At 43.3% G+C, this 62,027-nt stretch overlaps 2 protein-coding genes across 7 annotated transcripts in view; one reads left to right on the top strand and one right to left on the bottom strand.

Annotated features, from left to right (window-relative positions):
- Window positions 1–3,824, bottom strand: part of LOC114457412 (tubulin beta chain-like) — an 11,196-nt gene extending 7,372 nt beyond the window's left edge. Inside the window, exons 1-6 of one of the 5 annotated variants that reach the window (XM_028439182.1) lie at window positions 3,704–3,824; window positions 3,047–3,123; window positions 1,661–1,769; window positions 1,467–1,577; window positions 1,128–1,372; window positions 335–940 (exon numbers count right to left, since the gene is read on the bottom strand). In XM_028439182.1, coding sequence (XP_028294983.1) covers window positions 335–940; window positions 1,128–1,372; window positions 1,467–1,577; window positions 1,661–1,769; window positions 3,047–3,103 — 1,128 coding nt within the window. In that variant the 5' untranslated portion in view covers window positions 3,104–3,123; window positions 3,704–3,824. Of the gene's footprint in view, window positions 941–1,127; window positions 1,373–1,466; window positions 1,578–1,660; window positions 1,770–3,046; window positions 3,124–3,703 lie in introns of those variants that run through there. The other 4 variants (XM_028439179.1, XM_028439181.1, XM_028439180.1 and 1 more) reach the window with 4 other exon arrangements.
- Window positions 3,825–16,947: 13,123 nt separating this feature from the next.
- Window positions 16,948–21,465, top strand: LOC114457413 (tubulin beta-4B chain-like). 2 transcript variants are annotated; one of them, XM_028439185.1, is made up of 6 exons: window positions 16,948–17,000; window positions 17,657–17,733; window positions 19,748–19,856; window positions 19,940–20,050; window positions 20,145–20,389; window positions 20,577–21,465. In XM_028439185.1, the coding sequence occupies exons 2-6, from the start codon at window positions 17,677–17,679 to the stop codon at window positions 21,387–21,389; spliced, it is 1,335 nt and encodes a 444-aa protein (XP_028294986.1). In that variant the 5' UTR covers window positions 16,948–17,000; window positions 17,657–17,676; the 3' UTR covers window positions 21,390–21,465. The 2 variants fall into 2 exon arrangements, with proteins under 2 accessions (XP_028294986.1, XP_028294985.1); XM_028439184.1 differs by having other exon boundaries at window positions 16,963–17,076.
- Window positions 21,466–62,027: the final 40,562 nt, after the last annotated feature.

Genomic DNA, 62,027 nt, shown 5'->3' with positions numbered 1-62,027 from the left:
AGTAACCAGTATCTGAATTAGGACTTTGAAGAACATCAGCATAAATAGGAATAAGTGAGGAAATAATCAAAAAGATGCTTTTCTTTCTGATAGAGCATGGAAGTAATGATAAACGATCTCAGCCTCACTCCACTTCCTCTTCTCCCTCCTCCTCTTCATTCTCATCCTCCTCGGCCGTGGCGTCCTGGTACTGCTGGTACTCGGATATTAGGTCATTCATGTTGCTCTCTGCCTCCGTGAACTCCAACTCATCCATGCCCTCGCCGGTGTACCAGTGCAGGAAGGCTTTACGGCGGTACATGGCATTGAACTGCTCGGAAATTCGCTTGAACACCTCCTGGATGGCGGTGCTGTTTCCGATGAAGGTGGCCGACATCTTGAGCCCACGTGGTGGGATGTCGCAAACGGCCGTCTTGATGTTGTTGGGGATCCATTCTACAAAGTAGCTGCTGTTCTTGTTCTGCACGTTCAGCATCTGCTCGTCCACCTCCTTCATGGACATGCGACCGCGGAACAAAGCGGCAGCGGTGAGGTAGCGGCCGTGGCGAGGGTCGCAGGCGGCCATCATGTTCTTAGCACTGAACATCTGCTGGGTGAGCTCGGGCACAGTGAGGGCGCGGTACTGTTGGCTGCCACGACTAGTGAGAGGAGCAAAGCCAGGCATGAAGAAGTGCAGACGAGGGAATGGGACCAGGTTGACGGCCAGTTTGCGGAGGTCGGCGTTGAGCTGGCCAGGGAAGCGAAGGCATGTGGTAACACCGCTCATGGTAGCAGACACCAGATGATTGAGGTCTCCATAATTGGGCGTGGGGAGTTTGAGCGTACGGAAGCAAATGTCATACAAAGCTTCGTTGTCAATGCAGAAAGTTTCGTCTGTGTTCTCAACCAGCTGATGGACAGACAGTGTGGCGTTGTACGGCTCCACAACTGTGTCTGACACCTGGACAAAAAATGTGCAAAGTTAGGGATTTAAAAACGCTAATTGGGAATCCATTATTATGCCTTCTCAACCAACTTATTCTCTACTAATAAAAATAATTCAAAGAAGCATCACCACAATTGTTATAAAAATGTTGTTGGGTGGATGTGATAGAACAAAAGATTACACAAAAAGGTATTAATTGTACCTTAGGCGAGGGAACGACACTGAAGGTGGTCATGATACGATCAGGGTACTCCTCACGAATCTTGCTGAGGAGCAGAGTCCCCATACCAGAGCCGGTACCGCCACCCAGGGAGTGAGTGAGCTGGAAACCCTGCAGGCAGTCGCAGCCCTCTGATTCTTTTCTCACTACATCCATAACAGAATCCACCAACTCTGCTCCCTCGGTGTAGTGACCCTTTGCCCAGTTGTTAGCGGCTCCACTCTGACCTGGAAGGAAAAGTTCATTACTCTAAATAATTTTTGTATTACAAGGGCCAACTTTTTCAGGGTCATATGTACTGAGGGTAGCTTGTGTTTTTACCAAAGATGAAGTTATCAGGTCTGAAGATTTGTCCAAAGGGCCCGGAGCGCACAGAGTCCATTGTTCCAGGTTCCAGATCCACTAAGATGGCCCTGGGCACATACGTTCCACCTGAAACTCAAAAGCACCCATTTTCAGAATGTACACCAAGAATGCTCTACACTAACTTTTTAAGAAAAGTGAGTATTACTGACCTGAAGCTTCATTATAATAGACGTTGATGTGTTCCAGCTGTAAGTGGTTGTTTCCATGATACGTCCCTGTTGGGTCGATACCATGTTCATCACTAATTACTTCCCAGAACTACAGGCAGGATGATGGGACACAGAGACAGAGTGAGGTGATTTATTTGTCTTCTTTTCTCACTTATGCTATTCATTGTCACAAGATGATAAAGCCTATCCCAGGTTATTATGAGAGGTAAAGGACATATAGTGACTTATCGCGCTATATACTATTGCTTTACATACCATCCATCACTGTAGGATGTTGAGCAAGTCCCTTAACCTTAACTGCTCATGTTGTACATTGCTTTGATTTATAATTTCAATTTTGGTCAAGTGTGCATCACAAAAAGGACACAACACAAATACTATCATTGACATTCTTATTTAAGCCATGTTGATTCCTGGTAGAGACAAATAGCCGACTGCTTTTAGATGGATGCTGGCAGTTAAAACACATGCAACACTTTACTTAAAATCTGTGTAAAGCAAATTCAGCCATTTTCTTCTAAACACATTAAATAGGTTATAAATGTCTTCTTTAAAACTTGTATAAACCCACTGAATCATTTAAAATGTAATAGTGGAGCTAGGCTTCACAAACTGTCTTAAATTTCTGTGTTAAAGATTTGATGGGCGGGTCAGAAATCATAGCTGCGTTACTTAACGGATTCATCATCAGCATAAATCCGACGCTGCTGCTGAAGCAACCAAACTTCCAGCATGCGCAGTTCGGCCCCTATCCGAAAACAAACCACATATTTGGATTCTGGGAATAAAACGCGTACGCTACTAGTGCCACATTTTCCATAAAATCAGCACTTGTGTTGGATTAAAAATCCACTATTTGACCAGCACTAAGCAGCTGGTCCAACCTTAAATTTGAGGCGATGTGAAAAAGGCAAGCTAAGCTATCCCAGTTACTTTAATCACCAGAAATGTTTAGGTGGGGAGAGCATGCACTGAGGCTTCCTATTGGCTCATCAGTCCAAAAATAAACATGAGAACCAAGGATTTTAAAATCCTCCTTCCTCATTGGCACTAGTTCACTAGTCAACTAGTCCACTTGTCAATATCTTACTGTTATCCATCACGTTTACTAGTAAGGTAAAAAAAAAAGTCTTGCGCTAGTTTACTAGTGAGCATTTCGACCTTCACTAGCAAATTAGTAAATAACTACGGTAGTTAACTAAAAACTTTAACTCATGATAGTCATGATCACTGAAATAGCTTCCCTATAGCCCGGTGTAGCTTTACATTGACCCGCCTATATGCATTAAATCAAGCTTTTAATCACATACAGCCTGCAGGTGCCTGTGTTTTCTAGACCTTTCTATCTTTGCGTGGTTTTCTTACCTTGGCACCAATTTGGTTGCCGCACTGTCCAGCCTGAAGATGAACGATCTCTCGCATTTTTGTAGTGTCGGAAATAGCTGAAAAAAAAGAGTTGAAGAAAATTAGTTGAACAGACGCTTGAGATAAATGAATATAAGTGGAGAGAAGCTTCAGATTTGGTCAGTTTTCACTGACTGATGTCTGTCTCACTGAATGAGAATTGTGGTTGTGAGCTCGCTGTGGGCAAAGTAAGTTTATTATTAAATTTCCATAACATAATCAAATCAAAGTATGTCCTCTCTGACTGATTGTGTGTATCTCTTTACTCTCTCCACCTGCTTTCTGACTTTGTCCATTCTATACAAAAGGACTGGTTACAGTTTAAATAATGCTGCTAGTTAATATGTAATTACAGGACTGGTCCTGGTTGGTTCTAGTCAGAAAGAACCAGTGTCTAACCCTCTAACCACTAGGCCACCGCGCGCCCGGAAATGCATGCAATTCTTGTTTAAATGTTTTTATGACAAAGTAGTTAGAAAGCGCTTTACAATATCAGGTCATTCACATAGGATTATCACTGAATAGGTCAATACATTTACAATATTATAAAACAAGCAGTATTTACTAAATAGCAGTATTTACTAGTCTTTAAAGTGTACAAAGTTACAAGAAACTCACTTTAATTACAAAGTTTGCTCACTGAGGACATCGGCTGGTCAGTATTTACCGGGTGTTTTTAGGATATTCGATCTACCTTTGTGGATTCTCTTTGTTGTGTCACTCCTGGAGATTCTCTTTCTGTGTAGATTTTGCTTTGAGTTACCACGACTACCTGTCAACATTAAGCGGTTCTACAAAGCTCCTTTTAATGACATCACGGTCTAAAAAATATTGTTTTATTGTACCACATGGTATATTTGAATGTTGGATTTGATGGGTTGTTTTTTGGTGTTTTTTTCTTTTTTTATAATTGTTTATTTTTCTTTAATGATAATAAATGGTTTTCTATTGTTGTCAATTGTATCTGGTACTTTCACAAAAGCTCACAAATAAAGAATGAAAACAAATGTACCAATCTTACTTTTTTATTATTATAATTATTTTTCATTTTTGTAACATACGTTTTAAAAGCTGTATTATGGATGTGCCAAAATAAATACAAAATGCAGCTTAAAACGTTCAGCCCCCCTGTAACTTAAAGAATGAGACAGTAAAGTTGCTCAAATGAAGCAGTGACATTATTTATGCTGTTCTCCACAATATACAACACTCGATACATGTGCTTTAAATTGACAGATACACTTTACACTTTAACATGGAGGGATAGACTTGCTGGGAGTTGTAAATCATGAAGTTAGACAACAGGTAGGATATAATAAAAGGATTTAAAAGTCCAACAACTTAGATTATGGCATTAAAAGTCTCTAACAAAGCTGAATGTCTACTCTACGTGCTCCCGTGGCCGGTGATTAGCGATTGAGGTCTCCATAACTGGGTGTGTTGAGTTTTAGCATGCGGAAGCAAATGTTATACAAAGCTTCGTTGTCAATGCAGAAGGTTTCATCTGTGTTCTCAACCAGCTGATGGACAGACAGTGTGGTGTTGTACGGCTCCACAACTGTGTCTGACACCTGGACAATAAATGTGCTAAGTTAGGGATTTAAAAATGCTAATTGGGAATCCATTTTTTTTTGCCTTCTCAACCAACTTATTCTCTCCTAATGAAAATAATTCAAAGAAGCATCACCACAGACCATACTAGGGTACTCCTCACGGATCTTGCTGAGGAGCAGAGTCCCCATACCAGAGCCGGTACCGCCACCCAGGGAGTGAGTGAGCTGGAAACCCTGCAGGCAGTCGCAGCCCTCTGATTCTTTTCTCACTACATCCAGAACAGAATCCACCAACTCTGCTCCCTCGGTGTAGTGACCCTTTGCCCAGTTGTTAGCGGCTCCACTCTGACCTGGAAGGAAATGTACATTACTCTAACCCAAAGAAAGGACTTTCCAAGATAATTTCTAAATTACAAACACTTGGCTGTAACTTTGACAGTGTATTAGGTAAATTGTGAGTCAAAATATACTGTACGAAGAAAAATACTTAATATTTGGTGACCTGCTGGTGGTTGATTATGGTGATTAATTTCTTTTTTTCTGTGCTATTTAAGAATCATTAAACACAGTACCTGAAGTTAAATTGTTCTTTGTGCCAAAAGATGGAAGTCATATGAGGTTTACTATTCAAGGGGCGGATTCACTAAAGGTTTAGGGGTATTAAAACGTGTGCAAACGTCACTCCACGCCCTAATAAGGCGTACAAACCTCAGGGAATCAGGACTGCGTGTGTCCAGAGCTTCACAATGTGCCCACAATCCATTTTCCCTTTGATTATTATGTAAAGTAGGCAGATCTCACAAGGGGAGCAAAAAAATGGGAGGGGGAAATGCAAATAAATAATGCAGTGGGCGCAATGCAATTCATCAAACCTGGAACTGTTTGCGGTGATTGTTTTCTGCACCAAAAATAGTACGAGTCATCGGCAGGTGCAAACACACACACACACACACACACAGGTACATTTAAAAAAATTAGATTATCATGAAAAGTTTAATATTTTTGGTCACTCATTTCAGAAAGTCAAACTCATATATGACATAGGCTCATGACATATAGAGTAAAATATTTTAAGCCTTTATGTCTGATGATTGTGGCTTATACAGTAGATAATGAAAACCCAAAATTTTGTGTCTCGGAAAATTAGAATATTGCATGATATCAATAAAAAAAAAGGATATTTTATACAAAAATGTAAGGCTTCTGAAAAGTATGTTCATTTCTATGCACTCAATACTTGGTTGGGCCTCCTTTTGCATGATTGACTACACTAATCAGAATCAGAATCAGAATCAGCTTTATTGACCAGGTACAGTTTAGAACAATACGGGGGATTTGACTTGGTAGTTGCTGTAAAAGACTACACATCAACACACCGGAGCAGCCATTTGCGCACATCCCACATATTTAGGTGAAAAAGGGATCAACAACAGGAGGAGAGGAGGGGTGACTGGAAAAAACTGCCATTTTGAAACTGATTTCCCTACAGAGAAAGCAGTGTGAAACCAGGAAAAAAAAAAACGCCTCCGCAAACTTAAATGTAAGCATGACACAGTCAAACAACTCGAGACAAGGCACGTGGGAAGGGTTGGGTGGGAGGTTGGCTGGGGGAGGGGTTCGGGTGGGAAGAACAGCAGGATTCCAGCCGTTTGGGGACATGGGCGTGCTGCCAATGGCCGCTGCAACCACGCCTCCATGCAGCTGCGGATGGGAGGTGGGGAAAGATGGCCAACGAGGCATTTGAAGTTGAAGACCTGTAGCTGCGTTACTGACAACCAGATGACGTGTGGAAAAGTTCAGCATCAACAGTTCCAGGTGGGAATGTAGGGAAGGAGCGGGGGGAGGGAGTGGGCGTAAGAGCCGCCGTCTGCAGAAACTTCCTGGTGATAAGAGTTGAGACAACCCTGGCTTTAGCCTTGGCTAGCTGGGGAGCCAAAAGGAAGATAAGCAATGTGTTTTGATACAGGTTTTGTCAATTTTCTGTCCTGGGTCTCTCTGCTGTAACCCAATGAGTGGCCTAACTATTACTTCCAAGCCAGGTCTCCAAATTCTCCCAGTTGTTATCCATAACGGGTAGACGATCCATAAGCAGCTTGCTTTTGATATTGACCAACACATGAGTCTGAGTGTTCAGAGCCCTGCATCCTTCAGAAATCACTGGCAACTTTTCCAAAACAGTCGCCAGCGTAGTACGGACTTTTCGATAGATTAGGAAGCCACTAGCTCCGATCAGCAGCATGCCTACTATCATTATTCCAATTATGTAGATCTCCTCCACGTCTTCCACAGAAAGGATGGACAGACACACAACTCGCCACTTATTCCAAGGGTCAAGTGCATATCCAGCCGCAAACGTCCCGCTTGGATATGTGGGTTCACCACCCCCGGTTCTTTTCGTCGAAAAAATCTGATCGATAGCACCAACTAAATAGAGACCAACTAATTAATTCCATTATTCCGGTTTTGGATGAGTTACAGAGAGAGGCTCTTGTTAGGCTCACAAGACCAGACAAAGCAGCAGCAGGGAGAGACATAAGAATGGAAGGGAGGGAGAAACAGAGAGTGCGACTGTCCTCGTCGAGAGAAGCAAGAAGAAGGCGGGGTGGCAAGGAGGTGATCAACCTGTGGCGCTGCTCAGGAAGCACAGGTTGCTTTGATAGCAGCATTCAGGTCATCTGCATTGTTGGGTCTAGTGTCTCTCACTTTCCTTTTGACAATAGCCCATAGATCAAGCATAGTAACACCATGGTCACTGCACCAGCTTTGGTACCTTTGGCAGTGTGAGCAGGTGACAAGTCCTGCTGGAAAATGAAATCAGCATCACCATAAAGCTTGTCAGCAGAAAAAAAAAATAATCTAACACATATTCCACCCTGATCAGAACAGCTTCATAAAAGGCACTCCTCCAACACTTGCAGACTCTTTAACCCAATGGAACATTCATCACAACAACTAAATCGATCTATCATCATCACCCTGAATGCCGAAAAAGCATTCAATAAAGTTAACTGGTCATTTCTCATTTCCACAATGCAAAAGTTTGGCTTTGGGGAATCTTTTATTAATTGGGTTAATATTCTCCACACTGCACCTTCAGCCACTGTTACCACAAATGGACTAACATCACAACCATTCACACTGCACAGGGGGACGAGGCCAGGATGCCCACTCTCTCTCTCACTATTCACCATCTTCATAGAACCTGCAGCTGCTGCCATCCGACAAAACACAAATATCCATGGAATAAAAACACCAAACTACCATCATAAAATCAGTTTATATGCCGACGACATACTTCTTTTTTTAAAAACCACACTTATTACTATAAGAAACAACTAAAACAATAAGAACATATTCAAAAATCTCAAACTACTCCATAAACTGGCACAATTCCGCTATCCTCCCACGCCACAAAGACAGCTGGAATGTAACAACCCACACTCCACCCATTCCTTTATGCACTGGTTATATCACATTTTAGGTATTCATGTTTCCTCCAGGCTGTCAGAGTTGTTCACCCTCAACTACACCCCATTACTCAAAACAATAACAGACACTCTTCTCCGTTGGATGAATTCACCACTCTCTTTAATTGGGAGGATAGTGACAATAAAAATGACCATTTTACCCACAATAAACTATCTCTTTAAAATGATTCCATCCAAACCCACCCTTTCCTTGTTCAAATCTCTAAATTCCATTATCAATAAATAAAACTGGAAAGATAAAACACCAATAATCAAACTAACAACCCTACAGAAACCCAAGACACAGGGAGGACTTTCAGCACCAAACTTCCATCATTACTTCATTGCTAATCAATAACTGTACATATTTAAATGGATCTACCCTGAAGAGTTAGATATAATATTGCTAGACATTGAACAAACAGCATGTGACAATATTCCAATTGCAATTTTACCATTTATCAGCCAATCAATTAAACACCACCCATGTTTTAAAATGATCACAATATCAACAGCTCTGACAGCCTGGTGGAAAATCACTGATTCCACTGCAGCACAATGCAAACTCACACCCATGTGGGACTTTCTAAGCAACAAAAAACCACTTCACTTCCACACATGGTCATATTCTCAGTAAAATGTTGTAGTCGGACAAAGGGGGTACTTGGATTCAGAAAAAAGAGAAACGGGGTACTTGAGCCAAAAAAGTTTGACACTGGACTAGTGCACAAATACACTTTCCTAGTGAACCAGAAAGTAACACTAAGCCTTATACAGTATACTAATAGGGGGGAGGGTAAAAGCAAATTCAGGCTTAAAATTAGCAGTGTTTGGAATAACGGCGTTTAAAATAACGGCGTTAGGTGACGGCATTTGTTTTTCAGTAACGGGGTAATCTAACTAATTACTTTTTACGCCGTTACAACGCTGTTATTTTTACTGAACGTGAAATGCGGTGCGTTACATGCATTGATTAAAATAAACTGCTATCCAAAAGCTACCCTGGCTTCTTACTCAATGTCGTGAGGAGGTGGGTTAAAAACAAGGTGAGCGATTATGATTGGCTTTGGCGGAGTCATGTTTCATGGTAGCCAATCAGAGCCAGTGTTTTTACACATGTGCCAGCAAGAGGAGGCGGGTTAAAAACAAGGTGAGCGATTATGATTGGCTAAGGCGACGTGCCAGCACACGCGACACACACACACACACGCACACGCACACACACACACACACACACACACACACACACACACACACACACACACACACACACACACACACACATACACACACACACACACACACACACACACACACACACACACACACACACACACACACACACACACACGACACACACACACACACGTGACACACACACAGCAGATTGGATGAAGCAGCAGAGACGTGAGCGTGGAGCAAAGTTGTCATTTTTAAGGTGGCGATACAAACACTACTTTAAATTAATTGTGATCAAAGGAAAGAACGTGCATGTGAAGTGTTCATTATATCCAGGAGAGAAGACTTTGTCCACATCCGTTGTAAACAACTCAAATTTAATGAACCTCACGACACACGCATTTATAAAATGTGAATTCTTCGACATATAGCAACTTTTTTTTTTTTTTAAACAGTAACACAAATAGTTACTTTCCTTGGTAATGACTTACTTTTGTTATAGAGTAATTCAGTTACTAACACAGCTACTTTTTGGAACAAGTAGTAACTATAACTAATTACTTTTTTAAAGAAACGTTCCCAACACTGAACATTAGTTTTCAAAAATATTCCAACCAATCGTGGAGCTGGATTTGGACATTTTGAGTGTAATAGTAGTAAACTAGTAAACAAAAATGTAGTTGTACCAATAAAAGTTTTCAATGCACGAGTGCACGAGTAGACCTTACTAGTTACACCAAATCGTCAACTAGTTAACCATTTTGTGTTACTAGAAAGAAAGTAAAAGTAAGTAAATGTTTATTTATGTAGCACCTTTCAAGAGCAGAAATGTCACAAAGTGCTTCACAATCAGAGAAATTAGAGTTGACAATGCAAAATACAGACAGATTAGACAAAGGCAAGTCTGAACAGATTGGTCTTCAGCTGCTTTTTAAAAATGTCCACAGAAGTCAGGGCTCTCAGTTTTGGGGGAAGACCGTTCCAAGATTTAGGGGCCACAACCTCAAAGGCACAGTCACCTTTGGTTGTTAACCTTGTGTGAGAAACATCCAGCAGACCCTGGTCAGAGGACCTCACGGACCTGCTGGTATTATAAAGCCTCAGTAGCTCAGTGACAAATTCTGGAGCTTGACCATGCAAGGCTCTAAACACAATAACAAGTTTGTACTGGGTACAAAAACTGAAGGGGAGCCAGTGTAAAGACTTAAAAATAGGTGTCACATGAGACCGTCTGGATGATCTAGTCAACAATTTGGCAACAGCATTCTGGTTCACAGCAGTGACACTAAGACTTGTCAACAATGAATTATAATAATCAAGCCTTGATAAGACAAAAGCATGGACAATCATCTCCAGCTCAGCTCTGAGTTGATTTGAGTTTCGCTATATTCTGTAGGTGATAAAAAAATGAGCGGACCAAACTATTTACATGCTGGGCAAGACTCGGAGTCTGACCAATAAGGACCCCCAGATTATGCAGGGCAGGTTTAACAGCAGAAGACAATTATTTACCTGAGGAACAACACGCTCAGGAGCAGAGATAAGAACCTCTGTCTTATCAGTGTTCAACTGGAGAAAATTACTTGACATCCAAGCTTTTAAGAATTTTACACAGTCAAGCAGAACAGACAGCTTGGAGACATTTTGTGGTTTAAAAGACATGGATCTGTCTCATGAATAAGAATAGAACCCATCTAGGACTGTTCCAGAGACACCCAACGACTGCTGGAGTCTCTCAATCAGCAACACTATGCTCCACAGTGTCGAAAGCGGCACCAAGAGGACCAGGACTGAGCATTCTCTAGCATTAGCCTGCATTAGGGGATCATTACTGACCCTAAGAAAGGCAGTTTTTGTTAAATGACTCTGGCAGAAACTGGACAAAAATTTATCTAAAATGTTGTGCTCATTCAAGACAGATGGAAGCTGGTTAGCAACCACTTCTTCTAGGACGTCAGAAATACAAGGCAGTTCAGATATAGACCTGTAGTTCTCAGGGAGAGAGGGGTCAAGATTTGTTTTTGTTTTAAAAGAGAATCGAACCAGGCCAGATATTAATGAGTTATTGATTATAGTGAGTAGATATAAGCCAATCAAGTTGATAACTTTTTTAAGCAGAGGAGTGGGTATGATGTCAAGGGAACAGGCAGATGTTTTCATGCCACCTGTTATTTTTTTCCAGTTAGTTTAAAGAGACCGTGTAAAAGTTCTCCAAAATTGGTGGCCGAGAAGCAGAGGCATTGCAACAGGGTAGGCAACACAGGCAATTGCCTAGGGCCCCGAGCTGAAGGGGGCCCCCGAGGGATGGCTGACAGACAATTTTAATGACAAAATAGTGAAACTGCTTTGAGACGCTGCAGCAACAGCGCATCAAACTCCCCTGCACGGAGCCCTTTCTGAGTAGTCACTGGTTAGTTGCTAGTAGGGACCCGACAGACGGCAGATATCAGTGACACAACTTGAAACTCCCCGGACACATTACAGTGATACGTCGGGAACCTCCCTAATGGAGCCCCACTACTACAGGTCCCTGCATCAACGTGCTGATGTTATCAAACACACACCGAAAAAAATGAAGAGGACATATCCCACATGGCTCATGAAAAGAAGATAAAAACAAGAAGAGGATGAAAAGAAAAAAAAAAATGGTAGTGGTAAGTGAGAATGTGTAAACTATGTGTGTTACATGATAAAAAGCTTGTCCCAGTTAGTCCCAGGCACTATGTCCCAAACTCCCAGTCATCCACCCAGCACCAGAGAAGTTAACTGCACATTTAAGTCTGTGTAAAGTGAATTCAGCCATTTACTTCTAAATACATTCATAAACTGTGTTTATATGTACAGTATATATTAATCATTCAAATTTGAGGTTAACAACAAACTTCTGTGGTATGACAAACTTAGAGCACATATTTATTCTTACTTTACATCAATTTTAACAGCTTTCTTACACATCATAAGTCTTGTTACCAGTGGCTGTGTACATACTGTACATTCGTAGACACACAATAAGTTAGTCATTTGCTGCCAATGATATTTTCTCCCAGAATAAAGTGTTTGTTGTCAAATGGTAAAACTGATACATCCATAAATGTTCTGCTATAGCTTAAATGTTACATTAAATAAAATGTTAACATGAAGCATTAAAGTTGTTACTGCAAATTAATGTTTATTAATTATTCCATACATATCTCAAATGTTCAGTGTTTGTGTAGCATGCACGTTTATTTACTGTACTTTATGCAAGCCAACCAAATACATTGTGCTCTTTTCTATTTTCTTCCTCGAGGTACTTTGTTGAAGTTTTTTGGATCATCACCACCACAACCACATCAACATCAGCAGCAGCAGCAGCAGCAGCAGCAGCAGCAGCAGCAGCAGCAGCAACAACAGCAGCAACAGCAGACCCATCTACATAAAAGTAGGAACTTATTTAGTTTAACTTTTTAAAATACATTTTAAAGTTTAAAATATATAATGGGAGCTATCTGAGGGGGGTCTTGAAGAAGTAAAGTAGGACATAATGGTACCTTCATGCAGCAGCAGCAGCATGGCAGCACAGCATTCCATCACCACTCTTTCTAGCGGACCCCAGGTTAGTTTCAGTCCTTTTCTTAGTCCATTGCTACAGATTCATTATTATTAAACCCTTTCAGTAAATCCCTCTCTCCTCTTTTCCACCAGGTCTTGCCCACTTCCTCAGCTATTTAAATAAACAGTTAAATTCAGTTTTGTCTCCGTGTGTTTGTCATCTGCACCTGAGCTCTTACTCGCCCCGTAACAATTGCCATTTTGAGGAAAAATATGAATATTGATCCATATTACCCAATTCCTAATGTAACCAAAGCAGTAATGTTTTTAGCTTGTAAAGGATATGATTGTCTAAACTCTAAATCACGAGACTGATCTGCTGCCTTGTTATGTAACAAGTCTTGCTAATGCTACACCACTTTAGTTAAACAAAGTAAAAAGACTGTGTCTATAAGAACACGTCAGCCCTTTTGTTTGATGTTAATTGTACTTGGAACCAGTTTGATAAATTGCTTACATACAATTTGAATTTTTTTGAAAATGACCTTGTCTTAAATGATTTTTTATTTCTTTTTTCCATTTAGGGCGATTATTTTAAGTAAGTGAATTGGTTTGTTTTATTGGTAAATAACTTTAAATTAGTCTAAATGATTTTAATGTAAAAAATTGTATTGTGATTGTGATTTTACAAAAAGAAAATCGCGTTGTGGTTCTTTTTTCCCCATATCTCCCACTTCTACATGTGTGTTTGTGCTAGACATGAACTTAAATGAATTAAAACTCTTCAGCTATTACCAGTGTTATGAACAGAAAAATACATTTTCAACCGAAATAGAACTACATAAAGATGTATATAGAACTCAATATTCTGTGACAGCTACAACTTTGTATTTTTTTTGCAATGAAAGTGGCTAAATTAGGGGTGATTTTGCGCTGTCCTTGGTGCTGAAACATGGCAGATTTGACAGCTGTTACTCAGAGAGAGATGGATGCGCTCCGTGCTTCTTTAAGCCTGATTCATAATTCTTTTATTAAACATTTAGTTTAATTGGTTGTTTGTGTTGACGTGATATTATTGGCCCATTTAATTAGCAAAAGGTGGTTTAAAAGACTGCATTTCGTGACATTTTTATCTCTCTTACTGCCAGAACAACACCCAGCCTGTGTTCCGGGACATGATGATTTAGTGGGGGGCGGTGGCAGCCTCTCGGCCTGGGATCTTTTTTTTTTTTTTGCACATATGCTATTCTTCTATTCTTCCCCACCTTTTCTATTTCCTGTCTTGAGTCTCTCCTCCCTGCTCCCTTTCCCCTCCCCTTCCCCCTCCCCCTCCACTTAGGTGTAACACTGCTCTCCCTTTTTATATCCTCCCTATAATAAAAGATTTCTTACCCTTCCTTAGGGAGGGCTGGTGATGGTCACAATTAAGCAATAAAATAAATCAATGTATTTTATTGCAATAACAAAATATGCATTGCTGTCTCATAATGATTGCACTTCCTGTGGTGTTGACCTTTGACAGCATGTGCAGACAAGAGAAAAAAAAGAAGAAAAAAAAAAGTAAACCAGGTGCACCCCTAAATCCTTTGGTGGTGCTGTTTCCTCACCTGCAATTGGAAATTCACTAACATTGCGGGACTAACAAAACAAGTGCGCGTATAGACGTGGTTGAGACCGCCCTATTTAAATGAACATTTTGCTCGTTCAGCATGGAGAGGTGAGTGCACAGAAAAAAAAAATTACATTTGAAGAAGTTAAATTGGAGACAGATTGGCCTCTATTTCTTCAGCACAAACATTTAATAATGTAGAAAATAAAATAAATAAAAATGTTGTTTAATGAACTTTAATACCTAATGATATTATTTCCCCTAATTTAATGTGGCTGCTCCGTCAGTTCCTGTAACTTTGCTCTTATCAGTCCATGGACAACAGGCAGATTTGAACACAAACTGTCCTATTGATCTGTTGATGCCATTGATTTGAGTTAATGCAGCAACATAGTCTGTAAATCAGTCTGCACCTTTTGAAGATGATCTACTGAGTATAATCCAACAGGTCTGAGCTCCTGAGTAGTGCTGTGTCACGCACACCCTAATTTTTGAACTTTATGCCATCGCTGCATAAAATTGTGCAGCTAAATACGACCATGGAGCTCCGCGCACAGCATCCTCTCTGCACCGCAGCCACATCAGATTCCACATTGGCTTCCTCATGTTTAGCTGTTGCACACTTTACTCTGCATTTTATTTCAGTGGCTGTTATGACTGACTATTGTTTTATTTAATTTATTTTCTGATACTCGAAAAGATAACTTGAGCATTGTTTTCCATCTCTGCTGTGTTTTGTGTCAACATTCAATAGAGTGATGATCTCTGTGTGTGTGTTTGCACCTGCCGATGACTCGTACTATTTTTGGTGCAGAAAACAATCACCGCAAACAGTTCCAGGTTTGATGAATTGCATTGCGCCCACTGCATTATTTATTTGCATTTCCCCCTCCCATTTTTTTGCTCCCCTTGTGAGATCTGCCTACTTTACATAATAATCAAAGGGAAAATGGATTGTGGGCACATTGTGAAGCTCTGGACACACGCAGTCCTGATTCCCTGAGGTTTGTACGCCTTATTAGGGCGTGGAGTGACGTTTGCACACGTTTTAATACCCCTAAACCTTTAGTGAATCCGCCCCTTGAATAGTAAACCTCATATGACTTCCATCTTTTGGCACAAAGAACAATTTAACTTCAGGTACTGTGTTTAATGATTCTTAAATAGCACAGAAAAAAAGAAATTAATCACCATAATCAACCACCAGCAGGTCACCAAATATTAAGTATTTTTCTTCGTACAGTATATTTTGACTCACAATTTACCTAATACACTGTCAAAGTTAAAGCCAAGTGTTTGTAATTTAGAAATTATCTTGGAAAGTCCTTTCTTTGGGTTAGAGTAATGTACATTTCCTTCCAGGTCAGAGTGGAGCCGCTAACAACTGGGCAAAGGGTCACTACACCGAGGGAGCAGAGTTGGTGGATTCTGTTCTGGATGTAGTGAGAAAAGAATCAGAGGGCTGCGACTGCCTGCAGGGTTTCCAGCTCACTCACTCCCTGGGTGGCGGTACCGGCTCTGGTATGGGGACTCTGCTCCTCAGCAAGATCCGTGAGGAGTACCCTAGTATGGTCTGTGGTGATGCTTCTTTGAATTATTTTTATTAGGAGAGAATAAGTTGGTTGAGAAGGCAAAAAAAAATGGATTCCCAATTAGCGTTTTTAAATCCCTAACTTAGCACATTTATTGTCCAGGTGTCAGACACAGTTGTGGAGCCGTACAACACCACACTGTCTGTCCATCAGCTGGTTGAGAACACAGATGAAACCTTCTGCATTGACAACGAAGCTTTGTATAACATTTGCTTCCGCATGCTAAAACTCAACACACCCAGTTATGGAGACCTCAATCGCTAATCACCGGCCACGGGAGCACGTAGAGTAGACATTCAGCTTTGTTAGAGACTTTTAATGCCATAATCTAAGACTTTTAAATCCTTTTATTCTATCCTACCTGTTGTCTAACTTCATCATTTACAACTCCCAGTAAGTCTATCCCTCCATGTTAAAGTGTAAAGTGTATCTGTCAATTTAAAGCATATGTATCGAGTGTTGTATATTGTGTAGAACAGCATAAATAATGTCACTGCTTCATTTGAGCAACTTTACTGTCTCATTCTTTAAGTTACAGGGGGGCTGAACGTTTTAAGCTGCATTTTGTATTTATTTTGGCACATCCATAATACAGCTTTTAAAACGTATGTTACAAAAATGAAAAATAATTATAATAATAAAAAAGTAAGATTGGTACATTTGTTTTCATTCTTTATTTGTGAGCTTTTGTGAAAGTACCAGATACAATTGACAACAATATAAAACCATTTATTTGATTAAATTCAGTCATTAAAGAAAAATAAACAATTATAAAAAAAGAAAAAAAACACCAAAAAACAACCCATCAAATCCAACATTCAAATATACCATGTGGTACAATAAAACAATATTTTTTAGACCATGATGTCATTAAAAGGATCTTTGTAGAACAGCTCAATGTTGACAGGTAGTCGTGGTAACTCAAAGCAAAATCTACACAGAAAAAGTTCTCCAGGAGTGACACAACAAAGAGAATCCACAAAGGTAGATCTAATATCCTAGAAACACCCGGTAAATACTGACCAGCCGATTTCCTCAGTGAGCAAACTTTGTAATTAAAGTGAGTTTCTTGTAACTTTGTACACTTTAAAGACTAGTAAATACTGCTACTTAGTAAATACTGCTTGTTTTATAATATTGTAAATTTATTGACCTATTCAGTGATAATCCTATGTGAATGAGCTGATATTGTAAAGCGCTTTCTAACTACTTTGTTATAAAAACATTTAAACAAGAATTGCATGCATTTCCGGGCGTGCGGTGGCCTAGTGGTTAGAGGGTTAGACACTGGTTCTTTCTGACTAGAACCAACCAGGACCAGTCCTGCAATTACATATTAACTAGCAGCATTATTTAAACTGTAACCAGTCCTTTTGTATAGAATGGACAAAGTCAGAAAGCAGGTGGAGAGAGTAAAGAGTTACACACAATCAGTCAGAGAGGACATACTTTGATTTGATTATGTTATGGAAATTTAATAATAAACTTACTTTGCCCACAGCGAGCTCACAACCACAATTCTCATTCAGTGAGACAGACATCAGTCAGTGAAAACTGACCAAATCTGAAGCTTCTCTCCACTTATATTCATTCATCTCAAGCGTCTGTTCAACTAATTTTCTTCAACTCTTTTTTTTCAGCTATTTCCGACACTGCAAAAATGCGAGAGATCGTTCATCTTCAGGCTGGACAGTGCGGCAACCAAATTGGTGCCAAGGTAAGAAAACCACGCAAAGATAGAAAGGTCTAGAAAACACAGGCACCTGCAGGCTGTATGTGATTAAAAGCTTGATTTAATGCATATAGGCGGGTCAATGTAAAGCTACACCGGGCTATAGGGAAGCTATTTCAGTGATCATGACTATCATGAGTTAAAGTCTTTAGTTAACTACCGTAGTTATGTTACTAATTTGCTAGTGAAGGTCGAAATGCTCACTAGTAAACTAGCGCAAGACTTTTTTTTTTTTTACCTTACTAGTAAATGTGATGGATAACAGTAAGATATTGACAAGTGGACTAGTTGACTAGTGAACTAGTGCCAATGAGGAAGGAGGATTTTAAAATCCTTGGTTCTCATGTTTATTTTTGGACTGATGAGCCAATAGGAAGCCTCAGTGCATGCTCTCCCCACCTAAACATTTCTGGTGATTAAAGTAACTGGGATAGCTTAGCTTGCCTTTTTCACATCGCCTCAAATTTAAGGTTGGACCAGCTGCTTAGTGCTGGTCAAATAGTGGATTTTTAATCCAACACCATTGCCTGCATCGTAATTTGGCAACAGTTGAAGTTTTATACCTAAGCCTGACATTACGCTGTCATTAATATGACATGACATGTCATTAGCATGAAGAAGGTGTCATGGAGGCTGTCATTAAGTTTTGTTTGTTACCCTAACCTTAACCCTACCTAACCCCACTACATCCCTCTACCTAACCCAAAAAATGCCAACCTTGCTCCAAAGGTGTCATAATTTATCAAACACTTAATGACAGCCTTCATGACACCTTATTCATGCTAATGATAGATAATGAGACCATTATGTCAGCCTTATGTATAAAACTTTAAAGTCCGTGTAAAGCAGAAATAACTTTGTGTTATGAGTTTGTCACACCACAAAAACATGTGTCATTGATCACTGATTCACATTTGAAAGATGAAAAAAATTACTAAGTATATAAAATTAGGTCTCAAAATAAAAAAAACAATCACTTCTCTCTGTCTGACACACTGGGGTAATGTCAGTTAGAGGCGCTGGAACCACGCTCTGTCTCAGAGAGAGCAGTGTGAAAGTGGCTACAGCGTCGATAGTGCTTCTCCCATTGGTTTTCCAAAAGTGCTCAGATTGGGCCAAGCAAGGTGTCAGCGGAGAGGTCTGTTTCGCCAAAGTCCAAATATGTGAATCTTTCTCGGGAATAGTCAGAAATGCGCCCGCTTGAGGCAAAACACACAATCGCGGTGCAAAAAAAGTGCTGATTTCATGGAAAATGTGGCACTAGTAGCGTACGCGTTTTATTCCCAGAATCCAAATATGTGGTTTGTTTTCGGATAGGGGCCGAACTGCGCATGCTGGAAGTTTGGTTGCTTCAGCAGCAGCGTTGGATTTATGCTGATGATGATTCTGTTAAGTAACGCAGCTATGATTTCTGACCCGCCCATCAAATCCTTAACACAGAAATTTAAGACAGTTTGTGAAGCCTAGCTCCACTATTACATTATAAATGATTCAGTGGTTTTTTACAAGTTTTAAGGAAGACATTTATAACCTATTTAATGTGTTTAGAAGAAAATGGCTGAATTTGCTTTACACAGATTTTAAGTAAAGTGTTGCATGAGTTTTAACTGCCAGCATCCATCTAAAAGCAGTCGGCTATTTGTCTCTACCAGGAATCAACATGGCTTAAATAAGAATGTCAATGATAGTATTTGTGTTGTGTTCTTTTTGTGATGCACACTTGACCAAAATTGAAATTATAAATCAAAGCAATGTACAACATGAGCAGTTAGGGTTAAGGGACTTGCTCAACATCCTACAGTGATGGCCTTGGTTGGATAGCAGCCATGATGGTATGTAAAGCAATAGTATATAGCACGATAAGTCACTATATGTCCTTTACCTCTCATAATAACCTGGGATAGGCTTTATCATCTTGTGACAATGAATAGCATAAGTGAGAAAAGAAGACAAATAAATCACCTCACTCTGTCTCTGTGTTTCATCATCCTGCCTGTAGTTCTGGGAAGTAATTAGTGATGAACATGGTATCGACCCAACAGGGACGTATCATGGAAACAACAACTTACAGCTGGAACGCATCAACGTCTATTATAATGAAGCTTCAGGTCAGTAATGCTCACTTTTCTTAAAAAGTTAGTGTAGAGCATTCTTGGTGTACATTCTGAAAATGGGTGCTTTTGATTTCCAGGTGGAACGTATGTGCCCAGGGCCATCTTAGTGGATCTGGAACCTGGAACAATGGACTCTGTGCGCTCCGGGCCCTTTGGACAAATCTTCAGACCTGATAACTTCATCTTTGGTAAAAACACAAGCTACCCTCAGTACATATGACCCTGAAAAAGTTGGCCCTTGTAATACAAAAATTATTTAGAGTAATGAACTTTTCCTTCCAGGTCAGAGTGGAGCCGCTAACAACTGGGCAAAGGGTCACTACACCGAGGGAGCAGAGTTGGTGGATTCTGTTATGGATGTAGTGAGAAAAGAATCAGAGGGCTGCGACTGCCTGCAGGGTTTCCAGCTCACTCACTCCCTGGGTGGCGGTACCGGCTCTGGTATGGGGACTCTGCTCCTCAGCAAGATCCGTGAGGAGTACCCTGATCGTATCATGACCACCTTCAGTGTCATTCCCTCGCCTAAGGTACAATTAATACCTTTTTGTGTAATCTTTTGTTCTATCACATCCACCCAACAACATTTTTATAACAATTGTGGTGATGCTTCTTTGAATTATTTTTATTAGTACAGAATAAGTTGGTTGAGAAGGCATAATAATGGATTCCCAATTAGCGTTTTTAAATCCCTAACTTTGCACATTTTTTGTCCAGGTGTCAGACACAGTTGTGGAGCCGTACAACGCCACACTGTCTGTCCATCAGCTGGTTGAGAACACAGACGCAACCTTCTGCATTGACAATGAAGCTTTGTATGATATTTGCTTCCGTACGCTCAAACTCCCCACGCCTAATTATGGAGACCTCAATCATCTGGTGTCTGCTACCATGAGCGGTGTTACCACATGCCTTCGCTTCCCTGGCCAGCTCAACGCCGACCTCCGCAAACTGGCCGTCAACCTGGTCCCATTCCCTCGTCTGCACTTCTTCATGCCTGGCTTTGCTCCTCTCACTAGCCGTGGCAGCCAACAGTACCGCGCCCTCACTGTGCCCGAGCTCACCCAGCAGATGTTCAGTGCTAAGAACATGATGGCCGCCTGCGACCCTCGCCACGGCCGCTACCTCACCGCTGCCGCTTTGTTCCGCGGTCGCATGTCCATGAAGGAGGTGGACGAGCAGATGCTGAACGTGCAGAACAAGAACAGCAGCTACTTTGTAGAATGGATCCCCAACAACATCAAGACGGCCGTTTGCGACATCCCATCACGTGGGCTCAAGATGTCGGCCACCTTCATCGGAAACAGCACCGCCATCCAGGAGGTGTTCAAGCGAATTTCCGAGCAGTTCAATGCCATGTACCGCCGTAAAGCCTTCATGCACTGGTATACCGGGGAGGGCATGGATGAGTTGGAGTTCACGGAGGCAGAGAGCAACATGAATGACCTAATATCCGAGTACCAGCAGTACCAGGACGCCACGGCCGAGGAGGATGAGAATGAAGAGGAGGAGGGAGAAGAGGAAGTGTAGTGAGGCTGAGATTGTTTATCATTACTTCCATGCTCTATCAGAAATAAAAGCATCATTTTGATTATTTCCTCACTTATTCCTATTTATGCTGATGTTCTTCAAAGTCCTAATTCAGATACTGGTTACTTGTTAGAGTAAAGCTTAATCTGCACAACAATATTTGTCCTGTCCGCTTTAGTTTGCAACACCAGATTATTAACTACTGAGGTCCACACACTACACAACTGTTTGAACTAACTGAGGTCAGCTTATGTGATTAAACTCTCAAGCCCTTGCTTGTGTGTCAAAGTTTTATTAAATCCACAACCACAACCGCGCTAGTGCTGAAAAGATTGCATTTAAGTTTTCCCAAATTCATTCAAAGAAATAAAATTCTTAATATAATGTACATAATATACAAATATTCTATATTATATTAACAGATGACATTTGTCATTAGCATGAATAAGGTCAAATGGAGGCTGTCATTAAGTTTTGTTTGTTACCCTAACCTTAACCCTACCTAACACCACTACATCAAAAAAAAAAAAAAAAAAAAAAAAGACACTGGTTCTTTCGGTGTGGAGTTTGCATGTTCTCCTCCTGCTTTCGTGGGTTTTCTCAGGGTACTCCAGCTTTCTCCCACAATCCAAAAACATGACTATTAGGTTGATTGTAGTCTCTAAATTGCCCATTGGGAGTGAATGTAAGTGTAATTGGTTGTCTGTTGTCTCAGTGTTATGTATGTTGCTGTAGGAAGATGAGATGAGTTATTATTAATGGGTTATATAACTGAGAATATTAATTATGATTATTAATATTACTTCAAATTTGCGGGGTGCCACTCCTTTTAACAGGAGAAATATGTCTAAGATTTTAGACTAAACTCATCAATGTGAAACCAGGGAAAAGTGAATTCTACCAGACATCTACACCATCATCACAGCTTTAATGAATCAGAGGAATCAAATATTATGTTTAACCTTTTATTCAAAAGTCAACAATTAACACAGTCAAATATCAATTGAAATGGGATAATTAAATCATGATAAAATGCATTTCTAGGCTAATAAAAGTGAGGATTATATGTAATAAAGTGAAATCACTAATCTAGGAGGATGCTAATCTACTAAATATTGAATAAAAATGCAGGATACATATTCAATAATAAAATCAAAGAATAAAATAAAGAGAGCTCATAACAAAGAGAGGAGGACGGACAAGGGGGAGACGAACAAACATGAATGAGATGTACTGTGTGTGTAGCATGTTGTTAATGCGTGTAAGTTTGTAGTTATGGAAATATGTATGTGATCTATTGTCGATGAAAGTTGCTGATGAAAGTTCATTCTTGTACCTTGGAGGTAGGGTCAGGCTGGACCTGGAGGTGCTGTTGAAGCAATGTAGCAGGACGTGCCACCGTTGGTTCTGTTTCGGTTCAACAGAGTGTAGCCTCTTCAGCCGATCCGGGCGGTTAGGCCTTCGCAGCTGGCTTCGATAATGGCTCTTGGCTAACCCCAAGGGTCGCGGGCCGGGCTTCCTTACGGCTGTTACGCACGTCACTGGGTGCGGAATTCGTCCGAACCAAGCAGCTGTTGATTACAAAATCTAACTGTTTCAACTAAAAATAAAAATGAAATGAAAGACTGGAAACATGAGGGAAGACGGGTGAGCATGAACGCCCGCGTCCAAAACTATAGTTTCTGGTCGCGCGTCTTTTTTTAAAGGACGTTTGGCGACGCCTTTTGGAGGAGGCGTCTGGGTGGATCCTTCTGTGATCATGTCGGTGATTGGTCAATGTCTCTGCTTTCAGCTTGTGGGTGTGTCTTGGGTGTGTGTGAGTGTGAGACAGAGACAGACGACAAGGGATGATTCTAAACATAAAAGAATGCCTAATAATTAATTCCACATATTTCAAAACATCTTTTCAACATCATATCCTGAAATATCATGTATTACGAAAGAGTTTGATACCAAACACGACTAGGAAATAGCCTCGAATCACTTTAGGAACTAATTAATGCATTTTACCTGTAATTACTCATAACATAAATGTCAAAAATCATGTTATGCCTCCTCTTAACTATACGGTCGCAGTAAATACCTCAAACTAACGTTTGTGATGTTTTCTGGTATTTTTAAGCACTTTTAAATGATAAACACTTTAAAATAGCATTCTGTTGGTTATTGCGTTACATGAAACGAGTGTGATCGAACAGACAATATTTGCAATTTCAATTTCTGTAGAAATCATTCCAAAAATGTTTTCGTTTGTAACTTTCAAACATAATACAGTTTCTTTGTTCTCCTTTCTTCCCGTGGAGATCTCTCAGCTAGGTGCCTGGACAGTGTTCTCCTGTGACGTCTCACCACAGGGGGTCAGTGGGCATTGGGACCGTTCTTTGAACTTATAGCATCCCACAGTATCTGTTTTAAAAAGGGGGAGAAGAGGGTGTTCTTCTTTGATCATAAATGTCGCAGGGAGGTAATATAAGGGAAAACTGTCCTTGGATTCTCTGGTCCTTTTGTTTGGCTGGAAGGGGAGTCGTAAAAGACGGGTTCATACTGAGTACTTCACATAGCTGGTTCAGTCTTAGCGGCTCCGGTAAGAAGTTCAAAGACCACATAGTGGGGTTAGTCCTGCATCTCAGAGTTACGGGGGCAGTTGTGTGTAAACAGTTCGATGATAACACAAAGACAGGCTCCTTGGTTCATTCCTGCTGGCAAAGGGGGAAGATTTATGCTTGAGGTGCTTTTGTTCCCTACATTGCTGATAGCAATAGTCAAAACATAGCAGAGTCTCCTCAGGCCGATACCTTGCTGTGTACTATCAGTGTGTTGTGGTATCTGGCCTGCTTAGGGCAGTCTAACTTGAACCAACCAGGACCAGTCCTGTAATTACATATTAACTTGCAGCATTATTTAAACTGTAACCAGTCCTTTTGAATAGAATGGACAAAGTCAGAAAGCAGGTGGTGTCAGAGGTGTCAGAGAGGACATACTTTGATTTGATAATGTTATGGAAATTTAATAATAAATTTAATGTGGACATCTCTTGATTTATCTTCATCTTGGTAAATAATCCTTGAAGCTGTGATTGGTGGTAACAGCATATCTGACATTTTCTGTATATTTCCGCCAACCATTTGAAACAAGTGAAGAAAATGAGTGTCATTTAAAAGGTGAAAGTTATATTGATGCAGATATTCAGCTGTTTTGTTTTCATAATTTTAAAACAAATTAAGTGGATTTATGTGGTTTCTGTCTGTAATTCCACAGTTATAATGCTGTAAATTATTGATTTTATCTGGTTACTTTGCCCACAGCGAGCTCACAACCACAATTCTCATTCAGTGAGACAGACATCAGTCAGTGAAAATTGACCAGATCTGAAGCTTCTCTCCACTTATATTAATTCATCTCAAGCATCTGTTCAACTCTTTTTCTTCAGCTCTTTTTTTTCAGCTATACCCGACACTACAAAAATGTGAGAGATTGTTCACCTTCAGGCTTGACAGTGCGGCAACCAAATTGAAGCCAAGGTAAGAAAACCACGCAAAGATAGAAAGGTCTAGAAGCCACAGGCACCTGCAGGCTGTATGTGATTAAAAGCTTGTTCTATTTCATCCCTGCTGACCGCCAGAGGCGGTGCTGTAAGCACTGAATATTCCCCTTCGCGCATGCGCAGTGCGAGTATGTATGCCAAAAATGTCACCCGTGACCCCTGGATGACCCAGAGGAAGTTTATATCTTCTGGTATCACTCGAGGGTACTTTCCTTTTTTTCTTCTCATGCGCAGTTACTGGAATACTGTGCATACAGCTGCCGTCGCTAGTAGCTCCGTGACCGTGGTAGGTCGGAGCAACGTGCATTCGCTCTCCAGGAGCTGCGACGGTGAGTGTTTGGGTAGCGGTAGCTTAACCTATTAGCAACCTCTGTTGGCACAGGCCGCGTTAGCGCCGCTTCCCCCCAGCATATGGTTTGTGCTTGGTCCCGACGACACACGCTGACAAGGTAAGTTGCCGCTTATTCGGCAGAATAACGGTTGTCTTTATAAAAATGAAAGAGATGGTCAGGGAAGGCTGCATTTCAGCAGCCTACTCCCGAAATTTAAGTTAGCCGACTTTATTTGTTTGCTGGTGGGTACGCCCGGAGCCCAGCGTGGATTTGTTTACATTAGCTTCACCGGCTAAGCTTGTGTCATCTTCTGTTAAAGAGCCCAGTTAGGGTGAGGACCACAGTACAGTGGTTGTTTTTTGTTTAGTATATTGGGCCTCTATTGTGCAGGCAGCGTGCGCGCTCCCTTCCCCAGTATACGGTCCCTATACTCGCCCAACCTACGGCGGCTGCGCTCAGGCTAAGCCGAGGAGTGCAGGGTGATACCAGACAGGCGGCGTGCGCGCCCCGTCCCTTTGTTGAATACCTGTGTTAGAATCAGTGACTTCTCAGTGAAGCTATGATGGATGGCTCACATATCTGCACATCTTGTGGGGTTTCTATACAGCCAGAGGATAGCCACGACCTATGGCCCACATGCCTTGGCCCTGAGCACCTGGGGGAGGCGCTGTCAGGCAATCCCTGCATGAACTGCAGCTACTTGCCTCAGGCGGCCAGGGTTGCCAGGTTGGCGGGGGTGGAAGGCTCAGTAGCCGTAGTCGACCTCCCCCCAGGCCAGCCACCTCCGACCCGTCAGACACGCTCCAAGAGGCGGGCAGAGGCTGCGGCAGCTGCCCCCTCCAGGAAGAGAACGAAGTCTCGAAGTCTGACCATAGTGGGTTATCATCTAAAGTTGAGCAGCTGTCTGCTGAATTGGCTCAAATGAGATCCCTGCTGGCCGACAGCCAGCCGGTTATTCCCCTGGTGGCTGATGCCGCACTCTCTCCCCCAATGCCAACACTGCTGCCTGAGGAGGATACACTCTCTTTGGCTGCTTCGGCTAGCCATTTTTGTGATTATGGAGAGAATTTGGATGTCGGATCCCAGGTGTCTGAGCAGGGCTCCCACTCCTCGGATCACAGTTCAGGGGCTGAGGTGGAAGACAACTCCATGCGCGCTGTCATGCGCCTGGCTCTACAACGGCTGCACTCAGTTGTCCCGCAGCAGGCAGAGGCAGCATCTGCAAGCGCCTTCTTCAGGCGCAGGCCTGCTCCCACATCTTTCGCTATTCCTCATTCAGAGGATTATCTGAGGGAGGTGCAGTCCTGTTGGAGGGACAGTAAGGATCGCTCCCGTCCCTCTGCAGATGGGCGGACCCTGGCAGCCATGCATGATGCAGAGGGGGCCGGCCTGGATCGCACTCCGCCCATCGAGCCTGCCATCGCTTCTCTTATTGTGTCCCCAGATGAAGCACTTCGAAGGGATGCTAGGTGTCCTCGACCCCAGTGTCGAATAACCGATGACCTTCTCACGAGGGCTTATGATGCTGGAGCACGTACTTGTTGCATGGGAAACTCCCTATCACACCTCATGTTGGCCCTCTCAGCCTCACTGCAGGAGGGCAGTGTACATGCCGATGCGGTCACCTTCTGTGATGCCTCATTGGAGGCTTTTGGGCTCATGTCCAGAAAGCTTGGGTGAATAATGTCCATCTTAGTCCAAGCTCGTTGTCAGGTTTGGCTGTCCCAGTCAAACTTAACGGAGGCAGCCAGGAGAATGCTGCGCAGCCTCCCGGTCGAACCAGGGGAGATATTTGGTCCAGCAGCCCAGGAAGCGCTGGAACGGACCATCCAGGCGGGGCAAACCAGGCAGCAGCTTGCCGGGCTTAGCCGGATGCCTCCTCCTGATAGACCCCCGGCCAGCAGGCTGAGGGGCCCCTCGGCGGCTTTTCGCAGCCACATGCCACCGACAACTCACTCCACTGGTCGTCGTGATGCCCAGCGTCCCGCACGGAAACCAGTCCGGGATTTTCGGGGCCCTGCTCGCCTGCCCCCCAAACAATTTCGAGCTCCAGAGCCTTTCCGCCCTCCCACTAGGGCCCTGAGGGGCTGGGAGGGCAGAGATTGAGACTTTGGGGCCGGCGGTCTGACATTTTTCTCATCAGCAGCTCCAACAGTGGGCTACTCATGCTTCAGACCCGTGGGTGGTCGCCACCCTAGCCTACGGGTACAAACTTCAATTCAGCCGTCGGCCCCCCCACATCCGGCCGGGTCAGAATGACATCCATCAGCGACCCGGCAAAGGCTCTCGCATTAGACCAGGAGCTGTCTGCCCTCCTGGCCAAGGGCGTCATCGAGCCTGTAGACCCTGGGTCAGGTCACCGGGGGTTCTACTCAACGTACTTTTTAGTGACAAAAAAAAAAAACAGGCGGATTCCGCTCAATCCTAGACCTCAGAGGGTTGAACAAATTTCTGAAGGTCATCCCTTTTCACATGCTGACCACAGCAGATGTCCTCAGAACGGTGGCTCAAGGGGACTGGTTTACATCGATAGACCTCAACGATGCGTACTTTCACGTCCCAATTGCTCAGCAACACAGGCAGTTTCTGCGCTTCGCATACCGCGGCCGCCGCTGGCAGTTATGGGTGCTGCCCTTCGGCCTCTCTCTCTCCCCAAGGGTCTTCACAAGGTGTGTGTCTGCGGCCCTAGAGCCTCTACAATCTCGGGGCTTGAAGGTTCTCCTATACCTGGACGACTGGCTGATCTGTGCTCCATCCCGGATCCAGGCGTCACAAGACACAGAGCGTCTCCTGTCCCATGTGGCTCGACTTGGACTCAAGGTGAATGTGGAAAAAAGTTGCCTAGTGCCATCCCGGGTCACAACTTTCATTGGGGTTTTAGCAGTGTAACTATGACGGCAAAACCCTCACCCCACCGTGTGGACAGTATTTTTCGCCAGCTCACCTTATTCAGGGAGGGCCGCTGGCTGACCTATGTTTCTTTCCTCCGTCTTTTGGGCAAGCTAACGTCAGTCTCGGGGGTAGTTCCTCTGGGCTTGCTGTCGCTGCGCCCGCTGCAGAGGTGGCTGAACAGTTTTCACTTGGATGCCAAGCGGCACAGGAGCGGGAGGCTCAAGGTCTCACAAAAGTGTCTTTGCGCCCTGGCTCCGTGGAGGGACAGGGCTTACTTGCTCAGAGGCGTTCCTATAGGCTCCGTTCCATCTCGCAGGGAGGCCGTTACCACAGACGCATGCCCTTCAGGATGGGGTGCGGTGTGGCAGAGCAGGACGGCCCAGGGGCGTTGGCCTGTGGAAGACCAAGGTGCACACATCAATGTGTTGGAGCTGCGTGCGGTTCACCTAGCTCTCAAGCACTTCTTGTCGCATCTGAGAGACAAGCATGTCCTTGTGCGGTCAGACAACACGTCTACAGTGTATCACATAAACCATCAGGGCGGTACCAAGTCTGCACGGCTGCTGGAAGTGGCAAGGGAGCTCCTCATATGGGCAGCCCCCCGCTTGATCAGTATACGAGCAATGCATATACCGGGAGAGCAGAACCACTTGGCGGACTTCCTCTCCCGTCGGAAACCTTCGTCAGGGGAGTGGCACCTCTACCCGAAGGTAACGAACATTAAATGGAGCATATTCGGCAGGGCAGAGGTGGACCTCTTTGCTTCGGAGCAGTCGACCCACTGCCCTCTGTGGTTCTCCTTGGCCGAGACAACCAGTCCTCTCGGCCAGGACGCATTGGCTCATCCTTGGCCGGATGGCCTACTGTATGCCTTCCTCCATTTCCTCTGATTCAGCTGGTACTCCACAGGGTCCTTCAGGAGGGCCACAGGATCCTGCTTGTAGCTCCCTTCTGGCCAGGAAGGAGCTGGTTCCCGCTGCTGCACAGCCTCTGTCACGTCGCACCATGGCACCTTCCCGACAGGAGGGATTTCTTGTCCCAACCGCCGTCTACTCGCCTCCAGTATGAGAACAGATGGAAACTGTTTTCCGACTGGTGTACAAGGCGGGAGGTGGACCCTGTGCCAGCTATTCTGGACTTTCTCCAGTCCCTTCTGGACAAAAGGCTTTCTCATTGAACGCTGAGAGTCTATGTCGCAGCAATATCTTGCAGACATGTATTGGTCGACAATGGCACGATTGGTAGCCACAAGCTGGTGTTCTTTTTTTTGAGAGGAACTTGGAGGTTGCATCCTCCAAAAGCCACAAGGACTCCAGCATGGGATCTTCCCCTGGTGCTGGAGGCATTGCGCCTTCCACCATTTGAGCCCTTGGCACGAGCAGCGCTGAAGTGGGTTACCCTTAAGACAGCGTTCCTTCTGGCCATTTCCTCCGCAAAGCGTGTCAGTGAGCTGCACGCCCTTTCAATCAGCGACACATGTCTGAGGTGGAATTCGGACGGCTCGGGAGTCACTCTGTGGCCGAACACAGCTTTTCTCCCTAAAGTGCTGTTCCGTGCTCACCTCAATCAATCAATCAATCAATCAATCAATCTTTATTTGTATAGCGCCAAATCATAACCAATGGTATCTCAAGGCACTTTACAGTAGAGCAGTCTTAAGGACGGACTCTTCATTTTATGGATACACACATATGCATATATACGTATATACACATACATATGTATCCCACACCCAACATTAATTCATCATGGCGGCAAGGAAAACCTCTGTTAAGCAGCAGGAACCTTGTGTGGATCCCATTCCTATGATGAACAGCCATCCACGTTATGCTGTGTTGGGTGTGTGCAGAGAAAAGGGTGGAGACAGAGCCGCTGAGTCTCTGTAACTCCACACTGAGGATCCCACGGACCTGCAAGACAAAAGCCAGAAGGAGTACAGGAGCAAACACACAAGGGAGTAAGCAGACATAGAGGGAGTGTTTGAAAGAGGAATGGGACCCTCTCCGGTCCCTCTCTAACCTAAATGACCTCTCTCTTAACGCCCTCTCCAACCTCTCTCCAACCGAGCATGCCAGACCCCCCCCCCCGGCAGTCTATGCCTATTGCATCTTAATTATGAGCTATGAGCTGGTTCCTAACTAAAGCTTTATCAAAGAGGAATGTTTTTGAGCCTAACCTTAAAGTAGAGAGGGTGTCTGCCCCCCGAACCGTGGTTGGTAGATGGTTCCAGAGAAGTGTGGGCCTGATAACTGAAAGCTCTTCCTCCTATACTACTTTTAGAGATGAATGGAACAACGAGTAGTCCAGCATTTTGAGAGCGTAGTGTTCTGGGGGATTGGATGGCACTACAAGCTCCTTGAGATAGACTGGTGGCCTGTCCATTTAGGGCTTTATAAGTGAGAAGAAGAATCTTGAATTCTATTCTATATTTTATGGGAAGCCAATGCAGAGAGGCTAATACAGGAGTAATGTGATCTCTTCTCCTAGTTTTTAGTCCGTACACGTGCTGCAGCATTTTGAACCAGCTGAAAGTGTCTAAGCGACTTGCTCGGGCAGCCTGCTAAAAGAGAATTACAATAATCCAGTCTAGAGGAAACAAAAGCATGGACTAGTTTTTCGGCGTCGCCCTGAGACAGGATAGATCTGATTTTAGCAATGTTACGGAGATGAAAGAAGGCAGTTCTTGAAGTTTGTTTTATGTGAGAGTTGAAGGATAAGTCCTGATCAAATAGAACCCCAAGGTTTCTAACAGTTGTGCTTTGTGCCAGAGTAATGCCATCTAGGGCAGTTAGGCTAGCATAGGTTTCTCTAAGGTGTCGCGGGCCCAGTACAATGACCTCAGTCTTGTCTGAGTTGAGAAGAAGAAAATTTTGGTCCATCCAGGCCCTAATGTCCTTTAGACAGGCCTCAAGTTTAGATAGCTGATTTGTCTCACCTGACTTCATTGATACATACAGTTGGGTATCATCAGCATAGCAGTGGAAGTTAACAGAGTATTTTCTCATAACATTACCAAGGGGGATCATATAGATACAGAAGAGGATTGGACCTAGCACAGAGCCCTGAGGAACCCCGTAGCTTACTTTAGTGTACACAGAAGACTTATTATTCACGTGTACAAACTGGTACCTATCAGATAGGTAGGACTTAAACCAGTTTAGGGCAGTCCCTGTGATTCCAAGTAATTTCTCTAATCTCTCTAGTAGAATATAGTGATCTATAGTGTCAAAAGCTGCACTAAGATCTAATAAAACCAGCACTGAGAGTCGTCCTTCATCTGAAGCCCAGAGTAGATCATTAGTTACTTTAACTAAAGCAGTCTCTGTGCTGTGTTGAGCTCTAAAGCCTGACTGGAAGTCCTCGAACAGGCTGTTGTTTTGAAGAAATTCACAGAGCTGAGCTGCCACAACTTTCTCAAGAATCTTTGAAATAAAAGGAAGATTAGATATAGGCCTGTAGTTTGCTAAAGTGCTGGAATCAAGAGTAGCCCATTTGGCTGGCACGGTTCAACCCTTCTTCCGTGGAGCCAGAGGTTCAGTCTGACCTGTTGTGCCCAGTGCGTGCCCTGGAAGCCTACATTGCAGCTACTGTAGGTTTTCGGGGGTCTGATCAGCTCTTTCTTTGTTATGGTGGCCCTAACAGGGGTGGTGCTGTCTCCAAGCAGCGCCTGTCCAACTGGATTGTCGATGTGATTGCCCATGCATATCGGGCAAGTAACCGCCTCATCCCATCTGGTGTGCGGTGCCACTCTACCAGGAGTGTTGCTACGTCATGGGCTGCCCTGAGGGGAGTGCCCCTGGAGGACATCTGTGCTGCGGCCTCATGGGCATCGCCATGCACTTTCAACTGTTTGAACTAACTGAGGTCAGCCTATGTGATTAAACTCTCAAGCCCTTGCTTGTGTGTCACTCTTAATGCAGGAGCAGAGTTTTATAAAATCCACAACCACAACCGCGCTAGTGCTGAAAAGATTTTTTTATTTTTTTATTTATTCAGTTTATTTCCGACATGGTTACATTCACTTTTTTTTTTTTTACATTTTTTGTACATGCCAAAAAAGGAGACGAGAGAAGCAGTTTGCTTATCTGGGTCCCGTCCCCTGTTTTACCTTCGCAAATTTACATGGGTTTACATGTCTCTCTGGTCAAACATTCTTGAGTTGTTCTGAACAGTCCTTTCTTGTGTATTCTCATCTGTAGTCAGTGTTGTCTTGTTTTTATTCCTCCTCCTCTCTATCGTTGTTCGTGTTGGCCTTGTTCCCTGCCAGACGTTGTTAGCATTCCTCCAGTTCAAGAATAGTTCCTCTTTCGAAGTTGTTTGGAAGTCTTTTTTTTTTTCCCTTTTCATCCATAATGTCACCACTCGGGAATGTCTCTTTTGGACACACAAGTCTGCAGCTTGTTTTGTCTCTACATGAAGGTTAATCCAGCTGTTGTTAGTTCTATTGGCAGTGTTGTATTTTCCACTGTTAGATTTAACTTGTATAAACACATTATTATATCTTAGTTCATAAGCAAGGTAGGAATTTCATTGTATTATACTTTAGTTCATAAGCAAGGTAGTAATTTCATTGTACAGGAAAACGTGTTTCTAACTGCACATATGACAATAAACACTTTGAATTTAAATTTAATGTAATCCTTAATCACCCCACCACCTAGCAATTGAAATGAATAAATGACAGACCTTTTTTACTCTTGGTTTCCACATTTAATTCAGTCTCCTTGTTTCCAGTGTTTATATAGATCTGGGTCCATATCCATGATTACCATCAGTAATGTTGTTGTTTAGGTGGATCCTTCGTATTTTCCCAAGTCTTCCATCGTTTTGATGAGGATTGGTTTTCCGTCCTCTTCTCCCAGAGGTGTGATGTAAATCCTGCAGTTTCTTGTCCAAGTCTTCACAATTTTTCCTCCTTTTTTTATTTGGCGTGCCTTCCATGCAATGCTTGCATTTTGTTTCGTTAGGTTTTCATTGATGTACACCTTCGTTCCCTTGAGTTTATTTCCTTGCTTCAGTAGTTGTCCTTTGAATTTCATATTCGTGAAGGTTATTTATTTGCATTTAAGTTTTCCCAAATTCATTCAAAGAAATAAAATTCTTAATATAATGTACATAATATACAAATATTCTATATTATATTAACAGATGACATTTGTCATTAGCATGAATAAGGTCAAATGGAGGCTGTCATTAAGTTTTGTTTGTTACCCTAACCTTAACCCTACCTAACACCACTACATCCTTCCACCTAACCCAAAAAATGCCAACCTAGCTCCAAATGTGTCATAATTTATCAAACACTTAATGACAGCCTTCATGACACATTTTTAATGACAGATAATGAGAGCATTATGTAAGCCTTATGTATAAAACTTTAAAGTCCGTGTCAAGCAGAAATGACTTTGTGTTGTGTTTTTTTCACACATGAAATGTGGCACTAGTAGCGGACGCGTTTTTTTCCCAGAGTCCAAATATGTGGTTTGTTGTCAGCTAGGGGCCTAACTGCGCCCGCTGTAAGTTTGGTTGCTTCAGCAGCAGGGTCGGGTTTATGCTAATGATGGCTCCATTAAGTAAACTAGTGCTTATTAAAAACAGCATCAGTGTTTATACCAAGAGTAAAAAACAAGTCCAGAGTATGTGCTCTGACATGCGTGGGTCCCCACACATGCTGCGTTAGATTAAGATTCTTAGTGATGTTCATGAAACTGGAGGCTAGTCTATCTGCAGCCTCATCAAAGTGATTGCTAAAGTCACCAAGAATTAAAAATTTAGACAGCTTAATCAACGAAGAAAGGAAATCATTAAATTCATTCAGATTTTAGCTATTGTTACGGCAGAATTTGCGGTTGACCTCATTTGGAGACATGATTTATTGCTCTGGTTGAGTGATGGAGTCCAGGCGAAGCATTGATGATTTTATAAAAAAGTTTATTCTAAAACTAAGTAAAAAAAAAAAAGGACAAAGATGGAACAAAGTGGAACAAAAATTAGTGACCGTCCGGGCGGATGTCCGATGATCGAGAGAGAGACACAATTCTGACACATCACGTATATCCCTGCTCAGTCCGTTAGGTGTGGGTTAGTGAGCTAGCTCAATGTTATCTGTAGCCCATTCACACGTGAGTGGGAAAATATGAGGCTGAAAGAAAAGCAGGAAATATTAATTCGATTCTCTTTTCCTGGAGCAAGGAGAAGCATAGCTGGAGTTGCAGTGATTCTCAAACTGTGGTACGTCTTATACCTGGTGAGAAGCAACAATTTGAGAACCACTGTTTACAAGTGCAAGTCGGACGGAGAAGTATGGAGTGTGATTACATGTCTTCTCAAGATGAATACATACAATTGGGACACATGGAGATGTCAGAAAGCTAAATAAGTTTAACCAAATAAATAAATAATGTTATTTATTTATTTTAAATTGTTTGTTTTATTTTTCTTTGCTATCTCTTATTTGTGAAGGAGAAATCTTATTCTATCCTTTATTTATTCTGAATAATGTTAACACTCCACACCTAATAAAATAACCTAATCATTTTATAGCGCTGAATTTGTCAGTTCATTTATTTCATTATTTTTTCCCTCATAATTATTATTTGAGATGTAATTTACTTAATTTTGAAGGTAAATTGGTGGCAAAAGTGTCTCCTATTCTGTGTCTGAACCAGAGTTAAGCAAGATTATTGGCCCTTTAAGGTTAGACAGAATTAAAGTTAAGTTGAGTCAAACAATCATATTGTCTTTTGCTCTCTGTATTTATCCCATTCGTAGGAGTGACGAGCCCCAGCACGGTTTGGAGAGCTTCCTTAAATGCTTGGAAGTTACTTAACTTTAGACTATCTCTTATATCAATCAATTATCAAGAATTTCAGGAGGACCCTTTTTAAATCTCAGGCGACCCAGATTGGGCCACCAACCCAATGTTGAGAACACTTAATTTTTCCCTTAAAAGTGTCTAAACCCAGTGAAGGTGTTTTATGGTCTTGCACGCTAAGTGCTGGTGGAACAAGAAGAAAATGGTTGGAGGGTTTTGAGGTATATTTTCCTATGATAAAATATAAATCAAAAATCAGAGGGACGTTGGTCCCTCCCTTCCCTTTTTTTTTTTTTTTTTCATAAAATGCATTTGGATTCTTAAAACCATATGATAAATATCATTGGAAAATCACTTATCTGATCATTTTGGATGTGTCTCCGTTTTCCTCTCTCTTGTGTCCGCCCGCTTTTGTGCCCTCCAGCCTCCTCGACCTCCTCGTCCTCAGCCATAAAGGTCAAAGCCAGGGTCCTGTACGCTCCCTTTGGAAATTTGAAGATCTGTCCCCACTTTCGCAGTTGGATTGGAAGTCTCTGTAGTCTCTGGAATAGATATTATGTTAGGACATCCACAATATGTCATATTGTCACATGTCTATTTCAATCTATTTCCCCTTTGCTTCCAGTTATAGTTATGGACAATACTTCCCTTTAATTCTCATCCTTCATCATAAGAAGCAGTGACCAGGCATGACGGCTGGAGGAGGCAGGATCGGAGTCGAAAAGGCGGTGGCATTGTCTGTTAGGAAACACTCAGAAACAGAAAGAGAGGAAAACATTAAGACTTGAATGAATAATTTAAAATATCCCTTTTCTTTAGTTGGATTTGATTCGTCTCCTTTGAGTATACAGCCAGCGACCTGTATATTGGAAAAAACAACACAATAACAACAACTAAGACGAAGACATAGACAAGTGTACACAACAACGAGTATACACATATAACAACAAAAACATGGACACTGAACATGAACAGTAAGGTCAGTCAAGGTTAAAACCAGTCATTCCACTGAAAGTGGTATTATATATTAAAAATGTCGTTTGGTGTTATTTTAAACACCCAGAAAAAGAACCTTTAAAACCTGGTAAAATTTTTTTTAGAAGGCCCAAGGCCTAAAACCATAGTTCTTTTAACAAGCAGCAGTGTTTTCTGAACACCCCACTACATAATTGGCAAAAACAGGGAGAAGATCTAGTGCCTCAAAACCCAGGAGGAAAGGAAGGTGAAACAGAGGAACATGTGTAGTCAAACAGCCATTCATCGGTCAATCACTCAATGACACGTCCACGGCACATTCGCACTCACAACGCGGTTCTCTCAGGCATAAGTAATGTGTCATCATTCAGTCATTCATGCACCGCACACGTTCATGCCTCAATTTTCACATCCATGCATTCACAAGGTTTTGCTGCATAGTGTCTAAGTAGAATATAGGTCTCATCTAACCCACCAGCGGCGATAGCCAGTCCACCTCCTCTCTCGGGGTCAATGAGCTCTTATTGCCCCCCCATGCTTGGCAACCTTTTTTTAGTGTTAATTAATTGCTTTTCACTGGTATCATCTGATTACTAAGAGGTACGCTCCTTTTTACTTCCGCCTTTGCGGAGTCTACACTTAGATTATTGCCCCTGGTAGTACTGACAGTCTGCTCATCTGCGGATCAGGCAGGAATGGCACGGCCGTGCACTTAACAACCTCAACCCCGGTACCCAACCGGGGGAAACTCACCCGCCGTCAGTCTCCAGAAATGTAAAAAAAAATCTCTGAATCATCAGGGCTCAACCGCCACTCTTGAAAAATAAGAGCTTGGGAGAATAACTCAACCTCGGTCCCATACCGAGGGAAAATTTCGCACAACTGTCAGGACTTTATTGGGCACCTCTAAGATTATTCAACATTGAACGGAGCACGCAACCTCTAGTAACCCTCACTCTAAGGGAACGTAGAAATTTGTTCAGAACGGTATTCGGTTACCAAGCTGCACATTAAATCAGGTGGACCACTATCCCCCAAAGAGCGCTTTCCCTAGCAAGGTTTATCCTTTTTCTGCACATTAAACCAGGACTTCTTGTTTGAAAAGTAATTGCCTATGTACTCATAGCAACTAATGGGACAGTTTTCTCAGGAAAAATTTGGTACCCCCCCACGCTGTCGAGTGGCTTCGGGCCGGCAAGACAGTCCGACGCGGTAAGGAGGAGGCGCGCAAAATGAAAACGATGAATGTTGAACTATGCTGTCTGTCGCAAGCAGCTTCAAAAGGGTAAGGTACAGATTGTTTACGAGGGTGTCGGTCAAAAATGTCAAAATGTAAACTTGGTTGAGGCTGCAGTCCTCAATCTCTGTCTCAATTTTCCTGAAATTGAGTAAAAACAAAAGAGTAAAAGAAGATTCGTTCAGAAATAACAAAGGAGAAAAAACGTGTGAGCTCAAAAAAAAATCATGGCCAATAAAAGAATAAAAAATTAAAACTTCAGCTCCAAAAGCTGAGGCAACAGAGGGCTCTTTCTTCAGCGGATGTAACCATATCTTGCATTTTGGGGGGCCTCCCCTCAACAAGAAAATAAAATGAAAGAAAAGCAAACAAAAACAAACCTATCAGTAACACTATTTTCTTCCCTTTTGTTGGTTCTTTTCTCATAAAGGCAAAAGCAGTGTAAATAAATGAGCAACATAATGAATAAAAGCAAAGATAAATGATGGGCACACATGGTCTCATGTGGCAAACAGAAGGGTTCTGTGTGAAGTTCTGGTGGTCCTGTGTTTCAGCTCATAGTTATGAATGTGGGTGTGTGACTGTATGTCTGGTCTGTCTGCTTAGAGCACACCTTCTCAAAGCGTGTATCTCAAAGCGTGTGAGAGAATAAATGAAAACAAAATAATCTAGCGTACAGTCAGAAGATAGAGGGGTTAGTATTGTCCTATCGAAGGAGAAGCTTGTTGGCTATTTGCTAGTTGTCCCCCTCCATGCCAAAGTTCAAGGCTAAGGTGATATAGCACTACCACCAAAGGCTGTGGTGGACTTCTTATGGCTTGGTATCCTTGTGGCTTTTGAAACAGTTTCTTTTTTGGTGAAGATATTCCAGCAGACGTGTGATCAGTCTGCAGTTGCTGCACATCATTCAGGCAGTAATCGTGGCGTTTAACTCGCAACTCATTGGTGGGGGAGTGTCCAACCAACTCCGACGCCCACAGGTTCTCAGTCTTTGATGATGGGGCAGGATATGGTAATCCCAGCATTGGCATGTGGCCCATTCCATAGACGATGAAGAGTTGACTTGGGACTGAGCGAGTTATTTTGTTGCAGCATTGCTTTGCTGAATGGGAGAGTTGAGTCCTTTGATAGTCGATTTCCTTCTGAAACTTGGTCCTTTGAATGATGTTGACATTTCATTAGCATAAGAGTTGAAGGTGATTTCATTAAGAGCTTTCATTGAAGATGTCGTTTCTTCAGGGACAACCGCAAAGCCAACAGAAACTAACAATAAAATAATAAAAAACGATAATGATGATAACAGGAATATTAAAATAAAATAAAATACTGTATTCATCTGTGTGTGTGTTTGAGTGTGTGTTGCTCATATTCATTTGGGAGTGGACCCCAGATATCATGAAATCAAATGAAATTTAAAAAAATAAATAAATAAAAAAAATAAAAATAGTGTTTGTGTTGTAATGGCACTATTCTGTAGGCACTAAACTGGCCAATGAGGGGCGCTACCTCTCTCTCTCCTTTGAGTGTGTGTGTGTGTGTGTGTGTGTGTGTGTGTGTCTCCCTTTCTCTCTCTGTGCGTGTGGGTGTGGCTCTCTCTCTGTGCGTGCGTGTGTTTGGCTCTCTCTCTCTCTCTCTGTGGCGTGTGTGTGTGTGTGTGTGTGTGTGTGTGTGTGTGTGTGTGTGTTCCGTGCCACACGTCTGTTCAGCTGAGCCAAAAAAAAAAAAAAAAAAAATTTTCAAGGCGCACAGAAACACAGCAGCCGACTCGTCCAAATGAAAGCATTAAAGCCAAACAACCAAAGGGAGAAATCTGATTCCATTCACACGTTTAAACAAAATAAAAACAAAGACAAAAAAAGAAGTAAAACTCACCGAAAGCATGATCTGAGTTCACACCATACCAAGATTGTATATGCGTATGCATATATTATTTGTTTATTGGGTTGTTCATCTGTTTGATTCCCATTATCAGTGTTTTACTCCCTGTAGTCTTCACTACAGTTTAGGTTAGGTTTGGGGTTTTAATCTATTTTTATATCGGTACAGAGGTGAACTCATTACATGGCAGCGGGGTGTTTTGGAAACTTTGGTTGCCTGTCTATCCTATGGTCAGGACCTCACGGGCTGTCCGTGGGTGCCTGAACAAAACCAAAGTAAATAATGACCAGCCGTATTTGATGCAAAAATATCCGAGCCCGAAGAAAAATAGAGGGAACTTATAATATTAAAAAGCAAAGAACTTCAACCATTTGACCCTTTCTCAAAACACAGAAAAGCTGAAGATCAAGATCTGAAAATCAGTACAGTGCTCAACTGGTTGCCTCTCTATCAACACAGAGCGAATATATATATATATATATATATATATATATATATATATATATATATATATATATATATATATATATTTATATATGTAAATTCAAATTTATATATATATATATAAAAAGGCAGCTTTACCTTGATAGTCCAAATTGGTGTTTGAGGATCAACCGATGATTCGTGCTCCAGTCTCTGTCTGAGGGAAGACCACCGCGGGGCAGCCCTGGGGTTTTAAGTGCGTCCACTCGTCCACTCTCAGTGCTGCTCCACGGCAGAAGTCCCCCAGAGCAGAAGATGGATCCTGTACGTGACGCCAATTGTTACGGCAAGATTTGCGGTTGACCTCATCTGGAGACATGATTTATTGCTCTGGTTGAGTGATGGAGTCCAGGCGAAGCATTGATGATTTCATAAAAAAGTTTATTCTAAAACTAAGTAAAAAAAAAAAAGGACAAAGATGGAACAAAGTGGAACAAAAATTAGTGACCGTCCGGGCGGACGTCCGATGATCGAGAGAGAGACACAATTCTGACACATCACGTATATCCCTGCTCAGTCCCCCCTCCCTCCTCCCCCCCGGGAGATAAGGACAGAGTGGAGGAGGTGAGGGGAGAGAGAAGGAAAGGACATTTTCTTCTTAGGTCAAAACAGCCTGTTCCCCGGTATCTGCTGATTGTCATGGAGACGGAGGTGTGTGCGTTTATGTGTTTGTGTGTGTGAATGGATGTGTATTGGGTGTGTATGTGTGCCTATGTGACTGTGTGCACAGAGAGTGCCTATGCGTCTGGCCTTGTGGTTGCCTTGAGAAGATATCGTGTGCTTTGGAGAAGGTGGCCTGACCCAGAGCAAAGTTGAAGACATGAGAATCACACAATGGAAAGTTACCCAAGGCTTAAGGATTAATAATATATGAGTAAATATATTATTAAGCTAATAATTTCGCCTTAACACTATTTAGGCAAGGTGGGCAGTATCAGAATCAGAATCATGTGTTCCATGTTCTTCTGCCAAGTTTCAGTAATGAAGAAGAAGTCTAACTTCTTGGACTGGATCATGTCATTTAACTCAAAGGATTTATTCGTTATGGAACGAGCATTTACAAGCGCCATCTTGAGTGTAATCCCATTGCCGGATAAGGAAGCACGGGGTTAGGCGTGCAGCTGGCGGGTAAACGCTGCACCACACAGGTGAACTCCGGGGACTGAAGGGGCGGCGATTGCCCCAGGAGAGCCGGGGAGGATGGGACAGAGGCACAGAGGTCTCATATTTCCAGCCACGGGCACATAGAGGTAAATCAGTGGGAGAGAAGTTGAAACTCATCAGAAACAAACTGCATCGTTTTACGACGACTCCTCGCTTCCACAGCTGCCTCAGCTTCACCTGGATCCCAACCTTTTTTCCTTGCTTTCTCCAGTGCCACTGGTGGGAGCTTTGTTGGTGGAGGCCACCACCAGGATCATTGGCTGCTGGCATTGAACAGAGGTAACCCATATTTCGGGCTGTCAGCCCATGGTAATGGGAATGGATAGCTATGATCCACCATGGACAATCTAATCCATAGGAGAGTTTGACAATCATAGACTCGAGCAGGAAGACCATTTTTGATGAGCAGAAAGATAAACAACAGTAAACACAGGACAGGTTGAACAGAGCGAGATAAGCAGGCAGTGTGTGTGTGTGTTATAGTGTTAGTTTTTCTCGTGTCTCTCGCTCTCACTCACGTGTGTATAAGGGTGTGCAATCTGACGATATTAGATCATTGAGGATTAAAACATGATGGTGTAGAACCGTTTGCAGTTCACATTTTAACCCTTGCGGTGCCGTGTCTACGTCATATGTCAGTGGTCCATACACAGAACATTCAATGTTTTTTTTTTCTGCCAAATCACACCATTTGCTAGTCTGCATGTCAGCATTACAGACACCGAAGAATCATTAAGCGCTTAAACAGGGCAGAAGAACACTACTTTAAAAACGACTTTCAGCAACTCAGAGCTGTCCTGAAAAAAGAAACACTACATAATTTAATCACATTTCAGCCTTAATGAAGGAAAAAGTCAAAAGTGATACAGAATGTTGTTATTGTGCTGCTGGTCATCAATAAAATGGTCTTTGTGGCTCCACTGACTTTGGCCCATTATTGTTTTTCTTGTAAAACTATTGATAAAAAATAAGTGGTTTGTATCGCTGTCACGCCCTCCACCTCTAGCGCCACTTAGGGACGCTGTTTCCCCGTGTTTCTTTTCTTTTTTCCAGTGGTGCTGTGAGTGAGCGGCCTCATTGCTGACGAGTTCCACCTGCAGGATGCAATTAGCAGCCCCATAAAGGCAGCACCCTGGACTTCAGTCAGTGCCAGATCGTTGCATCACTCAGAGCTCTACTCAGAGGAAGCTTCACTCGCTCAGCTCCTGCTTCTGCCTTGTCCCGTCTTGCCTCTGCCTGTTCCTGCTTGTCTGTCAGCCTGCCTCCCTGTGCCTTGGGTCGTGTCGACTCACCCCCTGATTCCAGCCTGGATCTTCTGTCTCCCGGAATCCCCAGCCATCCTGTTCCTGTCAGCACCAGACTCTGCCTTCGCTCCGTTGCCTGCCATCCTCACCCTCGGCCCCGCCTCCCTGGACACTCAATTAAGCCTGGCTCTTTCTAGCGGACCCCAGGTTAGTTTCAGTCCTTTTCTTAGTCCATTGCTACAGATTCATTATTATTAAACCCTTTCAGTAAATCCCTCTCTCCTCTTTTCCACCAGGTCTTGCCCACTTCCTCAGCTATTTAAATAAACAGTTAAATTCAGTTTTGTCTCCGTGTGTTTGTCATCTGCACCTGAGCTCTTACTCGCCCCGTAACAATTGCCATTTTGAGGAAAAATATGAATTTTGGTCCGTATTACCCAATTCCTAATGTAACCAAAGCAGTAATGTTTTTATCTTGTAAAGAATATGATTGTCTAAACTCTAAATCACGAGACTGATCTGCTGCCTTGTTATGTAGAAAGTCTTGCTAATGCCACACCACTTTAGTTAAACAAAGTAAAAAGACTGTGTCTATAAGAACACGTCAGCCCTTTTGTTTGATGTTAATTGTACTTGGAACCTGAAGAATACGTAAGAGAAGCCAGAGGCAAATTCACTCAATATAAAATGTCACAAATATTAAGGTACAATTAATACCTTTTTGTGTAATCTTTTGCTCTATCACATCCACCCAACAACATTTTTATAACAATTGTGGTGATGCTTCTTTGAATTATTTTTATTAGTAGAGAATAAGTTGGTTGAGAAGGCATAATAATGGATTCCCAATTAGCGTTTTTAAATCCCTAACTTTGCACATTTTTTGTCCAGGTGTCAGACACAGTTGTGGAGCCATACAACGCCACACTGTCTGTCCATCAGCTGGTTGAGAACACAGATGAAACCTTCTGCATTGACAATGAAGCTTTGTATGATATTTGCTTCCGTACGCTCAAACTCCCCACGCCCCATTATGGAGACCTCAATCATCTGGTGTCTGCTACCATGAGCGGTGTTACCACATGCCTTCGCTTCCCTGGCCAGCTCAACGCCGACCTCCGCAAACTGGCCGTCAACCTGGTCCCATTCCCTCGTCTGCACTTCTTCATGCCTGGCTTTGCTCCTCTCACTAGCCGTGGCAGCCAACAGTACCGCGCCCTCACTGTGCCCGAGCTCACCCAGCAGATGTTCAGTGCTAAGAACATGATGGCCGCCTGCGACCCTCGCCACGGCCGCTACCTCACCGCTGCTGCTTTGTTCCGCGGTCGCATGTCCATGAAGGAGGTGGACGAGCAGATGCTGAACGTGCAGAACAAGAACAGCAGCTACTTTGTAGAATGGATCCCCAACAACATCAAGACAGCCGTTTGCGACATCCCATCACGTGGGCTCAAGATGTCAGCCACCTTCATCGGAAACAGCACCGCCATCCAGGAGGTGTTCAAGCGAATTTCCGAGCAGTTCAATGCCATGTACCGCCGTAAAGCCTTCATGCACTGGTACACCGGGGAGGGCATGGATGAGTTGGAGTTCACGGAGGCAGAGAGCAACATGAATGACCTAATATCCGAGTACCAGCAGTACCAGGACGCCACGGCCGAGGAGGATGAGAATGAAGAGGAGAGGGAGAAGAGGAAGTGTAGTGAGGCTGAGATTGTTTATCATTACTTGCATGCTCTATCAGAAAAAAGCATCTTTTTGATTATTTCCTCACTTATTCCTATTTATGCTTATGTTCTTCAAAGTCCTAATTCAGATACTGGTTACTTGTTAGAGTAAAGCTTAATCTGCACAACAATATTTGTCCTGTCCGCTTTAGTTTGCAACACCAGATTATTAACTACTGAGGACCACACACTACACAACTGTTTGAACTAACTGAGGTCAGCTTATGTGATTAAACTCTCAAGCACTTGCTTGTGTGTCAAAGTTTTATTAAATCCACAACCACAACCGCGCTAGTGCTGAAAAGATTGCATTTAAGTTTTCCCAAATTCATTCAATGAAATAAAATTCTTATTATAATGTACATAATATTCAAATATTCTATATTATATTAACAGATGACATTTGTCATTAGCATGAATAAGGTCAAATGGAGGCTGTCATTAAGTTTTGTTTGTTACCCTAACCTTAACCCTACCTACACACACTACATCAAAAAAAAAAAAAAAAAAAAGACACTGGTTCTTTCGGTGTGGAGTTTGCATGTTCTCCTCCTGCTTTCGTGGGTTTTCTCAGGGTACTCCAGCTTTCTCCCACAATCCAAAAACATGACTATTAGGTTGATTGGAGTCTCTAAATTGCCCATTGGGAGTGAATGTAAGTGTAATTGGTTGTCTGTTGTCTCAGTGTTATGTATGTTGCTGATTGCAATAGTCAAAACATAGCAGAGTCTCCCCAGGCCGATACCTTGCGGTGTACTATCAGTGTGTTGTGGTATCTGGCCTGCTTAGGGCAGTCTGACTTGAACCAACCAGGACCAGTCCTGTAATTACATATTAACTTGCAGCATTATTTAAACTGTAACCAGTCCTTTTGAATAGAATGGACAAAGTCAGAAAGCAGGTGGTGTCAGAGGTGTCAGAGAGGACATACATTGATTTGATAATGTTATGGAAATTTAATAATACATTTAATGTGGACATCTCTTGATTTATCTTCATCTTGGTAAATAATCCTTGAAGCTGTGATTGGTGGTAACAGCATATCTGACATTTTCTGTATTCCTCCGCCAACCATTTGAAACAAGTGAAGAAAATGAGTGTCATTTAAAAGGTGAAAGTTATATTGATGCAGATATTCAGCTGTTTTGTTTTCATAATTTTAAAACAAATTAAGTGGATTTATGTGGTTTCTGTCTGTAATTCCACAGTTATAATGCTGTAAATTATTGATTTTATCTGGTTACTTTGCCCACAGCGAGTTCACAACCACAATTCTCATTCAGTGAGACAGACATCAGTCAGTGAAAATTGACCAGATCTGAAGCTTCTCTCCACTTATATTCATTTATCTCAAGCGTCTGTTCAACTCTTTTTCTTCAGCTCTTTTTTTTCAGCTATATCCGACACTACAAAAATGCGAGAGATTGTTCACCTTCAGGCTTGACAGTGCGGCAACCAAATTGGAGCCAAGGTAAGAAAACCATGCAAAGATAGAAAGGTTTAGAAGCCACAGGCACCTGCAGGCTGTATGTGATTAAAAGCGTGTTCTATTTCATCCCTGCTGACCGCCAGAGGCGGTGCTGTAAGCACTGAATATTCCCCTTCGCGCATGCGCAGTGCGAGTATGTATACCAACAATGTCACCCGTGACCCCTGGATGACCCAGAGGAAGTTTATATCTTCCGGTATCACTCGAGGGTACTTTCCTTTTTTTCTTCTCATGCGCAGTTACTGGAATACTGTGCATACAGCTGCCGTCGATAGTAGCTCCGTGACCGTGGTAGGTCGGAGCAGCGTGCATTCGCTCTCCAGGAGCTGCGACGGTGAGTGTTTGGGTAGCGGTAGCTTAACCTATTAGCAACCTCTGTTGGCACAGGCCGCGTTAGCGCCGCTTCCCCCCCAGCAATGGTTTGTGCTTGGTCCCGACGACACACGCTGACAAGGTAAGTTGCCTCTTATTCGGCAGATCAACGGTTGTCTTTATAAAAATGAAAGAGATGGTCAGTGAAGGCTGCATTTCAGCAGCCTACTCCCGAAATTTAAGTTAGCCGACTTTATTTGTTTGCTGGTGGGTACGCCCGGAGCCCAGCGTGGATTTGTTTACATTAGCTTCACCGGCTAAGCTAGTGTCATCTTCTGTTAAAGAGGTCAGTTTGGGTGAGGACTACAGTACAGTGGTTGTTTTTTGTTTAGTATATTGGGCCTCTACTGTGCAGGCAGCGTGCGCGCTCCCTTTCCCAGTATACGATCCCTATACTCGCCCAACCTACGGCGTCCGCGCTCAGGCTAAGCCGAGGAGTGCAGGGTGATACCAGACAGGCGGCGTGCGCGCCCCCTCCCTTTGTTGAATACCTGTGTTAGAATCAGTGACTTCTCAGTGAAGCTATGATGGATGGCTCACATATCTGCACATCTTGTGGGGTTTCTTTACAGCCAGAGGATAGCCACGGCCTATGCCCCACATGCCTTGGCCCTGAGCACCTGGGGGAGGCGCTGTCAGGCAATCCCTGCATGAACTGCAGCTACTTGCCTCGGGCGGCCAGGATTGCCAGGTTGGCGGGGATGGAAGGCTCAGTAGCCGTAGTCGACCTCCCCCCAGGCCAGCCACCTCCGACCCGTCAGACATGCTCCAAGAGGCGGGCAGAGGCTGCGGCAGCTGCCCCTTCCAGGAAGAGAACGAAGTCTCGAAGTCTGACCATAGTGGGTTATCATCTAAAGTTGAGCAGCTGTCTGCTGAATTGGCTCAATTGAGATCCCTACTGGCCGACAGCCAGCCGGTTATTCCCCTGGTGGCTGATGCCGCACTCTCTCCCCCAATGCCAAAGCTGCTGCCTGAGGAGGATACACTCTCTTTGGCTGCTTCGGCTAGCCATTTTTGTGATTATGGGGAGAATTTGGATGTCGGATCCCAGGTGTCTGAGCAGGGCTCCCACTCCTCGGATCACAGTTCAGGGGCTGAGGTGGAAGACAACTCCATGCGCGCTGTCATGCGCCTGGCTCTACAGCGGCTGCACACAGTTGTCCCGCAGCAGGCAGAGGCAGCATCTGCAAGCGCCTTCTTCAGGCGCAGGCCTGCTCCCACATCTTTCGCTATTCCTCATTCAGAGGATTATCTGAGGGAGTTGCAGTCCTGTTGGAGGAACAGTAAGGATCGCTCCCGTCCCTCTGCAGATGGGCGGACCCTGGCAGCCATGCATGATGCAGCACTCCGCCCATCGAGCCTGCCATCGCTTCTCTTATTGTGTCCCCAGATGAAGCACTTCGAAGGGATGCTAGGTGTCCTCGACCCCAGTGTCGAATAACCGATGACCTTCTCACGAGGGCTTATGATGCTGGAGCACGTGCTTGTTGCATGGGAAACTCCCTATCACACCTCATGTTGGCCCTCTCAGCCTCACTGCAGGAGGGCGGTGTACATGCCGATGCGGTCACCTTCTGTGATGCCTCATTGAAGGCTTTTGGGCTCATGTCCAGAGAGCTTGGGCGAATAATGTCCATCTTAGTCCAAGCTCATCGTCAGGTTTGGCTGTCCCAGTCAAACTTAACGGAGGCAGCCAGGAGAATGCTGTGCAGCCTCCCGGTCGAACCAGGTGAGATATTTGGTCCAGCAGCCCAGGAAGCGCTGGAACGGACCATCCAGGCGGGGCAAACCAGGCAACAGCTTGCCGGGCTTAGCCGGATGCCTCCTCCTGATAGACCCCTGGCCGGCAAGCTGAGGGGCACCCCGGCGGTTTTTCGTGATGCTCAGCGTCCCGCACGGAGACCAGTCCGGGATTTTCGGGGCTCTGCTCGCCTGCCCCCCAAACAATTTCGAGTTCCGGAGCCTTTCCGCCCTCCCACTAGGGCCCTGAGGGGCCGGGAAGGCAGAGATTGAGGCTTTGGGGCCGGCGGTCGGACATTTTTCTCATCAGCAGCTCCAACAGTGGGCTACTCATGCTTCAGACCCGTGGGTGGTCGCCACCCTAGCCTACGGGTACAAACTTCAATTCAGCCGTCGGCCCCCCACATTCGGCCGGGTCAGAATGACATCCATCAGCGACCCGGCAAAGGCTCTCGCATTAGACCAGGAGCTGTCTGCCCTCCTGGCCAAGGGCGCCATCGAGTGTAGACCCTGGGTCAGGTCACCGGGGGTTCTACTCAACGTACTTTTTAGTGACAAAAAAAAAAAACAGGCGGATTCCGCCCAATCCTAGACCTCAGAGGGTTGAACAAATTTCTGAAGGTCATCCCTTTTCACATGCTGACCACAGCAGATGTCCTCAGAACGGTGGCTCAAGGGGACTGGTTTACATCGATAGACCTCAAGATGCGTACTTTCACGTCCCAATTGCTCAGCAACACAGGCAGTTTCTGCGCTTCGCATACCTCGGCCGCCCTGGCAGTTATGGTTGCTGCCCTTCGGCCTCTCTCTCTCCCCAAGGGTCTTCACAAAGTGTGTGTCTGCGGCCCTAGCCCCTCTACAGTCTCGGGGCTTGAAGGTTCTCCCATACCTGGACGACTGGCTGATCTGTGCTCCATCCCGGGTCCAGGCGTCACAAGACACAGAGCGTCTCCTGTCCCATGTGGCTCAACTTGGACTCAAGGTGAATGTGGAAAAAGTTGCCTGGTGCCATCCCGGGTCACAACTTTCATTGGGGTTTTAGTGAATAGTGTAACTATGACGGCAAAACCCTCACCCCACCGTGTGGACGGTATTTTTCGCCAGCTCGCCTTATTCAGGGAGGGCCGCTGGCTGACCTATATTTCTTTCCTCCGTCTTTTGGGCAAGCTAACGTCAGTCTCGGGGGTAGTTCCTCTGGGCTTGCTGTCGCTGTGCCCGCTGCAGAGGTGGCTGAACAGTTTTCACTTGGATGCCAAGCGGCACAGGAGCGGGAGGCTCAAGGTCTCACAACAGTGTCTTTGCGCCCTGGCTCCGTGGAGGGACAGGGCTTACTTGCTCAGAGGCATTCCTATAGGCTCCGTTCCATCTCGCAGGGAGGCCGTTACCACAGACGCATGCCCTTCAGGATGGGGTGCGGTGTGGCAGAGCAGGACGGCCCAGGGGCGTTGGCCTGTGGAAGACCAAGGTGCACACATCAATGTGTTGGAGCTGCGTGCGGTTCACCTAGCTCTCAAGCACTTCTTGTCGCATCTGAGGGACAAGCATGTCCTTGTGCGGTCAGACAACACGTCTACAGTGTATCACATAAACCATCAGGGCGGTACCAAGTCTGCACGGCTGCTGGAAGTGGCAAGGGAGCTCCTCACATGGGCAGCCCCCCGCTTGATCAGTATACGAGCAATGCATATACCGGGAGAGCAGAACCACTTGGCGGACTTCCTCTCCCGTCGGAAACCTCCGTCAGGGGAGTGGCACCTCTACCCGAAGGTAACGAACATTATATGGAGCATATTCGGCAGGGCAGAGGTGGACCTCTTTGCTTCGGAGCAGTCGACCCACTGCCCTCTGCGGTTCTCCTTGGCCGAGACAACCAGTCCTCTCGGCCAGGACGCATTGGCTCATCCTTGGCCGGATGGCCTAATGTATGCCTTCCCTCCGTTTCCTCTGATTCAGCTGGTACTCCACAGGGTCCTTCAGGAGGGCCACAGGATCCTGCTCGGAGCTCCCTTCTGGCCAGGAAGGAGTTGGTTCCAGCTGCTGCACAGCCTCTGTCACGTCGCACCGTGGCACCTTCCCGACAGGAGGGATCTCTTGTCCCAACTGGCCGGGTGGATTTGGCAACCCAATCCGCAACTCCTTCAACTGTGCATTTGGCCACTGGGGGGCCCGAGACGCTCCTGAGCGTTTGTGCCGACCCAGTCAGATATACTATAATGAATGCAAGAGCGCCGTCTACTCGCCTCCAGTATGAGAACAGATGGAAACTGTTTTCCGACTGGTGTACAAGGCGGGAGGTGGACCCTGTGCACTGCCCTGTGCCAGCTATTCTGGACTTTCTCCAGTCCCTTCTGGACAAAGGGCTTTCTCATTCAACGCTGAGAGTCTATGTCGCAGCAATATCTTGCAGACATGTAATGGTCGTCAATGGCACGATTGGTAGCCACAAGCTGGTGTCCCTTTTTTTGAGAGGAACTTGGAGGTTGCATCCTCCGAGAGCCACAAGGACTCCATGGGATCTTCCCCTGGTGCTGGAGGCATTGCGCCTTCCACCGTTTGAGCCCTTGGCACGAGCAGCGCTGAAGTGGGTTACCCTTAAGACTGCGTTCTTTCTGGCCATTTCCTCCGCAAAGCGTGTCAGTGAGCTGCACGCCCTGTCAATCAGGGACACATGTCTAAGGTGGAATTCGGACGGCTCGGGAGTCACTCTGTGGCCGAACACAGTTTTTCTCCCTAAAGTGCTGTCCCGTGCTCACCTCAACCAGCCCATTCGGCTGGCACGGTTCAACCCTTCTTCCGTGGACCTGTTGTGCCCAGTGCGCGCCCTGGAAGCCTACATTGCAGCTGCTGTAGGTTTTCGGGGGTCTGATCAGCTCTTTCTTTGTTATGGTGGCCCTAACAGGGGTGGTGTTGTCTCCAAGCAGCGCCTGTCCAACTGGATTGTCGATGTGATTGCCCATGCATATCGGGCAAGTAACCGTCTCATCCCATCTGGTGTGCGGTGCCACTCTACCAGGAGTGTTGCTACGTCATGGGCCTGCCCTGAGGGGAGTGCCCCTGGAGGCATCTGTGCTGCGGCTCATGGCATCGCCATGCACTTTCAACTGTTTGAACTAACTGAGGTCAGCCTATGTGATTAAACTCTCAAGCCCTTGCTTGTGTGTCACTCTTAATGCAGGAGCAGAGTTTTATAAAATCCACAACCACAACCGCGCTAGTGCTGAAAAGATTGCATTTAAGTTTTCCCAAATTCATTCAAAGAAATAAAATTCTTAATATAATGTACATAATATACAAATATTCTATGTTATATTAACAGATGAGATTTGTCATTAGCATGAATAAGGTCAAATGGAGGCTGTCATTAAGTTTTGTTTGTTACCCTAACCTTAACCCTACCTAACACCACTACATCCTTCCACCTAACCCAAAAAATGCCAACCTAGCTCCAAATGTGTCATAATTTATCAAACACTTAATGACAGCCTTCATGACACATTTTTAATGACAGATAATGAGAGCATTATGTAAGCCTTATGTATAAAACTTTAAAGTCCGTGTAAAGCAGAAATGACTTTGTGTTGTGATTTTTTCACACATGAAATGTGGCACTAGTAGCAGACGCGTTTTTTTCCCAGAGTCCAAATATGTGGTTTGTTGTCGGCTAGGGGCCTAACTGCGCCCGCTGGAAGTTTGGTTGCTTCAGCAGCAAGGTCGGGTTTATGCTAATGATGGCTCCATTAAGTAAACTAGTGCTTATTAAAAACAGCATCAGTGTTTGTACCAAGAGTAAAAAACAAGTCCAGAGTATGTGCTCTGACATGCGTGGGTCCCCACACATGCTGCGTTAGATTAAGATTCTTAGTGATGTTCATGAAACTGGAGGCTAGTCTATCTGCAGCCTCATCAAAGTGATTGCTAAAGTCACCAAGAATTACAAATTTAGACAGCTTAATCAACGAAGAAAGGAAATCATTAAATTCATTCAGATTTTAGCTATTGTTACGGCAGAATTTGCGGTTGACCTCATTTGGAGACATGATTTATTGCTCAAGCAGAACGAGTTAATAAACGGGGCATTGTGACTTTAGCTTCCAGGGCACTTCCCCCTATCATTCCAGACTTCCATTGTTAGAGTCAGGCTCTCCCCCCTGCTGATTTCTCAGGTGATTCAGTTACAAATGAATAGATGCAAATTGTAGCCATCAGAGTCGTCAGTTTGGTCCTAGAGTTCATTTGACCCTGCTCTGGGACTTCTGGGGGGATATAGAAATCCCTGGGACTTCTAGTGTTAAACACCCAGAAAAAGAACCTTTAAAACCTGGTAAAATTTTTTTTAGAAGGCCCAAGGCCTAAAACCATAGTTCTTTTAACAAGCAGCAGTGTTTTCTGAACACCCCACTACATAATTGGCAAAAACAGGGAGAAGATCTAGTGCCTCAAAACCCAGGAGGAAAGGAAGGTGAAACAGAGGAACATGTGTAGTCAAACAGCCATTCATCGGTCAATCACTCAATGACACGTCCACGGCACATTCGCACTCACAACGCGGTTCTCTCAGGCATACGTAACATGTCATCATTCAGTCATTCATGCACCGCACACGTTTATGCCTCAATTTTCACATCCATGCATTCACAAGGTTTTGCTGCATAGTGTCTAAGTAGAATATAGGCCTCATCTAAACCACCAGCGGCGATAGCCAGTCCACCTCCTCTCTCGGGGTCAATGAGCTCTTATTGCCCCCCCATGCTTGGCAACCTTTTTTTAGTGTTAATTAATTGCTTTTCACTGGTATCATCTGATTACTAAGAGGTAAGCTCCTTTTTACTTCCGCCTTTGCGGAGTCTACACTTAGATTATTGCCCCTGGTTGTACTGACAGTCTGCTCATCTGCGGATCAGGCAGGAATGGCACGGCCGTGCACTTAACAACCTCAACCCCAGTACCCAACCGGGGGAAACTCACCCGCCGTCCATCTCCAGAAATGTAAACAAAATATCTCTGAATCAGCAGGGCTCAACCGCCACTCTTGAAAAATAAGAGCTTGGGAGAATAACTCAACCTCTGTCCCATACCGAGGGAAAATTTCGCACAACTGTCAGGACTTTATTGGGCACCTCTAAGATTATTCAACATTGAACGGAGCACGCAACCTCTAGTAACCCTCACTCTAAGGGAACGTAGAAATTTGTTCAGAACGGTATTCGGTTACCAAGCTGCACATTAAATCAGGTGGACCACTATCCCCCAAAGAGCGCTTTCCCTAGCAAGGTTTATCCTTTTCTGCACATTAAACCAGGACTTCTTTTTGAAAAGTAATTGCCTATGTACTCATAGCAACTCATGGACAGTTTTCTCAGGAAAAATTTGGTACCCCCCGCTGTCGAGTGGCTTCGGGCCGGCAAGACAGTCCGACGCGGTAAGGAGGAGGCGTGCAAAATGAAAACGATGAATGTTGAACTAGGCTGTCTGTCGCAAGCAGCTTCAAAAGGGTAAGGTACAGATTGTTTACGAGGGTGTCGGTCAAAAATGTCAAAATGTAAACTTGGTTGAGGCTGCAGTCCTCAATCTCTGTCTCAATTTTCCTGAAATTGAGTAAAAACAAAAGAGTAAAAGAAGATTCGTTCAGAAATAACAAAGGAGAAAAAACGTGTGAGCTCAAAAAAAATCATGGCCAATAAAAGAATAAAAAAAAAAACTTCAGCTCCAAAAGCTGAGGCAACAGAGGGCTCTTTCTTCAGCGGATGTAACCATATCTTGCATTTTGGGGGGCCTCCCTCAACAAGAAAATAAAATGAAAGAAAAGCAAACAAAAACAAACCTATCAGTAACACATTTTCTTCCTTTTGTTGTTCTTTTCTCATAAAGGCAAAAGCAGTGTAAATAAATGAGCAACATAATGAATAAAAGCAAAGATAAATGATGGGCACACATGTATCATGTGGCAAACAAAGGGTTCTGTGGGAAGTTCTGGTGGTCCTGTGTTTCAGCTTATAGTTATGAATGTGGGTGTGTGACTGTAGTCTGGTCTTCTGCGTCTAGCACACCTTCTCAAAGCAAAGCGTTTATCTCAAAGCGTGTGAGAGAATAAATGAAAACAAAATAAGCTAGTCGTCAGTCAGAAGATAGAGGGGTTGTTAAGCTGTTGGCTATTTGCTAGTTGTCCCCCTCCATGCCAAAGTTTCAAGGCTAAGGTGATATAGCACTACCACCAAAGGCTGTGGTGGACTTCTTATGGCTTGGTATCCTCGTGGCTTTTGAAACAGTGTCTTTTTTGGTAAAGATATTCCAGCAGACGTGTGATCAGTCTGCAGTTGCTGCCCATCATTCAGGCAGTAATCGTGACGTTTAACTCGCAACTCATTGGTGGGGAGTGTCCAACCACTCCGACGCCCACAGGTTCTTGGTCTTTGATGATGGGGCAGGATATGGTAATCCCAGCATTGGCATGCGGGCATTCCATAGACGATGAAGAGTTGACTTGGGACTGAGCGAGTTATTTCGTTGCAGCATTGCTTTGCTGAATGGGAGAGTTGAGTCCTTTGATAGTCGATTTCCTTCTGAAACTTGGTCCTTTGAATGATGTTGACATTTCATTAGCATAAGAGTTGAAGGTGATTTCATTAAGAGCTTTCATTGAAGATGTCGTTTCTTCAGGGACAACCGCAAAGCCAACAGAAACTAACAATAAAATAATAAAAAACGATAATGATGATAACAGTAATATTAAAATAAAATAAAATGAAATACTGTATTCATCTGTGTGTGTGTTTGAGTGTGTGTTGCTCATATTCATTTTAGAGTGGACCCCAGATATCATGAAATCAAATGAAATTTAAAATAAAAAATAAATAAAAAAATAAAAATAGTGTTTGTGTTGTAATGGCACTATTCTGTAGGCACTAAACTGGCCAATGAGGGGCGCTACCTCTCTCTCTCCTTTGAGTGTGTGTGTGTGTGTGCCTCCCTTTCTCTCTCTGTGCGTGTGGGTGTGGCTCTCTCTCTGTGCGTGCATGTGTTTGGCTCTCTCTCTCTCTCTCTGTGGCGTGTGTGTGTGTGTGTGTGTGTGTGTGTGTGTGTGTGTGTGTGTGTGTTCCGTGCCACACGTCTGTTCAGCTGAGCCAAAAAAAAAAAAAAAAAAAAATTGTTCAAGGCGCACAGAAACACAGCAGCCGACTCTCGTCCAAATGAAAGCATTAAAGCCAAACAACCAAAGGCAGAAATCTGATTCCATTCACACGTTTAAACAAAATAAAAACAAAGACAAAAAAAGAAGTAAAACTCACCGAAAGCATGATCTGATTTCACATCATACCAAGATTGTATATGCGTATGCATATATTATTTGTTTATTGGGTTGTTCATCTGTTTGATTCCCATTATCAGTGTTTTACTCCCTGTAGCCTTCACTACAGTTTAGGTTAGGTTTGGGGTTTTAATTTATTTTTATATCGGTACAGAGGTGAACTCATTACATGGCAGCGGGGTGTTTTGGAAACTTTGGTTGCCTGTCTATCCTATGGTCAGGACCTCACGGGCTGTCCGTGGGTGCCTGAACAAAACCAAAGTAAATAATGACCAGCCGTATTTGATGCAAAAATATCCGAGCCCGAAGAAAAATAGAGGGAAATAATATTAAAAAGCAAAGAACTTCAACCATTTGACCCTTTCTCAAAACACAGAAAAGCTGAAGATCAAGATCTGAAAATCAATACAGTGCTCAACTGGTTGCCTCTCTATCAACACAGAGCGAATATATATATATATATATATATATATATATAAAAAGGCAGCTTTACCTTGATAGTCCAAATTGGTGTTTGAGGATCAACCGATGGTTCGTGCTCCAGTCTCTGTCTGAGGGCAGACCACCGCGGGGCAGCCTGGGGTTTTAAGTGAGTCTACTCGTCCACTCTCAGTGCTGCTCCACGGCAGAAGTCCCCCAGAGCAGAAGATGGATCCTGTACGTGACGCCAATTGTTACGGCAAGATTGCGGTTGACCTCATTTGGAGACATGATTTATTGCTCTGGTTGAGTGATGGAGTCCAGGCGAAGCATTGATGATTTTATAAAAAAGTTTATTCTAAAACTAAGTAAAAAAAAAAAAAAGGACAAAGATGGAACAAAGTGGAACAAAAATTAGTGACCATCCGGGCGGACGTCCGATGATCGAGAGAGAGAGACACAATTCTGACACATCACGTATATCCCTGCTCAGGACCCCCTCCCTCCTCCCCCCCGGGAGATAAGGACAGAGTGGAGGAGGTGAGGGGAGAGAGAAGGAAAAGACATTTTCTTCTTAGGTCAAAACAGCCTGTTCCCCGGTATCTGCTGATTGTCATGGAGACGGAGGTGTGTGCGTTTATGTGTTTTGTGTGTGAATGGATGTGTATTGGGTGGTGTATGTGTGCCTATGTGACTGTGTGCACAGAGAGTGCCTATGCGTCTGGCCTTGTGGTTGCCTTGAGAAGAGATCGTGTGCTTTGGAGAAGGTGGCCTGACCCAGAGCAAAGTTGAAGACATGAGAATCACACAATGGAAAGTTACCCAAGGTTTAAGGATTAATAATATATGAGTAAATATATTATTAAGCTAATAATTTCGCCTTAACACTATTTAGGCAAGGTGGGCAGTATCAGAATCAGAATCAGAATCAGAATCAGAATCATCTTTATTCGCCAAGTGTATGTTGTACACACGAGGAATTTGACTCGGTCAACTGTATATTAAAAAGACATAAAAAGGGTTTAAGCGCTGGACAGAGTTTGAGGAGCGGAATGTGTTCCATGTTCTTCTTCCAAGTTTCAGTAATGAAGAAGAAGTCTAACTTCTTGGACTGGATCATGTCATTTAACTCAAAGGATTTATTCGTTATAGAATGAGCATTTACAAGCGCCATCCTGAGTGTAATCCCATTGCCGGATAAGGAAGCACGGGATTAGGCGTGCAGCTGGCGGGTAAACGCTGCACCACACAGGTGAACTCCGGGGACTGAAGGGGCGGCGATTGCCCCAGGAGAGCCGGGGAGGATGGGACGGAGGCACAGAGGTCTCATATTTCCAGCCACGGGCACATAGAAGTAAATCAGTGGGAGAGAAGTTGAAACTCATCAGAAACAAACTGCATCGTTCTACGACGACTCCTCGCTTCCACAGCTGCCTCAGCTTCACCTGGATCCCAACCTTTTTTCCTTGCTTTCTCCGGTGCCACTGGTGGGAGCTTTGTTGGTGGAGGCCACCACCAGGATCATTGGCTGCTGGCTTTGAACAGAGGTAACCCATATTTCGGGCTGTCAGCCCATGGTAATGGGAATGGATAGCTATGATCCACCATGGACAATCTAATCCATAGGAGAGTCTGACAATCATAGACTCGAGCAGGAAGACCATTTTTGATGAGCAGAAGGACAAACAACAGTAAACACAGGACAGGTAGAACAGAGCGAGGTAAGCAGGCAGAGGCCAAGCCGAACACAGGCGCCATCATGCCACGTCACCCGGAAGTCTCTTGGAGTACTATTAGACTTAAACTAGTCAATCAGACGCTGTAATAAAGAGGATGGGGGTCTGGTTGAATGCTATTTACATCCAGGGTTGCCAGGTGTACAATAATTATTGTATTGTATGATAATTTGGCCCTCTGCACAATGTACAATCAATAATCCCAAAAAAGGCTACATTTTGTTCAATTCACCAGACAGCTTTTTTCACCCTGAAGGCGTCTTTCACTCTGTGACGTTTCCAGCCAATCGTAGTTTGTTGAGGCTGAGATACAAGAGGTGTTATGCTACATTCAATTGTACTTAGAACCTGGATAAATCCGACAGAACAAATTGGAAAAGTGCAATAAAACGACCCTTGAGCTTGGGACGGCACACACTAGGCTTGGGTGGTATCCAAATTTTGATACCGTCAAACCTCCTCCTATTTTACCAGGGTATATGGTATTACCGTGACTAATTAAAAAATATGACGTAATGCTCACAGTGCGTTCACACCAAACATGTGTGTGTGTGTGTTTTTCGTATCTAAAAAACTAACATTTTGTGTGTGTCTCTCGCTCTCACTCACGTGTGTATAAGGGTGTGCAATCTGACGATATTAGATCATTGAGGATTAAAACATGATTGTGTAGAACCGTTTGTAGTTCACATTTGAACCCTTGCAGTGCCGTGTCTACGTCATATGTCAGTGGTCCATACACAGAACATCCAATGGTTTTTTTTTCTGCCAAATCACAGGGCAGAAGAACACTACTTTAAAAACGACTTTCAGCAACTCAGAGCTGTCCTGAAAAAAGCAACACTACATAATTTAATCACATTTCAGCCTTAATGAAAAAAAAAGTCAAAAGTGATACAGAATGTTGTTATTGTGCTGCTGTGATCAATAAAATGGTATTTGTGGCTCCACTGACTTTGGCCCATTATTGTTTTTCTTGTAAAACTATTGATAAAAAATAAATGGTTTTTATCGCTGTCACACCCTCCACCTCTAGCGCCACTTAGGGATGCTGTTTCCCCGTGTTTCTTTTCTTTTTTCCAGTGGTGCTGTGAGTGAGCGGCCTGATTGCTGACAAGTTCCACCTGCAGGATGCATCAGCAGCCCCATAAAGGCAGCACCCTGGCTTCAGTCAGTGCCAGATCGTTGCATCACTCAGAGCTCTACTCAGAGGAAGCTTCACTCGCTCAGCTCCTGCTTCTGCCTTGTCCCGTCTTGCCTCTGCCTGTTCCTGCTTGTCTGTCAGCCTGCCTCCGTGTGCCTTGGGTCGTGTCGACTCACCCCCCGATTCCAGCCTGGATCTTCTGTCTCCCGGAATCCCCAGCCATCCTGTTCCTGTCAGCACCAGACTCTGCCTTCACTCCATTGCCTGCCATCCTCACCCTCGGCCCCGCCTCCCTGGACACTCAATTAAGCCTTGCTCTTTCTAGCGAACCCAGGTTAGTTTCAGTCCATTTCTTAGTCCATTGCTACAGATTCATTATTATTAAACCCTTTCAGTAAATCCCTCTCTCCTCTTTTCCACCAGGTCTTGCCCACTTCCTCAGCTATTTAAATAAACAGTTAAATTCAGTTTTGTCTCCGTGTGTTTGTCATCTGCACCTGAGCTCTTACCGCCCCGTAAGAATTCCATTTTGAGGAAAAATATGAATATTGATCCATATTACCCAATTCCTAATGTAACCAAAGCAGTAATGTTTTTATCTTGTAAAGAATATGATTGTCTAAACTCTAAATCACGAGACTGATCTGCTGCCTTGTTATGTAGCAAGTCTTGCTAATGCTACACCATCTTAGTTAAACAAAGTAAAAAGACTGTGTCGATAAGAACACGTCAGCCCTTTTGTTTGATGTTAATTGTACTTGGAACCAGTTTGATAAATTGTTTACATACAATTTGAATTTTTTTGAAAATGACCTTGTCTTAAATGATCTTTTATTTCTTTTTTTCATTTAGGGTGATTATTTTAAGTAAGTGAATTGGTTTGTTTTATTGGTAAATAACTTTAAATTAGTCTAAATGATTTTAATGTAAAAAATTGTATTGTGATTGTGATTTTACAAAAAGAAAATCGAGTTGTGATTCTTTTTTTCCCCATATCTCCCACTTCTACATCTGTGTTTGTGCTAGACATGAACTTAAATGAATTAAAACTCTTCAGCTATTACCAGTGTTATGAACAGAAAAATACATTTTCAACCGAAATAGAACTACATAAAGATGTATATAGAACTCAATATTCTGTGACAGCTACAACTTTGTATTTTTTTTTGCAATGAAAGTGGCTAAATTAGCGGTGATTTTGCGCTGTCCTTGGTGCTGAAACATGGCAGATTTGACAGCTGTTACTCAGAGAGAGATGGATGCGCTCCATGCTTCTTTAAGGCTGATTCATAATTCTTTTATTAAACATTTAGTTTCATTGGTTGCTTGTGTTGACGTGATATTATTGGCCCATTTAATTAGCAAAAGGTGGTTTAAAAGACTGCATTTCGTGACATTTTTGTCTCTCCTACTGCCAGAACAACACCCAGCCTGTGTTCCGGGACATGATGATTTACAAATCAAGCACTGCTCACCTGTCATTGGTTTATTGCCCAGGGACCCATTAATGTAACCAGTGCTGTGTCTGTAGGACGCTAACTGACTATGTTTGATATTGCTCAAAAGTAAGACCGGTCATTTGATTTTGATGGCTGTACAATAATTTCCCCCAAAATACAACAATTCAGAGTCTCTGGTATGATTATTCTCCATTTGGCATTACTGCCTACATTTACCCAAAATGCATCATAAGATGTGCCCTTGGATAAATAATGGTAGTAATCTCAAGATGATATGGGAGAAAGATTTGTCTTGTACACTGGATGAAAAAACGTGGGAGGGGATTTTTTCCAACGCTGAAGAATACGTAAGAGAAGCCAGAGGCAAATTCACTCAATATAAAATAAGTCACAAATATTATTTTACCCCATCAAGATTGACCTGAATGGGCTTACTAAACACTGATGTGTGCTGCAAGTGTGATCTCCTTTCATACAGACATATAGTACCCCAAATAAACAAATATCTGTTTAGAATAAACTCACTGGCAGCCAGCCATTTTCAGAACAGCTACCCCCTGACTGTAAGCCATTTTAGAGCATTTTGACTGATCTTTGAAGACCCACAGAATATTTTGTACTCCGACTATGTAAAATTTAAAACCTGATTCTGAAAAATTACTCTCTACTTAAATAAAATAAATAAATTGTTTCTAGCTTGCTTCGTTCTTCCGTAATCAGCAGTTGAATATAGGCAGGGAAAGAAAAACTGGGATGTCAAACAGGAAAGGAGACGGACGACAGATCTGCTGCACGTGTTAAACACAGTGTCACACACTGACACCCAGTAAAGTAACCTAATGGTTTAACTGAATAGGAACGAGAAAACATGTCAATAAAGTTAGATTTACATCTGTTTGTGTGAGGGGTTTTATTAATGACTCTGAATTGAATTCATCTTAGCAAAATGATACCAATTGAATTCAATTGTTATCATTTAGCTAAAAGCTTCTGGTTGTTTTGTGTTGTATTTTTACATTAGTGTTATAACGGTTGGTGATGCTAATGATTTGCAATTTTTACAAAGGCATGACATTTATTCACTCAAAAAATATGTTTCTGGATAACTGTGTTTTCCTGTCTAACCTCCAAACACTCACAGTAATGGTGTATAATGACAATTACAATTATCAATTAAAAAACTGTTAATAACAATAACATATTCAGGGAATATGGTCATTCAGCTCAATGCAGATATACATAAGTCATGCATCAAAGAAACATATTATTATTAATAACAATAACGATACTACTACTAATAATTATATTCTTATTATTTTGCATCCTGAGTAATCCCACAAGCAGGCCACATTCATGTGGAGCCTAGGTTCCCAAAGTGGGGTACGGGTACCCCCAGCGGTACGCAAATTGTCATAGTGGGTACATAAATGAAAAATAAAAATTGTAATTTAGAATATAAATCGACAAGCAGTCAGGAGCCTTCATGCATTGCCACAAACTACATATTAGACGATGTAAGATAACCCATAGTGACAGAAAAATCTCAAAAAAGCTCAAATATGACAAGAGCTACATTGCTTTACCGATTTACATTCCTTACAGATTATAATCTTTTTTTTTATTATACATTGGTCCTCTACAGGATAGCTAAAATTCAGAGACAGATTTTACTGTAGGGCTACATTGTATGTGACATTACATCAGTGGTTCCCAACCTTTTTTGGGTCACAAATTTTTGGCCTCTCCAGACTTTTTTTTCTCTTTAGAATTAGTATTTGATGTTTCGTTGTTGCCAGGATTAGTGACAAAGTGACAAGATGCGCCAGCTCAGATATTTCTATACTGCCTTTTATTTAAACTAGATTTATATTTGAGAAAGTGAAAGTATAGAATACAGTTATTTAAGATTGTTTTGTGTGTGTGATTATAATTTGAAAAAGAGTAATAATTAAAACATTTTAAAGATATAGCTTTAGTCAATATTTTTCTTGTTATTATAAATTACTAGAGATTTCAGGGGACCTCATTTGAATTCCAGGCGACCCCACATGGGGTCACAACTTTACGACCCCAAGGTTGAAAAACACTGCATTACATTATTATGTTTTTTAAATGTGCTTTCAAGGTCAAACCCAGTTCTTTAGACAATACAAACACGCACTGTGACGCATTTGTTCAATATAAAACAGGGGAACATTACTCTCAGAAACTACACTGCTGCTCTAACTACAAGGTCAAAGAATGGTGAACTCTTTGCACTTAGTTCAAATAGGCTTAACCTAAAAAAACAACAAAAAAAAGGATTTATTCCACAAATATTGTTACTGTATCATTTCTCACCTGCTATAGTTTGGTCAGTTTTAAAAGTTTAATGTAAACCATAAACCGTAAAGTTCACGATAGAGCGAAGACGTAGTAAATTTCTTCAGCACAAACATTTAATAATGTAGAAAATAAAATAAATAAAAATGTTGTTTAATGAACTTTAATACTCAATGATATTATTTCCCCTAATTTAATGTGGCTGCTCCGTCAGTTCCTGTAACTTTGCTCTTATCAGTCCATGGACAACAGGCAGATTTGAACACAAACTGTCCTATTGATCTGTTGATGCCATTGATTTGAGTTAATGCAGCAACATAGTCTGTAAATCAGTCTGCACCTTTTGAAGATGATCTACT

The sequence above is a fragment of the Gouania willdenowi genome, chromosome 24 (genome assembly GCF_900634775.1).
Source record: "Gouania willdenowi chromosome 24, fGouWil2.1, whole genome shotgun sequence".
Classification (NCBI taxonomy): Eukaryota; Metazoa; Chordata; class Actinopteri; order Blenniiformes; family Gobiesocidae; genus Gouania; species Gouania willdenowi.
This window is presented reverse-complemented; position numbering and strand designations above follow the sequence as displayed.

Coding starts and splice junctions, on each gene's coding strand:
- LOC114457413 (XM_028439185.1), top strand. CDS start 17,677: ATGCGAGAGATCGTTCATCTTCAGGCTGGACAGTGCGGCAACCAAATT. Junction 17,734..19,747: donor GCAACCAAATTGGTGCCAAG/GTAAGAAAACCA, acceptor TCCTGCCTGTAG/TTCTGGGAAGTAATTAGTGA. Junction 20,390..20,576: donor GTGTCATTCCCTCGCCTAAG/GTACAATTAATA, acceptor TTTTTTGTCCAG/GTGTCAGACACAGTTGTGGA.